This window comes from Mytilus galloprovincialis, chromosome 2, assembly GCF_965363235.1.
Source record: "Mytilus galloprovincialis chromosome 2, xbMytGall1.hap1.1, whole genome shotgun sequence".
Taxonomy (NCBI): Eukaryota; Metazoa; Mollusca; class Bivalvia; order Mytilida; family Mytilidae; genus Mytilus; species Mytilus galloprovincialis.
This window is the reverse complement of record NC_134839.1, coordinates 93,255,057-93,327,145: the sequence shown is the minus strand read 5'-3', so window position 1 is coordinate 93,327,145 and position 72,089 is coordinate 93,255,057. Positions and strand designations below refer to the sequence as shown.

The 72,089-nt window shown below is 31.6% G+C and overlaps 2 protein-coding genes across 4 annotated transcripts in view; one reads left to right on the top strand and one right to left on the bottom strand.

Annotated features, from left to right (window-relative positions):
- Positions 1-20,476: 20,476 nt before the first annotated feature.
- LOC143064903 (uncharacterized) lies at positions 20,477-48,926 on the bottom strand. 3 transcript variants are annotated; one of them, XM_076238109.1, is made up of 11 exons: positions 48,817-48,925; positions 44,608-44,854; positions 40,703-40,738; positions 39,585-39,669; positions 38,884-38,949; positions 36,501-36,548; positions 33,352-33,390; positions 30,260-30,364; positions 29,089-29,181; positions 26,957-27,106; positions 20,477-23,636 (listed from the first exon to the last, which is right to left on the bottom strand). In XM_076238109.1, exons 2-11 carry the CDS (start codon positions 44,809-44,811, stop codon positions 23,455-23,457), a joined length of 1,008 nt encoding a protein of 335 aa, XP_076094224.1. In that variant the 5' UTR covers positions 44,812-44,854; positions 48,817-48,925; the 3' UTR covers positions 20,477-23,454. The 3 variants fall into 3 exon arrangements, with proteins under 3 accessions (XP_076094224.1, XP_076094225.1, XP_076094226.1); XM_076238110.1 differs by lacking the exon at positions 33,352-33,390 and having other exon boundaries at positions 48,817-48,926; XM_076238111.1 differs by lacking the exons at positions 20,477-23,636; positions 29,089-29,181 and having other exon boundaries at positions 26,968-27,106.
- Positions 48,927-59,631: 10,705 nt separating this feature from the next.
- The window catches only part of LOC143064904 (uncharacterized), a 19,442-nt gene continuing 6,984 nt past the window's right edge, over positions 59,632-72,089 (top strand). The window contains exons 1-6 of the mRNA XM_076238112.1: positions 59,632-59,749; positions 60,335-60,592; positions 64,437-64,624; positions 65,879-65,923; positions 68,913-68,959; positions 69,164-69,265. Of these exons, the coding sequence (XP_076094227.1) occupies positions 59,745-59,749; positions 60,335-60,592; positions 64,437-64,624; positions 65,879-65,923; positions 68,913-68,959; positions 69,164-69,265 (645 nt within the window). The 5' untranslated portion in view covers positions 59,632-59,744. The remainder of the gene's footprint in view (positions 59,750-60,334; positions 60,593-64,436; positions 64,625-65,878; positions 65,924-68,912; positions 68,960-69,163; positions 69,266-72,089) is intronic.

The following is a 72,089-nucleotide window of genomic DNA, read 5'->3' as shown; positions in this document are numbered from 1 at the left end:
TATGTAGAAAATGATTGATTTAACCTGATTTTATAGCTAGCTAAACCTCTCATTTGTTAGACAGTTGCTTACAATTCTATTATATTTACAACAATGTGTGGACAAAAAAAAACAGGCTTTTAAGGCCGTACGTTGACCTATAGTTTATAATTTCTGTGTTATTTTTTATCTCTTCTGGAGAGTTGTGTCATTGATAATCATATATCATCTTCTTATATATATATATATAGAATAGGTAAAAGTGTCAAAAGTAAGGGTAAAGCAGTCAACATTGATCAAAAATCTTAATCACTAAAAAATAACCAATATGTCAACATAGAAAAACAAAAAGGCATATTGACAAAGCACATTAGCAAAAATGAAAAACAAGAACACAAAAATTTACCATAGCACAATGACACACAATGACCGGATGTATAAGTAGATATTACCCAAAAAAAAAATCTAAAAGTAAAAGTTATAATTTACAAAGACAAATAAAAGAATACTACGGAAGCGTATTAGGAACATAGTAAAAATAAAATTGACAGTGAACTTTTTTTAAATTTCGTGATTTGAAAAGTCAAAATTTCAAGTTGTAGTCAAAATTACGAGATTAGAAATGTCAAAATATCGACTTTGAAAAAAAAGTTCACTGCCAATTTTACTTTTATTATGTCCCAAATACGCTTCCGTAGAATACAATAACACGTTATTAAGATGAAAACCACATAAGTATATAATATCTATATTTCAAGACTGTTGAGCATTATGTGTGATGTTGATACGAAATAGTTATCAACAAGGTCTTCGTACCTTTATTCCGATGATTTTTTTCAGAAAAAGAACGAGACAGTCTTTGACATACCCCTGGTTCATCAACTTTTTGCAGGTGAAGAATTCATCAGCGATCGGTTTATGTTAGACTTATTTTGAAAAAAAATAGAAAAAAAACTGGCTTCTTAATGCGAGTTTTCATTACACTGTTCCACTTTCTTTAATGGTTGAACAAATTACTTATGTTTCATTTTTTTTTTGGGGGGTGGAAGAAGACTTCAAGTCTTCTGAAGGCCAATGGTGCCTACTTTAAAATCTTTAATTCTCCGTATGCCGCATTCGTTTCTGTGTATTACAATTTATGTACCCTTTTATTTATGTAAATTATTAGATTTCATCTCGTCTACCTGTCTATATATAGCAAATAAAAACGCATACATTGTAGTATGTTTAAAAGAAAGAAAAAACCGCACTGTTGAATGTATATAATCTCACTCATTTTTAAAGTGGTCCAATATTCTGTGTTGATTTTTTAGGGTCACGTTCTGCAAACTTCGGCAATAAAACACTAAAATTATTTGCAGGAATTTCTTTTTATAAATGAAATATTTTTCTTCGATTAGGGAACGACCATTTAACTTTAAAAAGGGGAGTATGTTTTTTTCCCTGAAACAATACTATGATCCCTCATTTGATGAAAAAAAAATCGATGTCTAGCAGATGAAAAAACAAAATATTTTTAGATTAGATTTTCCCTTTTTAACTTTAAGCGTTAAAGTTTTAAAAGAAAAACAAAATTGATTGATAGCGTCGAAAAACTCAAAATACAAAATTCTGACTCCGACAAAAAACCATAACCCAACTCCGTTAAAGTGAAATGGTTACTCCCTTATATGTAATGGATTCGTTATATATGTAAAATTTCGTGCATAGGACTTGAGATCATATTGTTTCTAGGAATCAGTTTCATATGACTTAGTTTATAAGTACAGTATTCATGTTTGCAAATACTTTGGTAGATTACTAGAAAGAACTAACTGTGGAACGAGTGTATACTTCGTGTAAAAATATCCATTAAAAACATATTAATGGAATGCAAGATTGGAAATGAGATTTTCATGTCATAAATCTTATCTATACTTTCTCCATCTTCAAATTATTTTACGCATCAGAACAAAGAACAACACGTGAAAAAAAAATTCTTTCAATTATTTATACTCACATTTACCTTACGGTTTGATTCACTTATTATTCAATTATCCCAATCAACGGTTATCAAATTACAGTAGTTGACTGAAGTCTGTATACTGTATAGATGGAATAGCAAAATGTAAGATCGGATTCAAACATTCGTGTTTTTCTAAATATAATGATATGTACTTGTGTATATACAGTGTATACAAAGTGCGAATCCAGTTAATTCATTTTCACTCTTGCATGCGAGTATGTCTATTGTAGAATAAAGGATGATGGGGAAAACTGCGTTTGTTTATTCTTTGAAAATACAAAATAATTTTTTAACAGAATTTCATAACAATATAACTTTTTAATGTATAATAACAGGATTAAAGTCCAAAACAGCATAATTTAATTTGCAAAATCCATTATATTAATTACTGAATGCGATTCATTTTAACTATATATTCGATGACTTATCGCTTCAAGTGCAATCATTTCTGAAGTTGAATATTTTTGATTAGCACATACTTACAACTTCTCATCCAATCAAATTGTTTGAATTTGCCTTCTAATTTTCATAGTACATACTTTTTCTGTGTACTAAGTAACTACGCATGAATGACCAGAAGGGTAAGATTTCATTGTATCGGCTTCCGTATTACGGAAGCCGATAAGGGCCATTCAAAAAAAAAATTTATGTCGTAATTACGACATAGCATGTCGTAATTACGACATAGCATGTCGTAATTTCGACATAACATGTCGTTATTACGACATCGCGATGTCGTTATTTCGACATAACATGTCGTTATAACGACATCGCTATGTCGTAATTACGACATAACATGTCGTAATAACGACATCACTATGTCGTAATAACGACATCGCCATATATATAAAAGAATATGTATTATGATTGCCAAGAGACTAAATGACACAGAAATTAACAACTATAGGTCATCATAATGCCCTCAATAATTAGAAAAAGCCCCCGCATAGTCAGCTATAAAAGAGGGACGAAAGATACCAGAGGGAGAGTCCCCGAAATGCTGTGTGGCAGACAGTGTTATTTATAAATTATTAGCTCCCTTGGTAAAACTCCAAATTTCATATTTAATGTATTTCATTGTTAAATAATTTACATGAAGCTTAATAAGTATATATTTGTTAATTGCATAGCTTTTACTATTTGAATCCATTGGTTAAAGATATTTATTTATATTGTAAAATTTAATATTTGCATCGTCGCAAAATCTTTGGTTACCTTCTTTGGTTTCCTTCTGTGAGAAACTTATATATTTTATAGAACCCATTAAAGTTCATTCAACTACCGACGTATCGTGAAAGGCTACATAGCCAGTCAAGGACGATAAAAACTTCAATTTTTTGGAAGAATAATAAGTGGAACTATACGTGGACTAATATTCAGTCCTACCAAGGCAAACTAAGCCTTCCACATCCCAATCAATAAGCGCAAACTACATGGATTCATGTAATAAGGGTGAATTGAAGTATTGATTGCTCTATTTCTACTTTCAAACGTTGGGCACGATGTTCCTACAACACCACGTTACACTTAAAATGCGACGTCGAAGAGGGTTTTTGACTTCGATTAATTTTTGCAAGTTTTATTCGGTTTTTTATATGTTGGTTGATTCTGGTTCTGTTCGTTTTGTGATGTCATTTTATCATAAGTTACCTCAAGTTGTGGAAATGATTCGATTTAAGAATGTTTATCCTTTAAGTTATTTCAACAAAAAATGCAGAACTGTCGCAAGTAATGTAGGAAGGAAAGATGGGAGGAAGTACATGTATACGGTTTTCAATAAAAAAACATTTTTTTAGATGTACAAAACTTTTATCATAGGATGTTTAACTTTCAAGGTGCATATCATCTGTCATTGTAAAATTTCTATATCTTAATTCAACTCCAATTCAAATATATCTGACACTGCAAGTAAATCGGACATTTTTACCCTTGGTTAAATTTGAATAGAATTGTATTTTCCCTGGCACACAAGTTGTCGAAATACACCCCTTCAATTACTTGAACCTTGGCTTGAGAATTATTTCCCAAGTCATCTATAGTGTTCAACTTCTGATATACATTTTAAAATATAGTAATCTACTCCTGGATCGTCCGCGAAAACGGCTAATATAATCCCGGGTTTTTATTAATTCGATGAAACAGTTTTCGTCGCTGTTTGGGATTCGTCTTTCAATTACCTCCATTTCATGCACAAGTTTATATTGACGAAAAGTTCCGGCTTCGATAGTACAGGAATTACTTTCATCACGACAGTTATAACATGAATAGCAGGACAAATCACTAATTAAAACATTCCGTGAACTGGTATTAAGTCTTTTATTATTGGTGATTGCACCTTACTAAAGTGACGACTTTAAATTGTCTATTTCAGAGTACTTCCGCAACATAAATTTCAATTCGCATTTTACATTTAGAGGACTGTCTTGGTGTCTCCAATTTGTCTTTGAAAAAGTTGGACGATGATCATGTGATTTTTCCCCCATTTCCCCATTCTATTAAATAAATCGTTAAAAGCTATAAACGATTAATAAAAATTGCAAAATTTAACCTGTGTCGAACCTATGTCCCCGGGCGGAGTCTATAGCAACATGCACTATTCTTTTTTTCGGCAGCAATCATCAACCTCTTTTTCCAAATTTCATAACACGATTTGTTGTTAATTATCATGAACATTTAATTGAAACTTTAGCACATGTAGCGTCGGAAATTAGCGTCTTTCGGATTTTAGACGTTTTCAGACGTTTGGACAAATTGGCTACCGTTTTGTAATGCGTGGAATCATTTTATTCCTTGAAGACCCAAATATGTAGTTAATAAGAAAAGAATCTTGGCATTTTTTACTCTTCGTGTATCTAACTTTTGTTTTGATCAATTACAAAAAATACGCGTTAACTGCTTTGAAAATGAAATATCAACTTGGACAAAATGGCTACCGTTAGAAAAACGACTGTGAAGAGAGGATTTTATTGAATCAGCAATATTTGAACTCACGAACAATGAGGCAAATATTTGTACTTTTGTTAGATATTATTAGTGTCTTACTCTTTTTATTCATTTTCTGCTATATCTACTTATAAAATTCACTTTCAGTCGTTGAGTTAACGAAATACGTCGTTGGACATTTTTCTTATTCCAGCTTAATATGCAGCCACCGAGTCAATGAAATTTGGCAAAATAACGGCTTTAACGCCACAAAGAACCGACACATGTCGCTGTTCCTGCCAAGAATCAAAAAGATCAGAGAATAAGAAATAGGATCACTTTACATAAGAGTTAAAACAGTTTTTCATAAATGTAACGTTGGACATCCGTTTTTTTTTCACATAGCTTTGTTATTTTAATCTTTAAAATAAACTAGGTATTAGTTACTAAATGATGAAGAGCTGTAAAAACATAATTTAAAACATATATTGATTTTGTTTTAATATTGGTTCGTGTTTTCTAACATTTTTATTTTGTTTTGCGGATGAAATTTTGAAGATTCTGTTTTAAATCCTAGGGGATGTAGGAACATCGTGCCCACCGTTTGAAAGTAGATATAGAGCAATAAATACTTCAGTTCACCCTTATTTCAAGAAGCCATGTAGTTTGCGCTTATTTACAGGGAGGTGGACAGCTTGGCTTGCCTTGGTAGGACTGAAACAATTAGAAGTATATATTGACCTTGACAGGCTATATAACCCTTCCACGATTGGATATTTGTTTAACTTCAATGGGATCTATAAAATATATGATTTTATTACAGAAGGTAACCAAAGAAAGTACCAGAGATTTTGCGACGATGCAAAAATTAAACTTTACAATATAAATAAATATCTTTAACCAATGAATTCAAATAGCAAAAGCTATGCAATTAACAAATATATACTTATTACGCTTCATGTAATTATTTAAAAATGAAATACATTAAATATGAAATTTGGAGTTTTACCAAGGGAGCTAATAATTTATAAATAACACTGTCTGTCACACAGCATTTCGTGGACTCTCCCTCTGGTATCTTTCGACCGTCCATCTTTTATAGCTGACTATGCGGGGGCTTTTCTAATTATTGGGGGCATTATGATGACCTATAGTTGTTAATTTCTGTGTCATTTAGTCTCTTGGCAATCATAATACATATTCTTTTAAATATATAGCGATGTCGTTATTACGACATAGCTATGTCGTTAAAACGACATAGTGTATGTCGTTATTAAGACATGTTATGTCGAAATTACGACATAGCGATGTCGTTATAACGACATGTTATGTCGAAATTACGACATAGCGATGTCGTAATAACGACATGTTATGTCGAAATTACGACATAATTTATTTTTTTTGAATGGCCCTTATCGGCTTCCGTATAATCAAGATATTAAAACAAAAAAATGCTACTGGCTATTTTGAAATAAATTCTGTGTTCCAAATTTAACTAAATAGTTTGTAATTAGTTTTCAAATAGATTTTTAACATCCTACAAATCAATCTTTTGATCTAAATGTTTTTGGACAATTAAAAGTTTCTTTCATTAAAATAAAGAGTAACAATTATGGTTCTTTATACCTTAGTTAAAAGTACAACTCCATCTAAAAATTTGTAATCCTTTATCTTCCATTCAGTTACTTTGTACACCGAAAGAGTCAACCATGAATCTTTTGAAGGGAAATTATTAATAAAGCAATTTGATATATTTCGTCATAAATTGGTCGATTATTGGTTGCCTAATATCCAGTGACATATATTTCATGGATGTAAACTATCCACTAGACTACCTAAGGGTGCATACAAGGGGCAGATCCAGCCATTTTTAAAAGGCGTTTCAACCAAAGATATGGGAGGGGGACCCAACTGTTTGTACTCATCGAAAAGTATTTTCAATATACTAGTAGTTTTAGTTTTTATGTGAAATTGAAAAATGTTTTCAAGAATGTAAAGCTTCCGCTGCAATTTAAGTATTGTCTGCTTTTGGTCAATTTATTTTGTCATCTTACCATTTAAATAGGTACATGTATAGTAAAACACCGCTTTATATCAATAAACATACTTACACCAGCAGCTACCATCTTTTCATTCTAAAGTCAAGGGCCTTTTGAAATTCCATTTTTACAATGATATTAGTGAGTAGATTTAAAACTACGTAAATGAGCTACATCTAGTCAGCCAAAACATGTCAATAGACTAATTACAGGATTACTCAAGTTGTAAATATGTGCTAAATTGGATAGTGTATAGAAAGGTATATACTATGAAACTAAGAGCTCGGGGCAAGACCCTCGCTCTATGTTTCATAGTATAGACCTTTCTATACACTAACCAACACGTACAATGAATTTTCATTTTCGTTTTATATGATAATTCGACAAGCAACAACTGATAATAGTTTACTAATAACATTAATATTGATGACATTTACTTTTTAAAATTCAAGCTAGACATAGATACTGAGTTGCATATACACGGGTATAACAGCGTTCATATAATGCATACTCAAATATTGTTGGTGAGTTTGTTATTAGCTTGTCATGGATCCGAAAATTTACTGGAGCAGAACATCCATGAATGTAACGTTTTCCAACGATGATTTTTTCCTTGAATAGTTTTAGGACTCGTTTTAAAAAAGCTTTGAAAATTTGTCACGCCGTGTCATACATATTTCTACCATATTGATATCTACAACGAACGGTACTAAAGAATGTAAGTAAACTATAAACATAAAAGGGTATTAAACTATATAGTCTAGAATCAACTGTACGGCGGTTATACCCCTTGGTATTGAACCTTTTAACATGTAACAATTAACTGCTTTCAATATTTCTTTGTATTCTTACAATAGCGAATTGGATTATGTATAACACCGACTTGCACGAAATTCAAACATAATTAAAGTGACTCCATTATTGCTCCAACTTTATTTACTGTATAAGATGTATACACAATGGCATGATCATTATCAGTTTTCCAGTCACCCAAACGTCAATTGTTTGTGCAAAATGAAAACGTTTCAACTCATTCACTAGTGAAATGAAGATCGTTTTGTGTTTGCTCAATCTTAATTACCATCTTAAGGCAACATTTACACAATCAAAGCAAGCGAACCAACCACATGTTTAAACTACAAGCATTAAGAAAATACATCTAATAATGTTAAATTTATTAGTATGAGATGTAGATTTAGACCGAAACAGAAACTTTCCTGATGTGGATTGGCTCATCAACTCTCCAAGATATATGTATTTAATAATGGCGTGTCATTGGAAAGGACACATTTTATCCTACATATAGATCTGGATCTGAACACATATTAGGGGGGGGGATTGACTATATTAGCAATAACTACTATTTTTAAGGAATTTATTGATATATTATCTCAGACTTTCACTAAATAAGTATCCAAATATAATCAACCCTTATGACTTCATACATTTTGTAAGAGAGTCGACTGAATTAAGACTTCTCATAATGAAAATTGACTTATTTCCTTCTGTGAAAATACATAATGTACACTAAAAATGAATCGCCCTACGGTGAATATAAAAGTCTAGTATCATTATCGAGTAAACCTGAATCGCAGAACTAAAACAACATGGTGGAATTTGATTAAATAGCTAGAAGCTTCATAACAAAACCTGTTTAAAATTAAACATCATTAATAATTATGTAGAAAGGTACATTTTTCTGCAAATGATACTTAACTGCTACTTTCAAATATCTTGTACGCTCTGTTTGTGATTATTTTTCCTATTCATCTATTTGTGTATCAATTTTGCACCTGGATGGCCGTAGGCGCGGTAAAAATCCTTCCGCATCTTATAACTATATCATGAATTTATAAAAACAGTACACAATATATATAAAGTTTATAGTTTTCTATGTTGTGCAAGTGTACTATTATTTATCTTTTTTCTTTTTATGCTATCAGTTTGTTTTCTATCTATGAGTTGAATGATTCCACTGGTATCTTTCGCCTCTCTTCTAAGGTATTTTATTCATGGGGAAGATAATCCTTAATTCTAAGTTTGTTTACAGTTGATATATACCAAATACCTGTATAAATAATATATCACACAATGTGTGTGTGTGTGTCAGTCAAATCCTCGTATTGGTAAGTTTTTCTTCAACCAAAATGTCGATGTCACTGCACCAAGGATTTGACACGCCATAATTTCAATGTTACTTTGTCGGGGTATTACAAGCCAAGATGTCAGTGCAACTGCCTCGGTTTTTAACAAGATGTACGTACAACTGCCTCGACACTATAACCAGCCAATATGTCTATGTAAATGCCTTCAGGATATCACCGGGCAAGATGCCAGATCCACTTCATTGAGGGTATTACCAGTCAAGATGTCGTAGCCACTGAAACGAGGGTGTTACACGTCAATATGTCAGTGTGACTGCCTCGAGGGTATTACCAGCCAAGATGTTGATGCCACTAAATCTAGGGTATTATTCGCTAAGATGTCAGATCCACTGCCTTGAGGTTATTACCAGTCAAGATGTCATTATGACTGCCTCGGGAGTATTACTAGCCAAATTGTCGATGCTGGGGCAACATGCGCAATTGTTTCTACATAGGCGGTAATGGTAACGTTTTCTTCTCTAGCTCAGTCCATATCGTAAACTTAGATATGTATGATGACTCGTTTCCAAGCTCAGACATTTCACATACGTGGTTAAATTTTCGGGGTGCTTTCATTTTTCCGTAATTTGCATACCCCGAACATCCTTGAAACTGTCAAAAAGTGAGAGGTTTAGCGCTATAAAACCAGGTTTAATCCACCATTTTCTACAATTAAATGCCTGTACCAAGTCAGGAATATGACAGTTCTTGTACATTCGTTTTTTATGTGTTTTGTCATTTGATTTTTTCTCATGTGATTAGGGACGTTCCGATTGATTTTCCTCTGAGTTCAGTATTTTTGTGATTTAACTTTTTTCGTGAAGCTGCTTCTCAATGTAAAAAATCCCTTTTTTCACACAATAATTTCTTTAAAAATTTAATACTTTGAATACATTTAATAACTTCATAGTTTTTACTTATTTATTCTATGTTCCACTACCTCATAGATCAACACAAATGGTTAGGCTCATATATTTGTTAAAAATTAAAACATGTCCAATATCACTACACAGAGAAATTTTGAATACTAACAACTTTTGTGTTTCTCAATTGGAGGCGCATTAGGGATATTGACCCATCTCAAACGAGGGTTTTACCCGCCGAGATGTCAGATCCACTACCTCGGGGGTTTTACCAGTCAGGATGTCAGTGTGAGTGTTCGAGGGTATTACCCGCCAATGTCAGATCCACTGCCTTGATGGTATTACCTGCCAAAATGTCGATGCCACTGCCTTGAAGGTGTTACCAGCTAAGAGGTCGATGCCACTGCCTCGAGGGTACCACCATCCAAGATATCGAAAACACTGACTCGAGTGATTTACCCACTAAGATTTCATATCCACTGCCCCAAGTTATTACCAGTCAAATTGTCAGTATGACTCTCGCAGGTATTACCTGCAAAGATGTCGATACCACTGTTGCGAGGGTATTACCAGCTAAGATGTCGAAGCGATTGCCTCGAGGTATCATCAGCCAAGATGTCGATACCACTGACTGAATAGTATTACCCACCAAAATGTCAGTGTCACAGTCTCGAGGGTGTTACAAGTCAAGATGTCAGCTCTAGCTCCTCGATGGTATTACATGCATAAATGTCAGCGCCCCTGTCTCGATGGTATTAAATGCAAAGATGTCAGTGCCTCTGTACTAATAGTTATCAAAGGTGCATAATTTTTAAAACTTTATATTTGTTTTTTTCTAGAAAACTGATAAATTTTATCCAGATAGTATCATCACGATCATTATTTTTCATTGTATTTCGATCTACTAGCTATTTAGCGTCGTTTTATATAGTTTTCGAGCTGTAGTCAATTTAAAAATACTGTCTGATCGTTTGGCAAGATGAGAGTTAACCTTCATGTAGGAAATTGCTGCCATTCCACTTTGCGTCGTTTTAACAACTTATGAACTCATTTCAACAGACACAAACAAATCAACAGAAAAATGATTGCATGAAATCAATACATGTAAAAAAATGAGTACTTTTTTGTATACGAACGAAATAATTTAACTACTTTTACCCTCTGTTATCTAAATTAGTTGATTATACAAGATTTTGCGAAAATCACAATGGTCGTAAACATTTAACAATAAACGAACGAAATGTTACAAAACTTAATTATTATTCCAGTAAATAAACTCAATATAGATACCACTTTTTAACTTTTGATCGTACGTGCGTTTTGTCTTCAAAAGACTCATAAGTCACGCTCGAATAAAAGAAAGTTGACATGGCCTAGTGAAGTACGGAGTTGATGAGAATTGAGGACACAAAAGTTCCTAAGTGTTTTGCCAAGTACATCGTAAGTAATATATTTATGGGGAAGAAAATCCTTAGTATTTCGAATTTTCATCCTTATATTGGATTCCTAAGCTTCACAAAAATCCTTATACGGAAAGGTATATTGCAGGTTCTTCCAAGTGTTCCACTAAACCCCTTTCTAAAGTTCTCACTGCAGTTCAAGAAGGACTTCAGAAATATTCCGAAACGGCATATTTAAGAAGTGGTGTTAATCAGATGTGGATACTGAAAAATTCAAAAGAGTTATTGGTGAATTTACAATCTCCACCATTAAAACATTGTACTAACATTAAAACCCTTGATTTTTCAACTCTTTGTATTCCACATACTAAACTTAAAGCTCGACTGAAAGATCTCGTCAGCTTATGTTTCTTTAACAAAACGGGCACTAGACGTTTTAAATATCTAGTTTTGTAATCTATTTATGGGGAAGAAAATTCATGTATTTGGTTTTGATGTTATATTTGTTATTCTCATCGAAACTCATGTATTTGGTTTTGATGTTATATTTGCTATTCTCATCGAATTTTGTCTAATGCTTAGTTCGTTTTTCTGTGTGTGTTACATTTTAATGTTGTGTCGTTGTTCTCTTATATTTAATGCGTTTCCCTTAGTTTTAGTTTGTTACCCCGATTTTGTTTTTTTTCCCCATCGATTTACGAGTTTTGAACAGCGGTATACTACTGTTGCCTTTATTTGGGCAGGAATTCAGCTTACTTTGTGAAAAAATCATACAGAGTCAAGCAAAACATACACCAAAGAAGATATCACTGCCATGCTGGACTTTTTAATTGACAACATATTTGTTGAATTTGGAGGTTTGGTCTTCCAACAGACTATTGGAATCCCAATGGGTACCAATTGCGCTCCTCTACTTGCAGATTTGTTTTTTGTATTCCTATGAAGCAGAATTTATCCAAGGGCTTGTACAGAAAGGAGAAAAGAAATTAGCCCAGTTTTTTAATTTCACCTTTCGGTATATTGATGATGTACTGTCTCTTAATAAAACATAGATTCAGTGATCACTTACATTTAATATATCCAAGTGAACTTGAAATTAAAGATACTACCGACACAGATAAATCTGCTTCATATTTAGACCTTTTTTTCGAAATGACTAATGATGGTAGATTAAATGCCAAAATTTATGACAAACGTGATGATTTTGATTTTCCTATTGTCAACTTTCCATTTCTGTGTAGCAACATCCCAGCGGCACCAACATATGGAGTATATGTGTCTCAATTGATACGTTACTCTAGAGCTAGCTCAAAGTACGTTGATTTTGTTGAACGAGGAATACTGCTTTCTCAAAAGTTGCTAAGACAGGGCTATGAATCAATCAAATTAAGGTCCTCACTGAAGAAATTTTACGGTCGCCATCATGAGCTGATTGGCCATTATGACAGAAGTGTGTCAGAAATCATATCTGATATTTTCCTCGGTCATAATAACCTTCCATCATTACCGAACTATACAAAGAAATAACACGACGGGTGCCGTATTCCGGAACACCTGATTTCACTCCCGGTTTTTAGTAGAGTTCGTGTTGTTTCTTATTTATTATTTATAACTGTTGATGTAAATGTCCTTTGGTTTTGTGAGTCTTGGTTTACTCCTTGGTTTTGATTGTTATTGTCTTTCAAAACATTTTGAAAACATGCAATTAATATTAACTATTATATCAATGATAACTCTTGTTGACATAGAAGTGATGACCACAGGGATAGGGATATAGTAGGTAATCTATCTATATTTGCAAAGAACATATACATTTAAGGTGGGTCTATAAGAACCTTATAATGCGACGACAAAAAGGTTATAAGATGTCTAAAGGTTAAGTTTATCCCCCCAAGTATCACTTGGCTAGCATGTACAAGAATTACGGACATTTCTAGGCGAGATAACTCGTATGAATTTTCTATTCTGGTTCCCATGTTGTTCTCATCGTCTGGTGACCAGAAGATAAGAAAAGATAACTCCCCTAAACGAACAGTGTAGGCATATCGCGTAATAAATGATAAATTATTAGCATGTATACGATAATTCCAGACGCAATGGATTTTAGAAGGAACCCCCACTATGACTTTAAACAGATGAATGGCGAGAAAATAAAACATTAGAAAAAAAAAGTTTTCCCACTGAGACCTTTACGATGGACATACCAATAATAAGAAAGGGAAAAAGGCTAATGAAAAAGTTCAAATTCGTTGACAAATGACCTTAAAAACTCTAGGTCAGCGAAATAAAGCTTAATGATCCTTGATTTTAGAAGAAATTTCCGAAGCAGAGATCAATAATAAATTAACTGCTGAAAATTGAACAAGAAGATTATATGATACAGACCATTCTCAAAAATTGTATTTGAAAAGTAACGGTGTAAAACCAAAGTTGTGGAAAAGAGAAAAGCTGTAAAGTCTGATTTTGTCATTGAATGTGAAAATTATTTGATTAAATATGTATTTATTGTTATTTCTGCATACTTTATTTAAGACAAATGTATCAACAAGTTTTGATTCGTTTATTCTACATTTGCCAGAGTTACAATGTATAGCGGGAGGGTTGAATTTTCACAAAACATGTTTCACTCCGCCGCGTTTTACGCCTGTCCCAAGTCAGGAGCTCCTGGTCTTCCTTTGTTATATATAGTCTTGGTGTGTTTTTTTTTTAATTTTAGTTCATTTATGTGTTTATTTTTTGGAGTTTAGTATGACGTCCATTTTCCTTAATTTATTCACAAATATTCGAAACACAACTAGACCTAATTAATCCAACAGTGATAGACAAAAAGTAGGAAATCTTCTTTAGTTGCAAGTTTAGAGAGAATCGCATATTATTACCAAACATACACGGAAATGAAATTTTATACATTTTATAAACAAAGAACCAGTAATGACCGATAATATACAGAAATCCTGACACAAAATTGTTGTGATTTAGGAAAGACTGTAACCTATCTTAGGTTTGTTATTGAGTGTTCCCAACAACCGCTGTCTGTAAGTAAACACACGAAAATAATTCAAAACAGAAACAAAATATCTAAAAGCGCAAAAGATTTGTCAATGAGGAATGTCATGACACATGAAAGTCAGGTGCTCGTCTAGTTCACCCATTTTTTATTGTTTGTTTAATTAATTTTTGAAAATATTCGTTCATATTTTAACGTTTCTTAATTTATTTTCACTTTAAAATAAAATTCGTTTTTTTATGTATAACACTCTGTATATTCTTATGTGTAGAAATAAGAATACTCTTATACAAAAGAATAGAGCACAACAAATATAAATAAGTATGGTTAAATCGCCAGAATAAGAGTTTTACAAGAAAGAAAAAAAGTGAAATATGAAAAGATTATTTTCAAATAAAACTTAACCAAAATAAAATGAAAAAAGGGGGACACTCAACAAGAGCCTGTATGTGAAATACTTTATTTTCAATATAATACTTCCATGATAAGATAAAATAGTAACATATGGTATTGATTTGTGATACAGCACTGGAAAGGATTTGTCGTGGCCCCATGGAACACTTATATACTATGTAAATATGACACATTCGTGTTTATATTGCAGTCAGTTTAGATCATGTAAGTATCATATAATACTTACATATTATATCGATAATTATGGAGATTTGCTTAAAAAGGATTTTCGATGTATTTTGTCATTTTTGTTATCAGACGACATTTTATGAATATTCTAAACAATTAAATCAATGAACGAATGAGAACATAAAGATAACATATCCTACATGTACCAATTATTTCGACGCGATACTGTCTTACAGTTTACATTCAAAATACTTGCATTTACCTCATTGAGCTCCATCATATGACAACAACAATACCCCCTATAAAAATAAAAGTCTACAATGTACCTTTTTCATAAAACAAAACGAATACATTTTTTTATATGTTTTGAATAACATTAAAACTTCACGTTGCCATCTTTTCGAAGTAACGTTTTATCATGATATACTCTAATTCAATTTACTTTTTCAGATAATGTAACCAATTTTTTCAACAAATCCATCATCGTGTATTCAATTAATTGATTACAAAGTACTAATATTTCTCGAAACTATACAAGTTAAATTAGACAGAGCCTCTTTTTAGAAAAAAAAAACATCCCTTTTCTGTACTTTTCTCAAAGATGTCGACAGAACCACAATACTTAATTTTGATGTTACTTTAAAGACCTCTTTGTGTATTGCTTAAAACCTAAATAGATGTATTTATTATTTAATAATGGATGTAAAAAAAAAGTTAAAAAAATCACAAAATAAAAAGGAGAATTCAACTAAATAACACCAACCACAATTAGTCTTTGAATACGGTCAATCGTAGTTGGCTGAATTGGCGTTGTCACTAATGTATAAAAAAAATTGTGAAGTTCCACTTTTAAAAGCATAGGGACAACAGTAAACATTATTTTAAAATGATGATTTTTATACCATTTGAAAGGAAAACATTTTGTCAATACTATATAATTCATTAATATAATTTACAATAAAAAATGAATTAAATATGATTTTTTTTATTAGACATGTATACTTCGTATTTGCTATATTCAACCAGAAGATGCTCCAACGTTCAACACGATGAGGACACCAGTAAATTTCAAGATAAAGTGAATTTTATTACACCATTTGAAAGCTTTAAAATTGGTGCAATCTCTATAATTTGTTAATTTTATATGATATATATAGTATAGGCAAAATATTCGTTTATCTAATTAGTGGTCATAATTCCCCATAGACAATAACGTTAAAAAAAATTCAATGATAACTGCTCTCTGGGGGATAGTTGATAAGGCCATCCAGCTGAGCTGTCCGCAATTCTTGTGTATGAAATCATTTTATAATGAATATACATATGTCTACTTTAATTTCCCTTTGTTGTAAGAAATTCGTATGGTCACAAAATTTCTTTTCCGAATAGAGTATTTTTGTAATTTTGTCATCCACCTACATCAAAATGATTTTTTTTAACGTACATGCCTTCATTTCCTTCAAGAGAATTCAATTTTTCGAAAAACCATAATTCAGTTGATTAAACACATCGCATTTTTCGTCAAAATATAGATATCAACTTTATTTTACTGTCCCTATAGCTAGATCTACTTTGTGTAATAAACTTGTTAAACATCCTTATGGATATTCCTGATTAAAAATTGTATTAGCAGGTATAGAAAATTTTAACGTTATTGACGATTAAAAAAATAAAAATCAGTTTTACATGGAAATTTATCACTCCTCTCGGGGTCATAAGTTTCAAATTAACACTCTAGTAATGTTTCAATTTACTTTATTTTGCTTTTATAAATAACGTTTTCCAGTTCAATGTTGTTATGTTTAAACCAATATGCATTTGTATGTTTATTGTTTTCGCTGTTTTGTGCAAAAGAAAAAGGATCTTCTTATTTAAAGAAAAATCTACGACGTACAATTCTGACTAGTTTCGTCTAGCCCATTGAAACTTAATAAGCTTCATTGTTTGTAAGTTATTGATTTTCCCCTTTGATTAGATACTTTTCGTTTTGAATTTTTCACGAAGTTCAGTATTCTGTGATTGTACATTTAACATGCGATGACAATATTATTAGAGTCTTTATCTGCGTGAATAACGACATATTTGTCAATCAGAGAGGATTAAGCTGCATTCACAACCTATATATAATGACCAGATTACAGTCACCATAGTCGTCATGGTATGATCTTATGTTAAAAATCACTGCCATCTTTATATTGTTCGGACATTCAATTGTTAATTAAAAATAAAAACAATATCAAATTCGTGGCTTTTTTCGAACACATTTTTTTTTTTTGTTGTATTAATTTTTTTATTTAAAAAAACACAAAATTTGAGATACATAGATATATATATATATAATATATAATTCATAACATAAGTATTATTATCAAATTTTTTGCATGAACCCCCTGAGGGGTTCATGCTTATATATTGGCGAGTTTTGGATGTGTCTATGGGCCACTCGGTATCTCTCGGCCGGAAGTCAGAATAAAATTCTCGGAACGTCTCGAAAGTTTTCGGTAATTTATACAGGTCTTAACATGTTGTTATCTACGTCTTTGATATGGTCCTTTGATGGCCCTTGACGACGCAATTATATTTGTTTTAAAACGACCACTGTACACTGTATGTATCTGGGTCAATTATAACGTGGTATTGTCTGTTGTCTCGATAACATGTAAACTAATTATGTTTGAAGATTTAACCACGGGATACTGTGTATTTCATCTTAGACTTACGGGAGAGAGCATTCTGGTTAAAATATTAATATTAGATCGGAAAACAGAAAGATAATATGCTTATCAAAAGTATTTAATTCAATCGGAATCAAAGAAATATATACAAATTATATACTGTATTAATGTTTCTAAAGAAACTAACAATGTTTGAAATCAGAATATTTTCAGAGTTGCAATTAAGAAATGAAGTATTTTATATATGACGAGATACTCTGCTTTGGCATTTTTGAATATTCATTTGTAAAGGAAACATAAAAATTAAATCTAAATAAATTCTTACATCCTACAAAAAAAATGTTTATAAACAATAATCATTATATTTCTACGTTAATTATTTCATACCATTTTAGTATTTAGATTTTATGAGTATTTATTATTTATTTTTTTTGTATTTTATATATATCCATAAAACGGAAAGTAAGATAAATTTATTAAATTTTTTATTTTAAACGGTCGTGAATAAAAACTTGTGTGTTTTCAATTCATAAAGCATGATTTTAAAATCTTGCAGCTCACAACAACCGTAAAAATAATTTACAATAATCACAACAAAATTTAATAACAACCATAATGTTGATTATTTTATACTGTTTAAGTATGGATTTAGAAGTCTTTCCTTATATTTTGTATAGATATATATTCACATAGTGGAATGTTAGAATTTAAAAATTGATTCATTCGATAAATGAAATGTCCATCCGTAAATACTTGACGTTCGTGTTCATTGATATTAATATATATTCAAAAGAATTTGAAAAAAATTACTAACAGGAAAGTTAGTTTATTATAAAATTTTAATTCAATTTTTGTTTGTATGTTTTAATAGTTTAACCTTATAGCAATTCAATTCAATTCAATATTTTATTTAAGTCTCATCTCTCAATAATATATAATACAACATTATATTAAATGTAAAAATATATAAATATGAAAAGAGAGCCATTCTGAACAGAATTACAAGAGACTATAACATTATAAAAATTATATAAAGAATGCATCTATTATAAAATATTTTGACATTAACATTATTTACAGTATAAAACATTTCTACGTCTATTTAAAATAAGATTACAGGCTTTGGCACAGCTACGAATCATATTATTATCTGTAAATAAAAACACTAATTTCTGTTTATAGCATCTACATATTTGTACTATGGTACGGTTCTGAAAATTGTATTCATTGTGTTGACCAACTATCCTCCACGTCTAGATTCATTTACATTATAGATCACATTTCAAAAGCACACTATCGGTTTGCGTTCTCAAAAATTCCGGATAAAATGTCAATGAATCCGGAGTCAAAACAATTAATGTAGGCCGTTTGACATTCGAATTCAACTATTAGATTAAGATATGTGATGACGCAAATGCGTATTCTTTTCCTGAGTATCAGTGAGATGCTTTCTATTTACTATTTTGTGCGCTAAAAGACTATTTGCATGCAATACTATTAAATTCACTCGTGAAAGCTTATTTTCGTTTTCGTTATCTAAATTCAGGACACGGCAGAAAGAGCTTTACATGTGACTTTCAAGCACGGTCATCATTACTAACGGTATTCTGACCTCGAGTTGTTTCTCTTTTGTTTCTTTTTTGAGTCACTGTCCTATTATAAACTTTGACCTTTACAAAAAGCTAAGGATTGTCTACCCAAGGAATAGATTCCTTAACTTTGTAATATATAGAATGAAATTCAAAACAGTGTGGCTGTGGCCATTGATTGACACATTAAATTCATCCACTGACTGGGACAATTTACGTGAACGTTTGTCTGTAACGACCACTGTTCACGACGTACATACGATAGACATTTAAACTGTGGGGTCACCAAAGGTTTCTTAGCGCCTTTAATTATAAAATAATTCGAAAAATTAATCAGGAATAACCTTTATGTTTTGATTTATATAATTGATATAAATCAACACATCGTGTTATTTCTGATTAATTTTTCGAATTACTTTATTAAGGTGTTGAGAACCTTTGGTGACCCCATAGTTTAAGTGTCTTTAAAAAGTACATATTGAGAAGTGGTCGTTACATACAAACGTTCACCTAAATTGTCCCAGTCAATGGATGAATTTAATGTGTCAATCAATGGGCACAGCCACACTGTTTTGAATTTCATTCTATAGCCTTTTAACTTTTTTCATTCGATCGTCACTGATGTTTTTTGTAGACTTAACTCGTGTCTGGCATACATCATTTTAATTCTGGTATCTTTTTATATCTACATACCTTTTTATGTAAATTGGTTATTTTGAAAGTGTGTACAGGTATTCCTAAACTTCTGAATTAAGAAATTCTTCGGCAAAACTTAGTTTCCCTGTAGAATGTTTGAATTGATTTAAGTAAAATCAGGAAATCCTTAAAATTTGAGACGTTTCATGAGACCAAAATAAGTCTCTTCATAAGAGGTCCCAATCAATTGCATGCAACAGGTTTCACCGCATACAATATCTGCCATGAGTAAAGACAGCTTCAAATACGAGTTGAGAATATAAAGTCATTCATGTAGGAAACAAAATATAAAGATATGATAGATAAAATAAATGCATCCACAATTCCAGATTATAAAGCAAACTGAGTGCATAAATTTATATTGCGATAGGTTTGTGCAATTTGCATAAGTCATCCGATTAGTAGAAATTAGGATTTGCCAAAGGGTTATAATCGGAAAAAATATGTACATTCCCAAGTAATAAATAAAATAGTCGAGCTTTAAAATAACTATTCAAATAGAAGCTGTAAATATATACTTTCAACTGGCTTCTTCTATTCACAGTCAATTATTTCAATTCAAAAGCAAACACAAATTCAGCAACGATCTTTTAATGACCCGGCAGTCAGCGGTCTTAGGTTCATGTATTGCTTTTCTTTTTTTAAAGAAAGCAACTTGTTTCAATAGCAATTAAAATCTTAAATGTTCTGCTTGTATATGGTAATTATTTACTAGATCATACTCTTATTTATCACTCTGAAATAAATTGCATGAATACGTCGAAAACTTGAATGATGGCATGAACCTTTTTCTCTTATCACAAACATTCCTGTCAATACTATAAAGTCGAACATAAACATAAACAGAAGATGTCACCAGAGATCATTAACATATAAGGGACATACAGGACATATTGGATATAATTACATAATCAAATAACAACTAAAGTCATGAAAAAAACCAATTCAAATACAATAAAATCAAATCAAACATATCTATATACATATAAAACAATCTCAATAAACATTGTAGAAAGCAATTTTATCATGCAAACAAATTACTGTCTAATTGTCATGGACAACAACATCAAATCAATTCAACATAAATTATTATACAGCCTTAAGATATGTGGTTCATAAATGTTTCTCGTTTCTACTTTTTATATTAGGTTAAACTATTAGATTTTCAGGTTGAATGGTTTTACACTAGTCATTTTGGGGGCCGTTTATAGTTTGCTGTTCGGTGTGTGCCAATGATCCGTGTTGACGAATGTATTTTGACCTATAATAGTTTGCTTTTACAAATTATGACTTGGATTGAGAGTTGTCTCATTGGCACTTATACCACATCTTCTTATTGAATGAGTACGAAAAACATAGATTCCTCACATATGAATATATATTTGGTGTTTGGTAGGTATTTTTGATCATAGTGATCGCACCTGTAAGAGTCGGTAATGAAGTACATTTATTACAGCGACATGTATAAATGAAATACATAACCAGAACTGTGTATAAATTAAGCGAAAAATCCCATGAATCTGACCTAAGAAACAATGTTTTTAACATTTAATAATAAATTACTTTTAAGTTGACAAAGAGCTGAAATTTCTAACTCGAGTACATTCCCAGAAAAGAGGACTTATCGTTTCTTTGGTTTGGTTTCATTACAGAACCTATATAAATTGTATTGCACTTTTTTGGTTCTTCTGGCGGAATAGGAAACTAAATGGAAAGTTAAACACGTTTTTCTGTAAATTTTCGTCCAGTTATAACAAGTAATTCCAAATGTAATTAGGACAGGATTTCCTCTGAGTTTATGTCAGTATGTATGGTTAGCGTTTGTTATCATAATGGAATTAATATATATGTTACAGTAAATAGGTGAAATTAGGAATTACATGTAATTACTAAACATTTCAGTAAATACCTGTAATTACTAGCCAATTTAGTAATTACATGTATTTACTAGTTGTTTCAGTGATTACTGGTAATCACTGATTTTTAATGTCATTTTTACAGCTATTTACTAACTTGATGTTTTTGTTTTAAAATTCAAAACATAATTCAAGATACCAAATAAAAAAGTAAAGGGTAGGGTATTTTAAGTGAGCTTACTTAGGGATGTTGGAATATAAGACACATCAAAAGTGCATACTCTTTAGTGTTTTATGAATTGAAACTGGAAAATGGTTGTTTTATAGGTTTTGAAACTCCGTAAATATATGCATGCAAGACAATGATATCAATTCAAAATTGATTTTCATAATTTTGTTAAACTAAAATCTCCATCATGCACTGTGGTTTAAAACTTTAAAATCATTTTCTCCAAATATCCTGGATTTCTACCAAACTTGGACAGAAGCTTAATGCTTATGATCATAAGATATTATCCAAAAGTAAAGTTTGAAAAAAAATCCTTTTTTTCGTATATTACTTATAAAAGGACTAGTTTTTCCCCAGATAACATTACATACACTCTGCAGTTAAAGTTTTAAAAACATTAGAATTTATAAACCATCCAGTATTTTTACCCAATTTTGACAGAAGCTTCTTACAGTACTAGTCAAAAGATAGTATCTAGAGGAAAATTTTAATATTTTTTCCTCATTTTTGTTGAGCCTGCGATTAACAGCAAAAGAAGACTATTTGTTCTGCAAAACCCTTACAATTTTAATAGCTTAATACATCAATAACCCATCTCCAGCTAGGGGTTGAATTGAAGGTATTCAATGAGGTCCAAATATTCACTCGCAAGTGCACAACTCATCAACCTTGTTTCTCAGCTAATTTAACAAAATAGAACCAGATTGGCTGCTAACAGTGAATTATAATTTCACTATATCATTTTTATTAATGATTTAACAACAAAAAAAAGATATTTATTTTTTTTATATCTAGAAGCTAATGACATAACTTTATCTTATCTTTATAAGGTAATAAGTCTAAATATTCTTCAAATTCAAAGTTTTCTTTAAAAAGTTAAAACATAATGCTTTGGGAGAATTTTCCATTTCTGATTTCCATGTCTGCTGAAATTGGTAAAAAATTATCTCTATAATGGTCAACTTTAACCATTTTGGATTAAAACTAAACTTTTACTCTGATTTAACCAAATATTTGAAAGTCCATATTTATTCAATAGATTTTTTTATACAAATCAACCATTCAAAATTTTAAGAGTACTAACTGATCTTCTAGTTAGTATTACCATAACTTTTGATCATCTAACCATAATACAACATTGTTTTAGCAGTCAGTAAATAGGTCTAAAAATTCATTTTAAAATTAGTAATTACTGGTAATAACTGGGCCGTTTAAAGAATTACTTGTATTAACTAAGTGCATCGGGAATTACCTGTAATTTCTAAATTTTAGCAATTACATGTAATTCCTAATTTCACCTATTTACTGTAACATATATAAGAATCGTCTATACATAATGTATGATATTCAATTCAAATATGATCTCAAGACAAACATATAAAATTCATTATTTCACGGGAAAAAAACATTAATGCATGTTATTGCTCACCTCAGTTAAAAAAATACATTCAAATATAGTACAGTTGTTTTAAAGAACATAACTGTTACAAAACTCAATAAACACAGATAAAATGATCAATTCAAAACATAATAGAAAAGATTTTCCACCATTCTTATTTGGTAATACTATTTGTTCCTTTGTTGATAAAAAGACATATTTCATTATTTCCGTGTTGTTAGAGCTGCAGTTTTCAATTGATTCGTCTACTTCTAAAATATATTGTTTTTTATTAGTTTAAATAATAAAAAATGTATTATAAATTTCATAAAGATAAATTGACCAAGATTAATTTACTAGATATAGATGAACTCACGATACCAAAAATGTCTTGCAGCCTGCTTAACTGCTTCATAACAAATATGTACAATTCACAATTTGAAAAAAACTTGCTTCTAAAATGTATTAAAATGTTTGCTCAGGCACCGTCATTAGGAGTGTTTACTTTAAAAATATATATATAGTTTATATATAAGTATTAATGGTATCTGAAGACAATTGATATGTGGTTTTCAATTTACAATGTTTTGATTGTACTGTGAATATTATTTTTTATTTCAAGAAATTGACTGAAACAAGATAAGACATATCTTTTAAATCTGTATCATCAAGAGGCACACATTAGAGAAGCTATTGAGAAGTGAATATGAACAAATTTTGAAAACATTTATAAAAGGTATGTTCCCTAAGTAAGACAGGGCTATGAATCAATCAAATTAAGGTCATCACTCAAGAAATTTTACGGTCGCCATCATGAGCTGATTGGCCATTATGACAAAAGTGTGTCAAAAATAATATCTGATATTCTTTCTCAGTCATAATAACCTTCCATCATTACCGAACTGAACAAAGAAATAACACGACGGGTGCCGTATACGGTGCAGGAAATACCTACCCTTCCGGAGCACCTGATATCACTCCCGATTTCTAGTAGAGTTCGTGTTGTTTCTTATTTATTATTTGTAACTGTTGATGTAAATGTCTTTTGGTTTTATTTTTTAGTTTACTCCTTGGTTGTGATTGTTATTGTCTTCGAAAACTCTACAGTAGTAGATTCAACCAGTTAATATGGTTTAATTTGGTAAAAGCTTAGTTGAGGCATAGACTATCTTAGATATATAATTCATCGGGTAATTGTTTTCCATTGAATGAATGTTATTATCATGTTTAAAAAAGTAATATAACAAAAATATCGAACCCAAAACGGAAAAACACTTGGAAAAATCAAGTGCTGAAAAACATAAAATGAATAGAAAACAACTGTCATATTCCTTACCTGGGTTTAAGATGATTTGATTTTGCCTTTTTAAACTAAATAATAAGCTTCTTTTACTTTTAAACATTCAACTTAGATCGTTATATTACACCAAGTTTTAAATAGACATTTTTCAACATCTCTCGACACCGACTAATGACACCTACAGTTTACAGGTAAAATGGATGGGTCGTCTCAAAGACAAAAACCATCATGATTATCATTACGTAACATATTGGATTGGCGGTTTTATACTGTTTTGACAATATAGCTTAAGAATATATATCAACCAATTAAATAAATAAATATATGTATGGTGGCCGGATGCGGCCATTTATTTCGCGTTTTCGCGTTTTCGTGACTTCTCCTTTCACTTTGCAAACGCGAAATTGGGAATTCGAGAAATCGAGAAAGCAAAATCGAGAAATTGAGATATCGGGAAATCGGGAAATAGAGAAATAGGGAAATCGCGAAATTGGGAAATAGATAAGATCGGGAAATCGAGAAATCGAGAAATCAAGAAAGCAAAAACGCCAAAACACGAAAGAGAAAACACGAAAATGCGAAAACGCGAAATGAATTCTCGATTTCGGTGTTTTTGCTTTCTCTATTTCTCGATTTCCCAATTTCTTGATTTCTTGATTTCTCGATTTCCCGATTCCTCAATTTCTCGATTTTGCTTTCTCGATTTCTGGATTTCTCCGAAAACACGAAAAGGGGAAACGTCCGCATCCGGCCACCATATATATGTCTCTGTCATATAATATTCTTATTTTGTATGTATTTTCACGACATTTCATGTTGAATTGATTAAGCAAATATTCCAATCATCCTGAATCCTAACCCATTTTCTCTTGACTTTCGTTATTGTGTGCGTCTTTCACCAAATATTTGCCGCATGCCAATAACGATTTAATTTGTTGGTGTAAAAGCTTTTATGATTTTTTTCACTTGTGAATACGACCAACTTGGTGTTTTTTCCACCGATCTTCGCCTTAGTTGATGTACATAATTATTCAATTTCTGGAGGGATAATTTCTATTGATTTTTTAAGTCGAAGGAAAATATCACATCGGTTTTTTTTTTGGTTTTTTTTTATCAACGACGGTCTTCTCCGCTTCAAGATATCTTGTTCGACCTAAAGTTTTTCCTTGATGAATTTTGAAAAAATATATAATTGACCCCTCGTTTCAATGTTACAACATTTAAGCAGTGATTGGTGAATGCAGAATTCAAGTGGAACACCAAATTGGTGAATTGAAATGATACAAAGTATTGAGTACATTATGGAGACATCCAAGGCCAAAACTAACAGACATGTGCCGCCCTTGTCAACCGATATAATCATTGTTTAATTAAATATCAACTACAATAAAACATGATTTGTTCTTTTCATTTTCCAAATTCAACCAGGAAAGCTAGAAGCTAAACGTCTAAAAGATGAAATGTGACTTAAAGTCCATCATTTTCTTTATAATAATTTTAAAAAAAACATGTCATTTGGACTCTGTAGGAAAGTTTTATCATTGTCAATGAAAGCAATAAAATCAATAATCGTAGTCGTTCTCAACAGTAGGTGTCGAGAGATGTTGAAAAGGTCTAATAGTAGTACAAATTTATTACATACAATGAGTCTATAGATGTTTACCTGAAGAGTAAATAAATTTGATTATAAAGAATAAAATGATTTATTTGGATGAAAAAAAAAATAGCAGAAAACCTTCATCGGCGTTTTTGAAGCAACCATTCAAATGCGGGTACCAACTGGTAAAGATGATTTCAAACAGCAATACTTTAGAAAAAAATCATTTGCATTACGAAATCATATCAGAATTGGGATTGATTTTATCATAACATCATATAGCACCATGCATCAAAAGCCTCTGTTGGTAAAAAAAAAGTGGTAATTAACCGGAATTTAAACCAAATTATACATATACTAATTCAGAGGGTAATGTTGTCATTTTAATGTTGTATTTAACATTGCCTTAAAAGAGGGAAGATTGGCTAGCCACAAAACCATGTTCAACCCACCATTTTTCTTTAAAATATCCTGTACCAAGTCAGGAAAATAGCCGTTGTTATATTATAGTTCGTTTCTGTGTGTGTAACGTTTTAGTGCTGTATTTCTGTTGTGTCGTAGTTCTATTATTTATATTTGATGTGTTTCCCTCAGTTTCAGTTTGTAGCCCGGATTTGTTTTTTTTTCTCAATCGATTTATGAATTTCGAACAGCGGTATACTACTGTTGCCTTTATTTTAAACTATTCTACTTACTTTTTGATATTGTACACTTTAGTTTTATATCCTGAATATTTATAAAACATGTTTCATTTCTGCTTTTCTTACAGTGCTCTAATTCTGTTGTCTCATGATCTATTTTGCATATACGATACGGTATATTTTCACAATATGTGCCATCATATCCTGAAGTGAAATTATTTTGTTTAAACTACTTGAGCTTCTTGTATATTAATACAGGATGCAAATATGTGTCAGTTTTGCTCACCTGCTAAAACACCAGTTTTCTAGTTAGTTCTTTTATAAGCACATACATAAGTACTCCTATGTGTTGGTATTATTTTCAATTTACAAAATAACATTTATTAGTTTTAAAATAAACAGCAAAACCTGAAAGAGCAAGAGGCTGTCAGAGAAACAGCAAACCGGATTTTCCTGCAGAGGTCAAACCCTGAACAGTTGAGCAAGTATAGACACAACATTGTTTTAAGGCTCTCAATATGAAATGTGATTGAATATTTGATAGAGCAAGGGTTTGTCCGTCTGTCCGTCGCAACATGTCGGACATTAATTCAAAATTAATTTCAAAGTCGAAATCGTCATTTTTGAACTCGACCTCCATTTTTTTGTCAGTAACAACATATTTGAATTTTAAAAGCTTTGGTTAAACGGTTCATGAGTGAATGCACGGACAACATTTGGCTGCAGACCGCCCACCCGTCCGCCCGCCCCCCGTACATCCCCAAATTAATAACCGACATTTTCGTCGAAAATCCGGTTGAAAATTTCAGAGGTAAAGAATCCAAACCGCATTGTCAATTTTTCAAAGTAGATAGTTCTTGTTATGCTGATCCTTTTAGTTGATCACACTTTCAACCTAGCTGCTAAAATTTTCAACATAACGGCAAACAATTAGTTAGAAATTCGTATCATGGGCAGTTACTTCAAAACAGGTTGACAAGATTTCAAATATTTTCAGGTCTCTCAGATCTTGCGTTGGTCATCTTTACACACACACTTTGTACCCAGGTCCTATATGTTTCACAATATCATCGAGTAAAATGATTCGCCAAGCACAGCATGATGCGACCGCAGAGGTCGAACCCTGAACTGTGTGTGCAAGTTTGGAGAGTAAACTCATTTGTGTAATGTATTTAGTAAGTGAAAACGAATTGCAGTTTACTAGTTTTAACTAGATGCTATGTAAAAGAATGGCTGCAGTATCTTTGCAACAATTGACATTTTATTGTAACGTCATTTGAACCAAATTTTATCTTTCAATTGCATAATTATTTATTAGGGCTCTCCAAATGCTTTTAAAACTACTACATACTTTTAAATCCTCTTTGGTTTAATATCGCAAGACAAAGATGGTTTTCGACACACACGCAGTTCTTTGTTTTCTTTTAGAATAATTGATGGTTTGAAAGCAAGTGATTATTTGTCCGATACAGTAGTTACACTAAGTTATATCAGGGTTGTTTTTTTAGATGAAAGAACTATTAAAGAAAGATTATATTGTTGATATTCAAATGTTACTATTCTGCATGTAAACCTTCAAAGTGTAATTTTCAGGAACGCCTTTCGGTCGGCAGAGATCCCCTAACTGAAATACATTTCACAACATTACAATTTCACAACGAGAGGTAAGCTCTTGGACAGGTAATTGCCAATTGAAAAGAAATCGGTTTGAAAATCGGTTCTTTATAAAAATTATGGAGATGCAGTACAATTCCAATAGGTTATTTTTCAACATCTTATAAACATCAAATATATCGGTGCATAGACATTAAAAAATGTTGTCACCTATGTGTGACATTTGAATGCATTATGGCAAACAATTCTTTTTGAAACAATGGTAAACTTCCCTTCATTTTCATAAATTGTTCTTCCTCTTTTTCATAATTTAGTACTTCTAATATAACAGTAAGAAGATGTGGTATAATTGCCAATGAGATGAACTCTCATGTGAGACCAAATGACGCAGAGGTAAACAACGGTAGGTCATCGTAGATTTTATTCTTTCGAACTGCAGATATTTTGAGATATTTATAATTTGCTGATCAAATTAACGTTTTCCAGTAATTAGAGAATAGACATTAAACGCTACATATATATTCTGCCTTGCTGGTCGGATACAATATTATATATTATAGTTCTTGAAATACCTTCTGGGCATTTGCAATAAAGGCCTTCTCCCGTCCGATCACAGATACATGTTCCATTTTGCATACATGGACAATTGACTTTGCACCATGAACCTGGCAAATATGTAAGTTAGATTAGGTTTATAAACTATAGAACTTCTTATATAATAATTACAAATATAAAAAAAAAGATTATTTTTTTTCGAACCGTACGATCAGACTATTTAACTTCTTACGTATGTTATATAAGAATTAATTATACGCATTAACATGATTCACCCACATCATATTAGATTTCACCTACAGACAGTAAATCATAATTTTGTCAAAAAATATGCTATAACTCTGATCATGTCCATGAAATCAACGTAATTCAGTGCAAAACATCGTTAACTTAAATAACTATTAATCAATTTTACACATTTTTACATGTTTTGGAAAATTTTGCATTGTCGGACATCCTTAACCTACATTAAATAATTTACATCATTGCTGAGCTTCCAGTAGAATGTTTAGTTTTTGTTAGGAATGTCCTTTTAATTTTTACAATTACTCGAAAATTGACCAAATTCATAAAAAAGTTTTCAAACTAGATTTCTAAATTTGATAACATATTAAGAAATATTTATTCCTGTTTTAAATCAATATTTGTTTGTCTGAAACTTGTAAATCATAAAGTAGAGCTGATATCAATTGCTCTTCATAGCTTTTCAAAGTCTTACATGTGTTCCCTATTTACGAGTAAACACCTTTGTAAATTATTGTTAATTGTGTCGCAAAAATGACCAGAAAAATTCTTGTTTGGATTAGAATATAGAAAACTTGCAATCTCTGTTCACATAAATCAATCAATGATGAGATTATCTACACCAATTTTTATGAACAGGATGTCCGCTTGTTTATATATGATTACAGCTATTAGTATATGTCAGCTTGTACGTCCTTAAAATCTTTCTTTTAAAAAATTTTCATGCTTGTTGATTGATTCGATCCCGGAATACAGTGTTTAAACTAGATAATTAAAGGAACATTTAAATAAAGTTTGTAACAATAGTTTCAAATGAACTTATTTTATGAAGTTTTCGACCACTGACGGACGAAGAACGAAGGACGCAAATTGTTAGCAAAATCACACCTGTCATGTTATAGCTTAAACAAACCACGATATGCATAATTGTTTCTGATAACTCACATCTCTGTTTCCTTGGTGCATCCTGGTTGTTGCACTGTTGACCAATGTCACAAAAACAGAAATTTGGCAAAAGTTTTCCGTTACAATCACTGCACTCATGGTGTGCTAAAATATGAATAGTAATAAGTTTATTGATAAGGTTTTATTTCAATCATATTTTTATACGATACCTATCGCTCATCATAAAATGTCAAAGATATCAATAGATTTTAGTGATATACACTGTCCTTAATTCTATAAAAATATTATTTTTGCTATTTTTGCTTGTTTGTACACCTTGTTCTAAGACTGGGTCGGATGTTTGTATGTTCAGATCCTCTTTAAATGAAAACACTGCTCAGGATTCATGCTATCTAGTTTTCATTATTTTTGGTGTGTTTTTTTAACTCCACAGCTGACTTATGATGACGATAATCTATCATTCGACATATAACATGAAGCAAATTTTCTATACTATGATGACATTTGACTATACAAATATGTCAATTTGTTATATCACTAAGATCAATCTGTATACTATCAAGACGATTTGATATAATAGAGAGTTAACTTTTCATACAATTCTGTCATTTTACTTTGTCATAAACATGATAAAGATATTCTTATATTACGAGATCTTATGCTATAGTAATCTGTTGGAATAGCACAGTGAGGGGTAAGATAGTATGAAAAGGTGGCTCCATATGATCAGGGGTGTGGAAATGGTATGCCCGACTCGCCCGACTCGTACATTTGAACAACCGGACAAGTAATTATTTTTGTCTTGGTTGCCCGTGGACAAGTAAAAAAATATACAAGACAAAGTTCAAATCCAACAAAAACATAAAATTAATTTCAAAACGTATAAAGATGTTTAATTTATGTAAAATAAATCAATGTTCAGCAAGTAAAATCATAATGTTCATGATGATAAATATTACATGATACCGGAAATAGATCGATTACCAAAATAAATAAAAATAAGTATGCGAACCCGAGTCGCGTATTATTGCATTGGCTTTGTCCGTTGACCCGGGATCGTCGATTAGGTTTTATCCATCATTTACCGGAAGTGTCATTTCTTTAAATTATTTATCGAGATTCAGATTGATAAATACTTCATAAAAAGGTGGGCAAGCAAGACAAAAAGAGTCATAAGTCGAGTAGAAAACCTTAAATGGAGGACACAGAGTATTAAAAAAAAAAACGGAAGCGAGAATTTCAGAGATCGTGGGTATCAGATTGCCCCTGGCTATCTATGGAAATTCGGAAAATAAATTAAGTTTTTGTCTTATTTGTAGATGAAAGGTCAACATTATGTGTTGTCAAAGTGGAAAATAGAAGGGACGCTTTAATTGCCCATCAAGACAATAATGAATAATCAAGAAAAAAACAAGTGTGTCAGTTGAGAGAAACACCACAAAATCAATAGTCTTTCTATTATTTAGTTTATATTTCTTCAATCACTGTCCTCAAATTTAGTATATGTACCTACTGGCTACAATTTTTATTCAAAAACTGCTGTAAAATTGTCCTATACATGTCGTTTCATTGGTTGGTTTGCTGTTAGGTTTCTGTCCCATTGATGTTAACCCATTTCCTACTTTCCTAATTTTTTATACATATAAACAAATAGATATCATTTGTTTGTGATGCACAACCGTGCTAAGTTAGAATCATATATTAGCTAACAAGAAATACTTCAATATTTATTGGGATCATCAGGGCAAGTAAATTTTTTTCCGGACAAGTAAAATTTTAGGTTTCACTTGCCCGGGGACAAGTGCTCACAACAAATATTTCCACACCCCTGAATGATAATATATAAAGATGTCTTTTAAGTAGACGACTTTGTCGTTGTCCGATAGTAATATGACAGAATAGAATGAAATTCAAAACAGTGTGGCTGTGGCAATTGATTGACACATTAAATTCATCCATTGACTGGGACAATTTACGTGAACGTTTGTCTGTAACGACCACTGTTCACGACGTACCTACGATAGACATTTAAACTGTGGGGTCGCCAAAGGTTTCTTAACGCCTTTAATTATAAAATAATTCGAAAAATTAATCAGGAATAACCTTTATGTTTTGATTTATATAATTGATATAAATCAAAAGATCGTGTTATTTCTGATTAATTTTTCGAATTACTTTATTAAGGTGTTGAGAACCTTTGGTGACCCCATAGTTTAAGTGTCTTTAAAAAGTACATAGTGAGCAGTGGTCGTTACATACAAACGTTCACCTAAATTGTCCCAGTGAATGGATGAATTTAATTTGACAATCAATGGCCACAGCCATACTGTTTTGAATTTCATTCTAGTATGAAAGAGTTGCTGTACGTTATATTGAGGTGATTGTATAGTATATCAATTTATCATAATAAGATAGTTATAAGACATAATAGTATAGTGAAGTGACAAATAGTACGAAAAAATTGTTAAATGTTAAATGTTAAGATGTCTTTGTAGTGAAAATGTATCTTTATTATATAGCTATAAGATATCACCATCAAACATCAGTATGAAAAAACTCCGTGTTAAAAAAATATTGGTATAGAAATAAGTTAATCCTGGTACCTTTGATAACCATTATTCTCAATTTCATAATTGTATTGACAATTTGAATCATTATACATCTCAACCCTTAACATGATTTTGTTATCTTTATCATAAGGCAGCTGTGTGGTTCTGTATAAAGTAATATATTTTAGTTTCTATGATATGTCCTGTTATCACAATTACAATATTTATTGTATATCTTTGAGATGAAACTATGATGTTAAAATCAAAGCATGATAGCTAAAACATGTAAAAAGGAATAGAAAAAGAAAAGTTAAATTCGAGCTAAAAACTGTGCTTTAATTTAATTTCTAGTTCAATGTTTCTCAACTTTCAGTCATAATTTTTACTTGAATAAATACTATTCAACCGGAAATAATAAATCATATTTTTGGTCAGCAATTATCTGTCCATCAAACATATCGTTTATCTAGTGACGGTAATGCCTTTAACCTACATTTTTAAATTAGAAAGAGAGAGAAAGAGAGAAATTGCTAACGGGCATGCAGAGAAATGATTTTTTCTAACAGCTGTTTATCTACTTACAGGCATCGGATGGGCATAGTTTACTCACAAATGGAGATCCTGAAAAGAGATTTTACAAGATTATAGAAATTTGATTATTAAGATAATTATGTAACTTCTCCTGTTTGATATTTTGATTCAGCTGGTTATTGGTTGTACTAATATCATAATTTTTTACAGTTTTCTTTATCATAGCTGACATTTGTGTAATTTTGATGAGAACCTGTCTCCTTTGTTTATCACAACTTTTAGAACTGATAGTTTTAAGAATTACATAGGTATTCTAATTATAACTAATATCCAAGAGACAGGAATTGAACAAGTAGACATAAAAAAACTCTGATGAAATTCAACGCCTTGAAAACAGTATAATACATAACATGTCCTAAATGCAGTATAAACAAAATACAAATTGTTGTCACAATGCAAACGAAGCTTTTTTAACATGATGAACTATTATAAAACAACTGATAAACTAAACACATGGTTACAAGCAGTAAAAACTGTCGTTATAACACTTAATGAAAGATTAAATAACACAAGGGAAGAGATGAAACCAACCTACAACTTAATCTCACTCTTACTAAGACAATAAATGACATTAATATTGCCTAGTCATGTCCAGTCCATTCCAGTCCAGATAATACACAATGCATTCATAAACACTCAACTAACAGCGTTGTTTATATTACTATTAAAGGCGCATTAGCTACCAGATATAAAACTAGAGGCTCTAAAGAGCCTGTGTCGCTCACCTTGGTCTATGTGAATATTAAAGGAAGCAAATGGATTCATGACAAAATTGTGTTTTGGTGATGGTGATGTGTTTGTACATCTTACTTTACTGAACATTCTTGCTGCTTAAAATTATCTCTATCTATAATGAACTTGGCCAATTAGTTTCAGTGAAAAATGTTAGTAAAAATTTACAAATTTTATGAAAATTGTTAAAAATTGACTATAAAGAACAATAACTCCTAAGGGGGTCAATTGACCATTTCGGTCATGTTGACTTATTTGTAAATCTTACTTTGCTGAACATTATTGTTGTTTACAGTTTATCTCTATCAATAATAATTTTCAAGATAATGACCAAAAACAGCAAAATTTCCTTAAAACTAACAATTCAGGGTCAGCAACCCAACAACGGGTTGTCCGATTCATCTAAAAATTTCAGAGCAGATAAATGTTGACCTGATAAACAATTTTACCCCATGTCAGATTTGCTCTAAATGCTTTGGGTTTTGAGTTATAAGCCAAAAACTGCATTTTACCCCATGTTCTATTTTTAGCCATGGCGGCCATCTTGGTTGGATGGCCGGGTCACTGGACACATTTTTCAAACTACTAACCCAGAAGATGATTGTGGCCAAGTTTGGATTAATTTGGCCAAGTAGTTTCAGAGGAGAAGATTTTTGTAAAAGATTACTAAGATTTACGAAAAATGGTTAAAAATTGACTATAAAGGGCAATAACTCCTAAAGGGGTCAACTGACAATTTCAGTCATGTTGACTTATTTGTAAATCTTACTTTGCTGAACATTATTGCTGTTTACTGTTTATCTCTATCTATAATAATATTCAAGATAATAACCAAAAACAGCAAAATTTCCTTAAAATTACTAATTCAGGGGCAGCAACCCAACAATGGGTTATTCGATTCATCTGAAAATTTATGGGCAGATAGATCTTCACCTGTTTAACAATTCTACACCTGTCAGATTTGCGTTAAATACTTTGGTTTTTGAGTTATAAGCCAAAAACTGCATTTTACCCCTATGTTCTATTTTTAGCCATGGCGGCCATCTTGGATGGTTGGCCGGGTCACCGGACACATTTTATAAACTAGATACCCCAATGATGATTGTGGCCAAGTTTGGTTCAATTTGGCCCAGTAGTTTCAGAGGAGATTTTTGTAAAAGTTAACGACGACGACGACGGACGACGACGGACGACGGATGACGGACGACGACGGACGCCGGACGCCAAGTGATAAGAAAAGCTCACTTGGCCTTTTAGGCCAGGTGAATTAAAAAAAGAAATATGAAATTTTGTTCAATCATTTAGATGTTATACCACCATGGTATAGTTCGTCGTATCCGGTTGCAAACTATAAATGATACAAAAAAATATTCCGTTGAATTTGAATATCTTGTGTGTTTAAAAGTACCATTCTTTTGGTGTTTCATGTTTCTATAAAAAGCTTGTAAACAGTAAAGAAAGGGGATGAAATTTGATTGGTTAACTTCCAGTGATTGTGATTATCTTGTATGCAATGAAATATTATGTGAAATTTCGTCTGTGGTATTGGACAGGATAGAACTTTACTCATACCAAGTATTTCTCTATTTGCAACAGAAATAAATTCTGCACATTTTTTTTTAAAAGTGCAAATTCAACAAATACTAATACATTGTATGGGGGAAACCGTGGTGTTATTAAACTTTGATGAAAGTGAAATAGTGAAATAATAATTTAATAATTCGCTTTTAGCAGCCAGTTTAGTTCAATTTTGTCCAAAAAAAAGCTAAGATATATCGCTGATGAACTGTTCAAATGAATAAGACAATCCCATTGGATCCGTATTCATGTGACCTTAAATTTAATCTATTAGCATGTAGTAGTCGTGTTCAGTCATTAAAAGTAAACTAAATTCAAAATTGAAAGTAAAAAAAAGATGAATCATTTCGTTAAAAATTTTTAGTCAAAACGGTGAACATAAATTTGACAGCTAATACTCCTTTAATCGTTATCAAAGTAAACACCGCCATTAAATCTTACACTGCTACTGTTTTCCTTAGAATTGACAATGAGATCGTTCAGGACAGTATGTGTTTGTTGCATTAACAAAGTAAAAATGAGACTCATAAGAAATTATATACCAAACTATACATAAATGTAATGATATCATTTTCTTTACAAAGCCATAAATTACAAAATAAATTCGAGGATAAGGAAGGGTAAATGTGAACATCCGTGATTTATTTTTTGTAAGACATTTAAATAAGTATAATTCTGTTTCTTTATCGTGATACTTAGACATGTTCTGTATATAATAAAGAGAATTTACTTTCTATTATTGTTAGTATGCCATTGATTTTTTATGTTATAGACGTCCATTGATATTACTATACTTTTTCACACGCACTTCCAGTTATATATACACTTACCTGGTTTACATCTGTCTTTCAGTGGATTTGATTCCCTAGTATAGGACTCTGTTAAGATATAAAATTTTATACATTTGTATTAGATACGACAAATTCCTTCGTTATAAATTGTTTTCTCAATTGAATTTGAGATTTTTCATGTCGGGTCTTTTACAGCCGACTATATGTTATTGGGGTTTTCTCATTTGATGGTCGTACGATTGTCTATAATAATTATTGCTTACATCCACTTCATTTTAACTTTGGCGAATAGTTGTCTAGTTGGCAATCATACCAGATCGCCTTATTTTCATAATGACATTGCATATAAAACTATATATGAAATGGTCAGATTTCGCATGTTTGTTTAGCGTACGTTATTTCAATTAAACACAAAATATTTCAGTAATATTACATTTATTGAAATGCAAAAAAAAATCGCTCTCCGTATTCGGTCAAAATACAGGTTTAAACGGAAACGAGAAGTACACTTTACGTAATATTATCCCATTTTATGTTTTTCCTTTGACTTTGATTTATTTGCGATTATAAACAAACAATGTATACGTCATGTACAGGTGAATTAACTTCTATGTCATTTGGTCTCGGATAGAAAGTTGTCCAGTCGGCAATCATACCACATTTTCTGGGTTTTTTTAAATGCATGACTTTCAAGCAAAATTTATAAATAATCTGGTTATCTTCCATGTGGTAAAAAAACTCATTTTTTGTTTGTTTTATCTACATTTACTTTCAATCTCTCGAGCTTTCACAATATTTATGAAAAAGTATCTATATATTTTAGACCGTCTAGCGACTTAATTATCAAAACAGTGTTTATGTTCCGGACCATAATATGAGTATATTGACCATACGCGTATGGTCATGACCATATGGGTATTTACTCATATGGTCCGACCATACGCGTATGGTCGGGGTAATTAACACTCTGTTACAGTTTCTTTTTTCAAAATACTTCTAAACTCTTCATAACTCGTTCATTAAAAAGACGCTATCATATAGGTAATTTTATTATTATATTATAATAAAAAGATTAGCTAAATAAAAATTACATGTTTCATATAGTTAATTTTAATTACTTGTCAAAACTACAATAAACACATTTTATACAGATAGTCTTTACCAATGGTCTTTACCGATGGTCATTACCGATTTGTTATTACGAGTGAATGGCAATATGTCGACTTAAAAAACTAAATTCAAAAAAATTCTTAATGAACTGTTACACAAGAAGTCACTGGAAAGTTTATTTAAATTGTCTTGTGAATATGGTGTATTGCCGTCATGGTACGATATTTGAGATCTTGAGCTTCTTAATAACACCGTAGACATATCGGAATGGCCAAAGACCTCGGTATCACTGTACGCAGCTACAAAAAGAATAGCTTTTTACTCGCAAACAAAAGGTGTAAATGAAAAGGATCGTGCACAACCAAGACTTGCAAATGCAAAAAAGCTATCATACTGTGTGGAAGTAAATGTCATCCCAAGCCTACATGCAAGAATGTAATAAGCGATGAAAACTAACTATGGCACCAATATTTAATTTTTACATTTGAATTATAAAAATAACACATTGTCATATAATTGTTTTTTTAGATAAAATTTTTATATTATTGAAACTTTTATAATGCAATTTAAAAAAAATACCTATATGGTCCAAATACTCATGGTCCGGCCCGTTAATAACCAAACGAGTATTATACTCATATGGTCCGACCATACGCGTACGGTCGGACCATACGCGTATGGTCGGACCATATGAGTATACGCATATGGTCATGACCATACGCGTATGGTCCAAATACTCATATGGCCCGGAACACATATATATTTCAGACCGTCTAGCGACATAGTTATCAAAACAGTGTCTATATATTTTAGACCGTCTAGCGACATAGTTATCCAAACAGTTTCTGAACATTGAATAAATGTCATTCGTAAACTTATAGATAAAGAAAAATCAATAAACCAAAAATAAGATATACAGCCCCACACGACAACCACTAGCTGAGTTATAGGCTCCTGATATAGGACAGGCACACAACGTCGCAGAATGTGGTAGTGTTAAACATTTTTGCTGGCGTCCTACGATCCCATGAACCTTGGACAGTGGTATAAAAGCACGACATAAAAACAAACAAGTAATCACTTGAAAAAGGCTTAACTCATTAGAACGGTACAAAGCACAAAAACACTAAAGACAAATAGTAGAGATCTGGGGATACTGAAAGCTTGTATATTGCCAATAACAACTAACATAAATTCCTTTAATTAAGAATAGAATATCAAAAGTGTTTTAAAAGACGTCATGTATTTTTAGGTGTTTATGTTTACAGAAGAACAACCAATAGATAATATAAATATTCGTTAGACAACATACCTGCCTTTTCATGGTAAAGACACACCGACTCTTTGTGTATGTTTAAATACTGATGGCCTTTTTGTGCTGTCGTTGAAAAAAGAAACACATCATGTGACAAACAGTACTTTTGATAATTTTTTGTAGCCGATATACATGAGAACGTCTTAAGAATATACCAGACATCATATATCTGATAAAGGATGGAAACCAGCAGTTACTATGGAAAAATGATTGAAGTTAAAACATTACAAAGAAGTATACATTAAATAGATTTTTATTCAAATAGTAACTTTTTCTATGAATCAGTATGCTAGAGCATTAATCCATTGTAAACAAGGAAACAAAACGGTAGATAATAGAATTGAAAATTAAATCTTATTTTTGTTTTTAAGTATGTAAATGTGTGTCTCCAAAAGATACAAAGCCCTGACTTAAATCGTCATGGTAACAAATGTAGATGTAGAATTATATAAAAAAAAATGTTTGTATAGCTGTATAATTTTGAATCTTAAAGATTTAACTTTTTCTGAGGTCATGGGCCAATCACAAATTTATTGTAACAGTAAAGTCCTTTGAACCTTAAACCTGTATGTTAGTATGAGACAGTGAGTGGTCGGGATTATAAATCTTTATAAGAATACTTATTCCCTTTAAAACCGAAGTAAGCATGTAGTAACTTTGAAGAAAAAATCAATCACTTTGATTATTGTTAAACATACCTGCAGATACGATATGAGCATTGTCCTTTTCTCTTGACTTGATCACATAAATTACTATGCTTAAAACAACAACAATGACAGCAGCCTGTATGTAAACAAATTGGTTTTTTTTCAAATGGTTCTTGATTACAAAATATTTTGATATAAAAATTAGAAAGAAAGTTTTATAATTGATACTAGATCTAGTGATACTCGTTTATTTCATTATTAAAATAAAAATTATTGTTGATGATTGCAGTTACAGTTTGATCAAATTTGAATAAAATTGAAGGTTCGCATGACACAATCTATGTAGTACTCTCAATGGCTTTTTTTCAGACAGCCGAATAGATTGATGGACGTGCGAACATCCCATATTTTGCTCTGGATACGGAAAAAGTGCGCAACTGTAAAAAAATTAAGACATGGCTGGACTAAGTTTATAAAATGTATATGTACTTTTGTTTCAAAATATTTAAATTTAAGTAAACTTTCAGTGTAAAATATCGACAAATTTAATCCCTACCCATATTAAAATGAACATGGAGTATGACATGAAGGAATTATTTATTAAATGATAAACCCGGTCCCGTTTTACGGCCTATATAACGTGATGGCATTCCGCTTATTTTGAGGTTTTGTGGTATTTTTTCACCTAGAACGCCACTTCGAATGATAATTACCGTTCAACGAACACGGTAACCGATTATTATTGTATATCATTGAAACGAAAATTAAAGTATCAACATATATATCTTTTTAAGAAAAGTTTATGGATTTGAAATTTTGTGTGCTTTCTATTCAAATGTTCACCTGTTTTAAAAGAATTCAGTCAATAATAATTCAGAAAATAAGAGATAAATGCATTAAATTTTTTTCAAATTTCAATTACAGGGCAATGTTAAAGGCATAATTTTACTAAAATCTGTAACATTGCCCATTTGACATAAAATGCTTCAACTGTATATTTAAATTTTACATTTCAAATTAAAAGTTCGTTTATGAACATTTTTTTTTTTCTTCATCTTTTTAAAAAGAAAATATTTGATGCATCACTGATGAGTCTTTGTAGAAAACCTGCGTCTGGCGCAAATCAAATATTTCATTCCTGGTATTCATATAGGTTTATTTATACTTACAATTACACAAATTTTCAACTTTGATGGCAGCGTGCACTGTGAATGAAACAAAATATTATTATTAAAATCAAACGAGAAAATATTATTAGTTACAGTGTTCAATACGTGACGCGAAGCCAAACCCGATATAAATTTTATTGACCCGATAAATTCCGTATTAGGACAATTGAACACTGTGTAACGATTTTATCCTGATTTTGTTATATTACATATCATTATTTTCAAATTCAATATTACTAGGACAATATCAACCAAATATATTTTAGATATTTAATCTCAAACTGTGAAAAAGTAAAAATATAAGGACTATAAAGCAACTCAAATTTCATTTTTTTTTTTATTAAGGGAGATAATTCCAATTGACGTAATGAAAAAATGTACTGAAAGTTATTAGGAAATATCAGCCATTCAAATTGCGAGAAATTACTCTAAATCGGGATAATTTGATTTATAGTTTTTTATGTGAATATTTACATTCTTATAGGAATCAAAGAAAACATTATATATAAATAGGGAACACGTAGCAGACATTAACCAAATGCGTATTTTTGTTTACCTTTAAAGACATAATCAACTGATTAATGGCTACCGCCATATCTTGGATTCTTTTTCAGACTGTTCTTTAATATATCGTAGTTACTTTTTCATTGATGTTTAGTTAACTCACCTTTCTGTCACATTAAAAAATGAAATCTCATATTTAAGAAGAAATCACTCGCCAAAAGTAACGTACACGTAATATGATTGTTGAAAGTGGATTGAACTTTCGTTTGAAACAATATACATAAGGTCTTTAGTTATGTGTATTGTTGGTAGCTGTCAGTCTGGTTCTTTATGAGTAAAACTTCTAATTACAAATGCATTATTATATAGTACAAAAAATAGTTAAACAAATGTGAAACAATTCACAAACAAGCGACTGAAATGACTCGTACATTTTTCGGGCCTGAAACATTTATTTTTTGAAAACCCTTCACGAGGTGTCCTCATGCCCAACATTTTGGATAGTCAAAAACATAAAATGTTTGAGAGCATAAAAACCAAGATTAGAACAACCGAAACCGTTAAGGGGTGGGCCTTGGTAAACACAAAATGTTCCTCTTCCTTTTTTCCCCTATATTCACGCAATTTAAAGGATAGGGGTTCATCCATCATCTACCAAATTATTGTTAAAATTCACTGTTACATTTATAATTGTAAGAGTATATTGAGTATTACCAGTGTTTTGGCGGTACCTTAAAAACGAACAAAAATAGTAGAATGCATATATATTATTTGTTTTCGCACATATACTCAATAAGAATATCAATAACTGCTAATATACGTAGTAGTAACATATTTCAAAGTGAATCTGAAATGTCATGGTATTCATTGCAGTAGTATATGCCTCTTATTAAAAGGAATAGCGGAGCATCTGCGATATGATTCTGTTATTGTTAAATCATAAAGATAATAGCAAGAATATGTAAATAAAAATTCGACAAATTAGATGAAATACTAAAGAAATTACTATTTTTTAAAACACATAAAAGGGGGCCTTCGCCCAAAAAAATATAGAGCCTTTTGCTAATCTGTTTTGTTCCTGATAACATTTTAACAAACCTTCCAAGGTTATATCAAATTGTTTTCAAGAGTCACTAAAAAATTCCTCAGAACACAGTTTTTTTCGGAGCATTTCGTGCACTAATACTATGTTTTTACCTTTTCAGCTTTCGATTTCTTTAATCTTAAGAAATAATGTAATTCCTATATTGAGTGCTTAGTGGAGCCAAACTTGTCTAATTTTCTTAAATGCTTCTGCATATTTTACTTATAAACAGATGTAACAAACAGTAGTTCTTGGTCATTGTTTCAATTACTGCGATATTTCAAAAAAGCAAAATATACCAAAGGGGTATTCAAACTCATAAGTCGAAAAGAAACTTGCAATGCTATGGCAAGAAAATTAAAACAATCAAAAGAAAAATAACCGTATCAAAAAAACACAAAATAAAACTAACAAATTAATTGCGAGTACTCTGTTCTTGGCGTATTTTTTAAAGGGAAACATAAATACCCTGTCACATCTGGTCCCTGTTTTTTATTCTTGTTTTTCAGCTTTGTATCGATTAGATGAGTTGAGCCACTTTCACCTGATGTTTAAAGTTTGTTCATAATTCTGTTGTACTGTTACACCACTGTGACGTCCCAGGTAAGGGGAGGGTAGGGCACTGGCTATAATATGTTGAACCCCACCATATTCTGTATGAGCCTGTCCAAATTAAGTTGGGAGCCTGTAATACAGTGGTTTCCGTTTGTTGTGGTAAATCTTATCTGTATTTGTTCATTGTTGATTTATATAAATCAGGCCGTTTTTGATCTTGTTTGAATTGTTTTACATTTGTCATTTCGGGGCCTTGTATAGCTGAGTATAAAATTGAGAATGGAAATGGGGAATGTGTCAAAGAGACAACAACCCGACCATATAATAGACAACAGCAGAAGGTCATTGGTATTGGTATTGCTCACTGCTGCATACCCTACGGTGACGTATAGTTGTTACCTTCTATATGTCGTCTGGTCTCTGGTAAAGAGTTGTCTCATTGGCATTATACTACATCGTATTATTTTTTTTATCGAAAGAAAATGTAAGATTTGTCTCGAATATATCATTAAGATCATGAAATAAAACATTCGGTTTACCGTAATTCTGTGATTAATTTTACATTTTCAATGCTCTTCAACTTTGTACTTGTTTGGCTTTATAGATATTTTTATATGAGCATCACTGATGAGTCTTATGTAGACGAAATGCGCGTCTGGCGTACTAAATTATAATCCTGGTACCTTTGATAGCTATTTACAGCCCAATGTATAAATGAGTTCTATATATACCTACAGGTTAAATGTTATCCTTGGAAAATGACAGAAATATCGTTTGATGGTGTTGTTTGTTTGTTTTTTTTGGGGGGGGGGGGGGGAATTGTGTTTGGTTGGGTTTTTTTTGGGGGGGGGGGTTTTCTTTGCTTTTTTTTTTGCTTTGTGTGTTTGTATATAAAGTATAAAGATATAAAGGGGCCTCTAAGATTTTAAACTAAAATTGAGTATGGAAACTAGGTATGTATCAAAGATACAACAACCCGATCAAAGAGCAGAAAACAGCCGAATTCCACCTATTAGCCTACAACACAGCGAGAAAATCTCAAACCCGGATGTGGGCATCAGCTGGCCCCTAAACATAAATGTATACTAGTTCAGTGGAAATGGACGTCATACTAAACTCCGAAAATTAAATAAAGCTTTTGACTAGTTTGTGATATCGAAAACCTTGGTCTAATATTTTTTTCAGTTATACAGAGATTTCTTTCGTTAAAACCAAATACGTTGTTACATACATGAGTAATTCGAACAAATTGAGATAAATAAACACTATAGGATGGTTAAATAGGTAATCAACAATAGGAAATTAAAAATCACCTCTTTAATATACAATTTGGTATTTAGCTTCTCGTTTCCGATATCGATATCAAGATCCACACAAGGGCAGTGTGTTAGTATGAACTTTATTTAAAGTAAGTTCAGCAGGACAAATCCCGTTAGTGTACATACTAAAGTAGTCATTATTCATAGCCAATATATCAGCCAAATATCTAAAAGTGTTATTCCATTTTTGTATCAGATGTTGTTTAGATGGGTCTTTGTTGATTTTAGTCATAAATTGTTTAGATGGGTCTTTGTTGATTTTAGTCATAAATTGTAACTCATAATAATACAGAAACAGGTCCGCTGTAAGTGGTGTACAGTTATTCCCCATGGGAATTCAGTTTTCTTGATGATATATATACGGAATTTCCATAGAGAACAAAAACTTATCATGTAAAATTTAATTACTGCAATGGTAGTTGTTTTTAAAAAATACGTCCTACCGTTCTTTTCGTTTTCTTTGCATCGTTTCTAGTTTCATTAGATTCGGTAATAGGATCAAAAACATCATCATCATTCATCACAGTTTCCTCTGCACCATTGTTGTCCTGACCATTTTCACTACTTGCATCACATATCTTTTCTCTATACTCATCTTCATCGTTGACACTGATATAACTTTTTAAGGATGGTCGTTGTCGTGCCATTTATTTGCACTATGACCTTCAGCATAATTTAATAGAATATTACCTGGAAACATATTATATATTGTCTTTACCTCAGGTTTTACTATGTATTTTCAGATGTCAATTAGAATAGGGTTGGATTTTTTAACTGTTAGGGGACGACCAATTGATATTTGGTTTTTGTTCCATAAAAAATGTCAAAATACATTCTCAACTTTAACTAGGTAAGTCTAGACCACTATAAAAGTTAGTTATATCAATATATGATATCTTTGAAATGTAAATAATAATTAACAAACAGAGCACAAAATATACTGTAAAGTTTTTTATATTCATTATTTTTCGGTTGCAATTTTATTTTTATAATCGTTTACAAGGTTTTTTCATGTAGTGCATATAAATAAAGTAACTATCAGACTGTACAAATTAAATGCATGTGAGGTCGAAGTAAATATGTACTTATAAACTATTATACTCTGTGTATTGATTTAAACTAGTTACATATATAATTTTACAATGCGATTTACATTGTTACAAATAATAGAAAAAGTACAGACGAGACAACATTAAGGATTGAATTATTTGATAATATCTCTTAACAAATTCAAATACAGTCTGTTCAACAAAGGCTGAATTTCACAAACTAACAGATGTAAGTCTAATCGCTTAAGATCTACAAAGGCAGTGGCGGATCCAGGGGGGGGGGGGGGTTCCGGGGGTGCGCACCCCCCTTTATTTTTGCCGATCAATGCATTTGTATCGGGACATATGTTTTGCACCCCCCCCCCTTTGCACTGGGTGCCCTGGGTTAGCACCCCCCCTTTCGAAAATTCCTGCATCCGCCCCTGAAAGGTACTTAGTTAAAAAAAATAACATGATAATTGGACCGAATTCATTAACACATCAATATAATTGATTCTAATAAAACAAACACAAAATAATCATTGAACAAAGGTTTCTTTTAAATAGATCATTTGATATTTTATACTTCAATGATTTAGCATACCTTTTTAAAATTATGACAATAATAAAAACTTGACTTGTTCAAATAATTTTCGGTCTTTTAAATATTCTTGATATTGAAACACAAAATATGAAAAATAGAAATAACTTTATGATTTAAATATTAAATGTATACACTGAATACACAGGACGATTTTTTATAAACATGAATTGAAATAACCAAAATATGTCTACAGGTATATTTCATGAACGTTTGCGTCAGTATATGATGTTAACACTTCCCAATACGCTGATCAAACCAATCCTGTTAGTGTAGCATTTTCATGCTGAAAATCTCGATACAGAAAAGTGTTCAAGTTGCCAAAGATGTTACTCAAGTAAAATACTCCCTAAACCATTCCAATGCCTCCGCCAAATCTGTCAACATTTGCATTTGCAACAAACTTTCAATTCAACATGTGTACACAGAGTGTGGCTTTATATGTCGATACATCATGATTTTTAAGAGATAAATTGGTTCTGCATATTTGGACACAAATTTCTAGTTTATTAGTCAAAGGCTACAGTATTTACTTATTATTTTAGTCCGATATCAGTAATGAATGTTTTCAGACAAATTGTCGTAGGAATTCATGTCCCTAATTTTCCTCGTCCTTTATCATACTAGAAAAATTCTTTGTACTGAATGTTTAAAAGAGGGGCGAAAGATACCAGAGGGACAGTCAAAATCATAGATCGAAAATAAATTGGCAACGCCATGGCTAAAAAAGTAAAAGACAAACAGACACATAATAGTACAAAAGACATAGAAAACTAAAGACTAAGCAACACGAACCACCAAAAACTGGGGTTATTCTCATGTGCTCCGGAAGGGTAAGCAGATATTGATCCACATGTGGCACCGTCGTGTTACTCATTATATTACAAACCCGATAAATAGTCTAATACGGTAGGTCACATTCGTGAGAAGGGAAAGGGATTGTAGTTACCGACTTAAGGAACATATCCGATATCATCTGTGAAACGGTTATTCCATAACGGTCATTCAACTCTTGATGGCGTCCGTAAAATTTATGAGGGGATGATTTCAACTTCACCATTTGGAACTCTTGGTTCAATAGCTTCCTTGTGGGCAGCAACCCTCTATCAAGGAAATCATGATAGGACATACAAGCCCGGGAATATCATTTGAATTGGAAGATTTATACTCCGTATGCAGGCGTATGTTGTTCCAATATTTTTTCAACAGTTAATATACATTAATCTGTCATATAAGAAATATGAGGATATTTTTAAACATTACATTAGACATGTTTACTCGTAGAACGATGTCCAAGACTCTTATCATAAAAAAAAAACATGTTATGATTTCTTATCATTCTCTGGAACGTTGAATTTATTTAAATGAATGCCATATTGAAAACTCGCACATATATTAGTAGGAAATCAGATTTTAATTATTCTTATATTTTGTATTTTTACAATTATGTCGTGTTGGTACAAATCTAAAAAGGTCCTTTGAAAAAGTGCCTGACATATTTGATTAGCATAGAAAGTTTATCCTGGGACCTACTTTTCTGTTGCAAATTCATCTCACAAGAAAACTTTCGTAATAGATGCGACGACTTAAAAACAAACAAAAACTAGAACAATAAGCCGAAAAAAAGTGAAAACTTTACAAAGATACTCCTCTGCTTTGATTTACATACTATCTTAGCGCTACAATATATTAAAATGGTCATAGTCCCAATAACTCTCGTAAAATGTTTAATCAAAATGGCGGTGCTTGAGTAGTATGGTCTACTCATATGATATAAAAAAAAATATCCTATCATGTATGGGAAATTTCGGGGCAAACGCTCCCATTCGAGTTGTGCCACTGTTTCAAACTACAAATGCAGATAACATGACCAGTCTCTATTAGAAGAAGTTAATCCTCTCAAAAATTGTCAAACGTTAATGGCGGTATATGACGTATATATATTCTTCTTCACATAATGACAATTAAATCTGACTTGGCCATGGTTTTGGTATGAAAGCTTTTGGCAATATGGTCTCAGGGAAGATAAATGCACTAGATGTCATTGAGGAACAATTGGCAAAAAATGTCGAAGTCCGAAAAAACCAACTCAAATGGATGGCAAAGCATAAATATTTCGGACAAACAGTCTCAGATGTGTAGTGTCCACACACTGTTACGTTTGGACCGACGTAGAATATTTACATGCAAGTGCAGCGGGTGATAACATACTTGTAATTTAAATGGTGCTCTTTTCAATAAAAAGAATTACACCTATAGTATTCCTAATAATTAATAATGAATGTATTTTCAATAATAAGTTGAGGGTGCTTTCGATCTTGAACACATATAAAAGTCATTATTAAATTTTGCAAAAATTCTGCCATCAACGTCAATTTTCTGAGGGACATAAAATGTTTTTTTTTATATATTTTAAAATTTCAAATAACGACTATAGAAATCAAGTTTTTTAAATTTCATTTGGTAGGAAATATATAAATTAAATTGGCATATATATCAAAAGTGCATGAAACATATTCGAAATTTCGACCCCTAGGTAGCCCAATCAGTTATAAAAAGCATGTATTTGGTTATAATCACTAGCAAAATTAAATATGGTAGGTCTACCTATTTTATCAACCCTTTCTTTGTTCCAAAGCATTGTATTACTATGGTAGAATAAGATTATGCGTTTGAATACTGGAGGAAAAGGGCTTTTATAAATTGTATTAATGCACTAGAAAAAAATAATGTACTTGAAAGTAACAGAGTGGCATTTGCCTAAAGGTTTTATTAAAGACTTTTCTCCTTAACGAGCAACGTTAATTTAGGTAGTTGTATTATATTATTTGGCTATGTTGTACCATTAAATCTGTGTGAATGTCCTTGACCATTTAAAAAAATAAAATCTGCATTTAAACAAAATTAAATTGAAAAAAGAAGCAGTATCAACAGTTTTATGTTTTTGTAACTTTAATTCGATGCAAAAATGTGTTCAAATGTAAAATATTTGTTAATTGTAGTCATATTTTTACACAGCTTACCTGTATATATAGGTATCCGATTGCTACTGAAGGTACAATGTATCTAGGTCATAACAGTTGTTTACCTGCATATCGCTTCCGCGAAAACCTATCCCAAATATATATTCTAATTTGTGTGTCTGTTATTCTTGGAATACCATGCTTTCTTTAATAATGCATGAACTATGTATGAACTTTATCTTTTAAAAAATACAATATCCTAGATAAAAATATGGCCGTACAAAGAATATGCATTAAACGAATATAAATTTGGAACATATTTTTTGTCATCACATGCATACAGTGCATTCAAAATTACATTTATACACCAATAGATGCAATACTAACACAATATATTTTTCACCTAAACTACGCCGTTATTAAATTATTTTCCTTATAATGCATACCCTACCGTATAAATTTACGATTTCGAAGGCACAATTATTTAAAACAGGGATTTATGAATCTCAGTTGGTTGAGTGATTGAGCATGCATAGATCTGCATACACTGTCTCTTTTTCAGGCCCCTGGCTGGGGAACTCCATCAACATAGGCTATACATATCTCATATCAGATCTGTATAATATCTGGCTGTACTAGGGAACTCCAACGATATGGACTAGGAGAGTACAGAGCTGATACCATAAAATATGCTCTCCGGCAGGAATTGGGAAATCCAATGACATAGACTAGGGAGAGTAAATGATAGCCTATATGCGTTCTTTTGCAACTGGACTGGGTGGACTTGTGGCCTCCATTACAAATGCTAGAAGATTACATAACTGATAGAACATCTATATGATTTAGCTAGAAGGGTGCAGAGCTGATAGCGAATTTGTATTCTCTCCGACTGGACTGCGGACCTCCAATGCCTAGGCTAGGAGAATAAAGAGCTGATAGCATATATCTCTCCGGCAGAAATGGGGAAATCCAATGACAAAGGCTAGGATAGTGACAGAGCTGAAAGCATATAAGTTAGCTCCAAGGAAGGCCTAGGAAACTCCAATGACATACCGTAGCCTAGGAGAGTTAAGAGCTGAAAGCATATAAGTTAGCTCCAAGGAAGGCCTGGGAAACTCCAATGACATACCGTAGCCTAGGAGAGTTAAGAGCTGAAAGCATATAAGTTAGCTCCAAGGAAGGCCTGGGAAACTCCAATGACATACCGTAGCCTAGGAGAGTTAAGAGCTGGTAGCACATTGATATCAGTCAAAAGGTTTTTTAGAACCCCTAACCTGTATTGTGTCATGAAATCGATATCAGTCACGACACATGTTCAATATGCGAATCTGGTGAAATAAAATTGGTAATCATAATCTGTAAACTGTCATGTCACTTGAAATAAAACATCTAATTGAGCAATGTATGACATGGATTTTTCAATATCACAAACCACATCAACCCTCAACCCAATTCTAGTGCATTTCTACTTAATAGATGGGGAATGTGTCCATGGGAAAAATATGATGCCCCCGCTTGCATATCTTCTATACTATTAAACGAGAAGACCTCATTTTGTGTGTCGCTTCTCTTCTTTCCACAATAAATGAATCAACACGCCTTTGTGTCTTATAGGTACAGTGCATAGTCGCATTTGTCATCCATTCATATGTTTATTCAGATTGAGTTATTTTAGGAGAAAAACGAGAAAAAAGGCCTCCGGATATTGTCCCGTCATTGGACGAAATTTCAAGTCAGATTAGACTTCCGGTTTGCGTTTTTCTGTATACTTTGAACATACATATATACTACGAATAAAGTGTATTTTCAGAATTTTATCTGCTATCATTTTCAAGTTTACTATCCACGGCGGTCACAGAGTTTATTAAAATTTTATAGAAAGGGTCTGTATTACTATATCAATGATCACCAGGGATCAATTAGTTAACTTAGAACTGAAAGTAAATACGTTATATTTATGAAGTAATGAATGTTCATAATATACAGATAAGTGCTAAAATTATTCATGTGAACTTTTGATGTACCTTTTCTGAAATTCTCCAGTCATTAGATCTTTTACAAAATTCATTGATTACAAAAAAAAAGATGTTGTATGATTGCCATGTTGAGACAACTCTCCAAAAGAGACCTAATGACACAAAAATTAACAACTATAGGTCACCGTACGGCCTTCAACAAAGAGCAAAGTCCCTACCGCATACTCAGCTTCAAAAGGCCCCGAAATGACAATGTAAAACAATGCAAACGAGAAAACTAGCGGCCTTATTTATGTACAAAAAATGAACGAAAAACAAATATGTAACACATAAACAAACGACAACCACTGAATTACAGGCTCCTTACCTTACTTAAATGTTCATAACATACTATTAAATGTATGTTCATATTGAAATTGATAGAAAACCAAAAATTGGGAACTTTGAAAATAAAGATGGAGGGTAAAAAAAAACATGTTCCTGTCCCCATTGATAACCTATGACTTGTGATACTTTTGCTGATATTCTTTAGTCATTCTGTATTTTACAAAATTCTTCCAACAACACTTTACATACTTTAAACTACGCTCTGAATGCCCGCGATTTCGCGGGTGTGTTCTAGTAATGTTATAAAGTGACATGACTCAAAAACTGTAAAAGTAATAATTTGTACTTGATCTGAGTTTTATGGTAATAAGCATTGTGTATAAGTTTCATACCATTTGGTTGAGATGAACTAAAGACAGAGAACGGGAACCAATTGTACAGATAGACAAAGGCAAAACTTAATGCCCCCTATGCTACGGCGGGGGCTTAAAAATCATGGCTCTATCAATTAATGTTTGTGTTACGTTCTCCACGTGCTCTGTGTTGATTTTTTACCAATGTCACCATCCGGTAAAGACGACAACAAACTTGGAAGTTTTGAGCTTGGAAGCCACTGAATGAAATATTGTTTGTCAATGATATCCATCAGGATATATGTATATGTAATCCATCAAGGTATTTATATTACAATGATAGAAAGGTTTTAAATATTAGTCGCAACAGGTTTTCTTTCCAGTTCTGTAAACATTTTCGAAAAAAATCCCTTTGACCAATGCAGATCATTAGCACACCCCTAAATTTGAGAATCGACTAAGCTCTGCGTCTCGACATCAATGCTCCATCGGGGAATTTATATCAAATGCATGCAGGAAAGGCTTCGAGTTCTGTAAAATATATCATTAATTCATTTTATCCTGCAATTTAGGTGTCTTACTGTTCTATAAAGATACAGCCCTACAGATATAACTATGCTGTATCTGTATACACAGGGTTGTGTTCAATATCGTAGCGACAACGTTTGTGTATTGACGAGTATTGTATGAACATGTGTGACCCAAGAATGTGTATTGACATTGTAGTCGCATTTCAATGACGTATTTGAACTAACGATTTACTTTTATACGTTCTGTTTGTTTTTAAAAATTTCTTTAGAGCAATAAGAAAACGCGAGGAAATTACTTATTGTTTTTCTCATTGTTTTTTTTTTTTTTTTTTTTTTTTTTTTTTTTACTTCCAGCATTTTTTTGACATGGCCTCCCCCCGTTTCTATTCGAGTTATCAAGACCAAATAATGACTATAGGTAGATCTCATCATGAAGTATTACCAGATGAGGCTGTGTAGGATCAATCGTCCCCTGTAGAAGTTATCTCCCTTTTATTGTTGGCAGATGGCAATGTTCATAAACATAAACAATTAATTTCGAGAACCAGAAGTCATAGAGACTTGGAATCTTCAGCAATAATCTTTAATTATCTGACCTTTAATATGCACCCAAGGTCAAAGGTCACCAAGTGCAAAAAAAATACGCTGCAATTTCAAGCTTACATATTAGGAAAACGATAAGACTTTGCTGCATACATACAGCGTATAAATTGTACCTCTCGATGAGCTCTACATTGAATACATCAAGCCCAAAAATGTCCGACCGTCTGTTCAAAAGTTACAACGGGATGATTCTTAGAAGTATAGTATTGTGTGTACATCCTTTTAAAGGTAACAGATATCAACCTACTATTAACTGCAAAGATGATCAGTAATTAAAGACCTTCAATTTGAGGTTAATGTCAGATCATGATGAAATTTCACCTTGACCTTCAAAGTATACAATGACCTTGACCTTGTGATATTTGAAAGGTCAAGTGGTCCTGAGTTGAATGGTGGTAGTCCCATGTCTCCACGACTTCCGGTTTTAAAGTTTGGTATTGCATCATATATTTGATGATTCATTGTGACATTGATGAACTTTGGAATTGTCCCAATTTTTTTTCTACAATGATGTGCTTTAACTGCAGATCAGTTATCATGCAGTTTGAAGTTTTGCGAGCGGAGGCATGTATTTCTGAATCAACAACAGCTTAATACTTAAAATGTGTTAGAAATTGAAGAGGTTAACATAGTTATATGTTTGATCAAATACCAAAAACATTCCATGGAAAATAACACCAAAAAATCAATTTGAAATTTTCAAGTTTTGAATTGACTTTGTAAGTTTCATAACTTCTATTTATATAGTTGATATTGCATCATTATTGGCACTTTGTCAAATGGGGTCATCTGATATATCAAATTGAAGGTCTTAATAAACTCTATTTAATTGAAAATGTTTTACCTCTTTTTCAAGGGTGGGGTCATTTAGTGCAAAAATTCAAATTTCTCAGATGGTAAGGTTGTCGCATATCAAATGAAAGAACATAAAGCGTACATTTCAAATTTCAAATTGACATCCCCAAAACATTGGTTGGGTGGGGTCATTGAGTGCAAAAAATAAATTTTCTTTTAAGATAGGGTTGTTGTAAATCAAATGAAAGGTCATGATGTATACATTTTAAGATAGGGTTGTTGTATATCAAATGAAAGGTCGTATCATGATGTGTACATTTGAAATATCAAATTCCTGACCTCCAAACATTAGTTTGATGGGGTTATTAGGTGCGAAAATCAAACTTTCTAGAACATGGCGTTGTCGCATATCAAATGAAAGATCATCAAGTCTATGTTACATATATCATAGTTTCGATCTCGAAAATGTAGGCGGATTGGGTCATTAAGTGTAAAAAGCGAAAAGTTTCAGAAGGTATGCTTGTCGTATATCAAACGAAAGGTCGTACAAAGTACATTACAAAAACATCACTTTTACTGGAAAGACCTTTCAATTGTTTTACAAACAATTGAGATACTAGTTTTTAATTTGTTTTTACTGTTGAAATTTACAGTTGTTAAAATAGATAAGTATTTACCTTGAGCGATGTATTATTGTTGACCATTCGAGATTCTATTTTTGCGAACCCGTGTCGTGATTTTGATAATTATTTTATTATTACTACGAGGGCATCTAGAGATTTTAAATCGGAAATAAGTGCAAAAAAAAGTAAGTGTTTGTGTCTTTCAAAGCACAAACAACATACAAAATTAATTTTAGGAAAAGAAAAAAGAAAAATGCTTATTGTCTTTAAATAATAAATTTCAGCTGTATTTGTACTCGGCTCGAAACAGGAGTAATAGCCAAAGCTCGCATTACACCTGTTTTTTAGTCCCGTACAGTTGATATTTAAAATAAAAGACATTAAACAGTTATTGTCTATATAATTATGAAAATTGCAACTCACATATAGTGTAAAAACCATACGAAATACATGTACCATTGGTACAAAAAGTTTACCTACATGGTCAAACGAATATTTCTTTTAGTATGTTTATTTCATATATATTCCTTTCTTTTGATAATTTTTTTTATTTATGTTTTATAGTCTACATAACTGTTAGCTGTAATTGTGGTAATTAATAAATATGACAATATTTCTTTAGTTGATACTTAGGATATCCTTTAGATTCTGTTGTACCCTCGAGGTTGTACCTATTTAATTCATTTTTTTTATTTGGCATTTTGCTTCATAAATGTCTCAGTTTGTTTTATGATACATACAGATAAGATATTTTTTGTTCCAAATTAGATCCCCAGGTGAAATATCACAGCACCCTGTATGATACAAATACGAATTGAAGGGATGAAGGGGCAGATCCAGTCAATTTTAAAAGGGGTATCCCAAATAAACAGGTAGTGGAAAAGGGAGAAAAGTGGAAATATGTCCCATTTAAATGCATTGATCGTCCCAAAAAGTGTAACGGGGGTCATGTGGCTAACATTGGTGCTGATGTCATTCTGTCCTTAAGCTCTTTGAATGCTATATTTTGTTGTGGTCCCTAATGCCAATCTATACCTTACTTTTGTAGTGCGTTTGCTCTTTTTTCTTCAAAGTCTTTTCACGAATTGTCATACATCTAAATACCAAATACCAAGGTGTAAATAAAGCTGAATCTTGTAAGTATTTTTCACCAACCTTTTCTTTGCATGTATTCATAAATTCTGCCAAAATATTGGTTCCAAGTAGAATTGGTACTGTTTTACTGTATCTGCTTTCAGGAACAACTAAAAACAAGCAATGCTGTACATGGTCAAGTGGTATACCTTTCACGTCAAGTCTGCTTCTATTAGCCCTTTATATGGTAACACATTTTCGTCAGCACACTCAACATTGAAATTCCTTCAACTAGACTCAACTGTAAATGAGACAAATGTTTATTATAAAACTCTTCATTTATTGTACTGACACAACTACCAATGTCCAATAATGCGTTTTTTTTAATTCCACAAATTGTAACTTCTGATTCATTACTTGACCCTACTAAAAAAACATTTTCAAGGCGATTTTCTTCATTGTTGACTACTACACACCTTTCATAATAGGCAGACTTCAGTTTAGATATTGTCCTGGATTTTCATTTGCACATCTGATGTAATACCAGGCCAAAAAAATCGATCTATAATAACTGAAATTGTACGGTCCCTCCCCGGATGTCCCATAAAATCATGTCCTCTTTGTAGTGTTTGATTTTTGTATTCTGACGGTAAAACTAACCATCTGACCATTTTCCTGAATTTCTCTATAAAGAACTCCTCTAACTAGTTTCAAATTTTGAAAAGATCTATACCTGGTCAAATTTTCTTTGATATTTTTGAAACTTATTTTGTTCGGTATTCTTTTGTTTTTTACAGCTCTGACCCAAAATCCTATCAGTGAATCTTCACGTTGCTGTTTTCTAAGTTCTCTCATATCAACTTGCGCCATAGGTGTGGAAACATGGGTAAAGCAATGTGAAAGATGTTTACAACGAAAATCATCCACAGACATAAAAGCTCCATTGGTGAATATTACAAGTAGTTCCCCTGGAATTAGTTTGTTTAGATTTTTTATCTTTTGAACTATCTAAAGGGGCAATCGAAAACGTTTTAGTAATGACGGACCATTTTACCAGGTACGCATTAGCAGTCCCCACAAGAAATCAAACGGCAAAAACCACGGCTGAATTTTTTTTCAATCAGTTCATAGTTCATTATGGAATACCGTCAAGAATTCATAGTGACCAAGGACCAAATTTTGAAAGTGATTTAATCAAAGAACTTTGTATACTAATGGGAATGGAGAAACACAGAACGCAAATGAAGTTAATACAGAACATGAAATAGTTCTAGAGTCTCCGGTGCCGCGAATATCTGCTAGACGTAGGAAAAAGCCAGAATGGCATAGTTTTTATCAGATGAATCAAATTTCTGTTCGGGAGTCATTACCAGAGACAAAACATGTGTTAGTTAATTTGATTTCTTCAGGAGTGTTATAGGATGTGTCAGAAACTATGGTCAGCAGAATTGTAAATACTGTTTTAGATGTCGGATAGTCAGAACAGAAATAGATAAATGTCGAGTCGCCATTTCGAGGACGGGGAAGAATGTAATAGTGACTTTTTTAGTGGTCATGTGATGTTTGTGAATATAATTTTATATATGTGTTTTATTAAATGAAATACAAGTTACTAAAAACATTTCTGCACTTTTAGATACGTCAATCAAATAGTGGCGTGATATTAAAAAAAAATACTATATCTATATAGAACTTCATAAGTGTTTCTCGTTTCTCGTTTTTTTATATAGATTAGACCGTTGGTTTTCCTGTTAGAATGGTTTTACACTATTAATTTTTGGGGCCTTTATACCTTTCTGTTCGTTGTGAGTTCCGCGTTGAAGACCGTACCTTGACCTATAATGGTTTACTTTTATAAATTGTGACTTGGATGGAGAGTTGTCTCATTGGCACTCATACCATATCTTCCTTTATCTATCCAAAATATATACAAGAAACTAAAGTTAAAAATCATAAAAGACCAACAAAGGCCAGAGGCTCATGATCTTGGACAGACAAAAAAATGCGGCGGAGTTAAACATGTTTTGTGAGATCTCAACCCTCCTTTTATACCGCTAAGACAATGCAGATAACAAAAAACACACACAAAGCAATATCGATAGAACAAAGGACTACTAGCAGTAACTGACATGCCAGTTCAACACATTAATTAAACTGATTGAAAGATTATGTCTTAATCATATGAATATCAAGCACAATCCCTCCTGTTATGGGTTGAGTATCATACCATCATAAAATATATGAGAAGAATATAACCCGTATTTGTATGAGCTATGGTGTATATGTATATATAGTTGTCTCATTGGCATTAGCATCGATCGCGATCAATCGCGTCACAAGTTTGAATAAATGATGCCCCAAAAGGGACCATATTTGGAAAAAATGAATAATAATTGTTTCGTTGGTTTTCAAAATATTCCACTGCAGAATACATTTTCATTGACTATTCCTAAATTGCTTCGTAACATTTCATTTTCATAATGTATACGAACAATATTGTGTAAAATTGTATAATGAAATCGATCAAAAATAGACCGGTCAAAAATAGATACTATAAGTGACCTCTTGTCCTCTCTTCTATTAATCAGGATGAAACTTTAACTTGACCAGAAACATTTTTATCCTGATTTAGAGTAATTTCTCGCAATTTGATTGGCTGATATTGTCCTAATAAATTTCAGTACAATTTTTTATTACGTCAATAGAAATTATCTCCCTTATTTATTACGTCAATTGGGATTATCTCCCTTATACAATTGACCTAATAAAAAAATTAGTTGCTTCATAGTCCTAATATTTTAATTTTTCAGTTTTAGATTAAATATCTAAAATATATTTGGTTGATATTGTCCTTATATTGAATTTAAAAATAATAATATGTTATATAACAAAATCAGGATAAATTCGTTACACAGTGTTCAATTGTCCTAATACGGAATTTATCGGGTCAATAAAATTCATATCGGGTTTGGCTTCGCCTCACCCGATATGAATTTTATTGACCCGATAAATTCTCGTATTAGGACAATTACACACTGTGTAACTAATAGTACACAACTCTTAAAATTTTTAAATCATAATAAGCATACTGTTCTATGTCGGGAGATTGTTATTCGGTGATTGTCGTTTATTGGTGTGGTTCATATCTGATTATCGTTTTGTTATAGTCATTTTGGGCCTTTTATAGTTTGCTGTTTGGTATGACCCAACGCTCCGTGATGAAGACCGTACTATTTAATAAATTATGACTTGGATGGAGAGCTGTCTCATTGGCACTCATATTGCGTCTTCTGATTTATATAAGTACTCAGTTTTATCTTTTTTTTTATCACAACTTCATGGTGAATTTCTTAAACTGAACACACCGTCACATTTCAATAAAGAACAGTACATCTTGTGTCAAAATCGTACTTGGTCATGATCAAACATATTCATCTTTAATAAAAAAAAAAAAAAAAAAAAAAAAAAAAAAAAAAAAAAAAAAAAAAAAACTTTCAGTTTTCAGTGGATTTGACTTACTCTACACTTTTACAATGATATCTTTAGAGAAACCAAATAATTCATTTAAGTTGATGACACTAACACTTCATCATGATCTATAACCAAAACATTTACCATAAACAGAGACGGGTAGATGGACGGACGTAAAGACTGATCAAGACTTTTAAATATACTGACCATCTCTATCGTCGACGGAGCATAACAAAATCAAAGTCGATCAAAGTGGTGAATTGAGTAACATGTCAGTCTTGTGTCAATCAACATAAACAAAATCTTGAGATTTTCAGACATAAAGTATAGTGCATAAGTGCAAATAGTAGTTTTTTATTTGTTACAAGAAAACAGGTAACTTGAACCATATTATCAAAGTCTACATAAGTTCTCTATTGCCATTAAGTCTGTTTCAAACCGTTCCAATAAACTCTGATATAAAGTGGAGGCTTCCAACGCATCTGTTGGTAACCCAAGTTTCAGACGAAATAAACGTTACTTCTTCAGTATTCGTGTCAGGAATTGATAAAAATGCAGTGATGATTTTTTGCTAGAGTATTTCCATGTAATCTAGCCCCATTTCAAAAGAAAACCTTATGCATTTCTCCATTCTGTCACTTTAATAAGGAGACATTGTAGCCCCGTATCATGTCTAAGATCAAAGAACTTAACGCACACTACATGTATATTATTTTGTGTGCACAATATATTTAATTTGTGCGCATAATATGTTTAAGTTGTGCGCACAATATATTTAAATTGTGCGCACAATATATTATTTTGTGCGCACATTATATTATTTTGTGTGCACAATTTATTTAAGTTGTGTGCACAATATATTTTTTTCTTTGCATTCCCCAGCGGGGCTCCGTAGTATAGTTATATAATAATGAAGTTGAAACAGTAAATAAGTTTTTGTAGGTTAGAAGGGTAAAACAACATTTGTAATTAAACGTACAACAGATTGATTATTTGAGTTACCTGGTTAAATTATGCTATTAAAATTGACGGCCCATGCCTCCTTCTAATAAAAGTAAAGCAGAGTGTTAAAAATTATCAATGTACATAATAACGTCCTTGAATGAACGATTTGTCAACCCCCTTAAATATTGCTAAATGACGTGTTGAATTTTCCCGTAATTTTACGTCTATTATTATGACGTCAATGTGGAGTAAACGTTTAGAAGTGCAAGTAAACAGGAATGTACACTATCTATGAGGTAAGGTAAAAAACGGAACAAGTGTCGAAATTATTATCATGATATACGTACCTTACACTTGAGAAAAACTTAATTGTTCTTTACTCGAAATTGGACTGTATTCATAACGAAAATGAATAACATTTTCACTGATATTTTATATCTTTATGCTTCGTTTTATTAGCGTGCTCCAATGAGTTTACATCTGTTTACCGTTTTATCTGTACATATGTTTACCGTACGTTTGAATAGGTGGATATATTCAATACTATTTTGTCTTAAAATAATAATACATATTATAGCGACATGAGAAAATTGAATAATCATGTTGTAATTATTTTATGATTCACATTTCAATTGTATCAAGGGATGTATAAAAAGAAAAAGATATGATAGAAACATCTCACGTTGTAGAAACTTCCGATCTGTATTCCTCTGTATTTGCCCAGTGGTCAACTTTGACTCCTGTTACTTCCTTCCTCGTAAATTTACGTTGCACAATCTCAGCAACTTGGTAAATGACACATAAACCGATATATTGACATCCCCATTTCTGAGTGTAGTTCGTAAATGAAAAAAAACTAATTTTTAACGGGTTATTTTTAGAGAAAAAAGACATGTTTATGAAAGGTTCCATACCATGTGGATGATGAATTTGATAATTGTGCTGTTATTGGTGCTGGTTGGGTTGGCAGAAAGGACACATGCTGAAAATACTGCAGTAGTTGATGGACAAGTAAACGCCGTAAACAGTGACAATTGTCAATTGACCTGTCAGTTACCGAATTTTCTGAAATCACTTTGTGATCCATTGATAGCTCACCTTCATTGCAAGAAGTCATTGGTTGAGAAAACGATAAAAAAGTGAGTTTTATATTGATCGTATCACAGTAGTCTTAAGATTAACTCTCTTCAAGTGGTAGCGTGAACAGCCAGTACCTGGCCAAAAGTATTCGTCACCTACATTTTTTTGCTATATATTAATTTCATATAAAAACACCTTTTTTCAAAAAAATATTTTAAAGGCATTTATGGTTGGATTTTTATGAACAAGGCATTAAAAGTTTTTCAAAAAAATATTTTAAAGGCATTTATGGTTGGATTTTTATCAACAAGGCATTAAAAGACGTATAATTGTCTAATACCGCAGTCCCACTAGGCCACGATCGCACTACGATCTGTGAAAAAAATGCAAATTTTGATGATCGTAGTACGATCGTGTAGATCGTAGTAAGGTCGTATCACGGTCGTGGTGAGGTCTTCGTTTGTTTATTTGGTCATGATTTTGTCTTTAGGTGTTTTTTGTTTTCTCTTGATGTGAACACATGCAATAAAATTTATAATTTAATTTGTTTGAATATTTAGCGAATTTTTTAACAGAAAATAATGAAAATTACCCCCCCCCCCAAAAAAAAAATATGTAACCAAATAAACAAATACACCTGTGACAATTCTGCTTCTATTGGTACCAAGTTGCTTAAAATCTAACCAAAAATGACCCCAAAATATTTTTATATACAACATATAGCAAAAAAAATATTCTGGGGTCATTTTTTGTCAGATTTTAAGCAACGTGTGAACGAGGCATTAAATCAGTGACAAGTAGACTTGTCAGATATAAAAGTCGACTTGTCAAATACATCAGTCGACTTGTCAGAGGGACAGATATATATCACCATACATTTTTATGGATCATAAATAATAAAAAAAAAAAAAAAAAAAAGTCCATATATTATTTAAAATGGTAGCTTTATTTAAAAAAAAAATATACAGCTGAAATTCCCAAACCAAGATAATGTACTTTGCATTTCCATTATTTGAATGCTTTTTCTATTTCATTTCGAGAAGCGTAATCAATATAACGCATTTGCTAAACTCCACTGCACACGAGTACACCCTACCCGTTGCTTACAAGTTTTAAAAGTGTAAGAATTTTTTTAATATATATATTTACAGATCTAACATTGTTGGGTTGATGTTTAGACGAGTTGTATATATATATATATAACAGAACTGTATTTTAACATTATTGTGAAAAGTCTATTATTAGAATTATCAGTGTATATGGTTAACAGGTTACAATGACTGATTTCGGAGGGATATGTGTTAATATTATAAGTTATTATTAAAAGTTTCTTCCGAATAAAGCTATTTTTTCCATAATTTACCTGTATTATTGGCGCAAATGAAATATGGTTTGTGGCGCAAATGAAAAATTCTTTTGGCGCAAGTGAAATGCCAATTGGAGCAAAAACAAAGCACCGCAATAAAACTAGTATTATCATAATCAAGTGGGAAAAAAAAGAACAAATCATTGTGATTTCTTTATTTCATATATTAGATGATTTTTATGTGTTAAATTTATTGAAATTAATTAGAATATGAAGTACCTGCATCTACAGTATATGTATAATCAAAGTACTGAAGTGCTGAACATCGGATGACCGCCAGTTCTTGTAATAAGCACTTATCTCAGGGGGAAAAATCACATCGCTATACCTGAAAGTGAGGTTAATGTACAGATTTTTTTTCTGAGACAAGTTCTCACCGAAATGATTATTATAGTGTAGTGATACACATCAGTATACTCTGGTTTATTGTTACAAATGTATATTTTATATTAATATTAATATTTGTATATTACAGTTACATGTATATATAATTTTCATGCATTTGTATATCATTCTATTCTATACTATATCAATAATAGTGCAGTGCAAGTGCATGGTGAACACTCTTCTGTAATAATTTGATTTTTCTAATAGATTGGATATGAGAAGGCATTCGTATTGTCCCGCAAAAAAATGTTTAATCTCCTATGCAAAGTTATCGTCCCTTGAGATTGCAAACGTTCTTGAGATATTCCTCCGTATGCGTGTGCAAAGATATTGGTGATTTTTTACTTATGTGTATATATACATATAACAAAACGATACTATATGCTGGAAGAGTATTAGTTAAGGATCAAAATAAGCTTAAAATATTGATAGGTCATGGAGCTCCTTTTCGAGATATTTGATTTATAAAATATGGCGGGAAAAGGCTGACTCGGACATTTACCTTATATTTGCATTGACATTATTTGAGTCTCAAATCAAAGGAAAGAAAATCAAGAATCTGCTAAAAGTTTGTCAATTGACCTTTTGTGAGCTATTTAGTCTTATATTAAAAGATAAATAGGTGTTATGGGTCAAAATATTTTACCTTGTATCGTATGGAAAAACACCAAGGAGCCCGAACATTTGACACAAATTACAAAACCTCATCTAACTTACATCCTTAGGCAGCAACCATTTGATTTTCTGGGGGGGGGCTATGGTTTTTTTTTCTGTACAAACTTTTTTTTTCGCCTGCGGCGAAAAACAATCTATTTTTTTCACGACAAGTCGAAAACAATTTTTTTCTTTCAATTTTAGCATTACATATAGTGGCAGCTGAGGGTGAAACAAACAATTTTTTTTTCTCAGAATCAAAGACAAATTATTTTTTTCTCCAAAAACTGGAAACAAACTTTTTTTTCCAAAAAAAACCATAGCCCCCCCCCCCCCAGAAAATCAAATGGTTGCTGCCTTAAGGTTTATGTACCCTTCTGTAGCCATTTTTGTACGAACTTTTCAAACTTCAATTGTATCAAAACTACAGATATAATGAATAATAGAGATAGGCCATTTTGTACATATTCCAAGGGGAAACTTGATGCAAAGCATTATTTTTTACTGTTCCATTGCATTTAATAGAAAAAGAGGACTTTGTGGAAAATAAATCAAGATTTTTATAGAAAATCCACAGCCTTTATCCTTGTACTTTCATATTTGGCAATTTGATAACTGATAGATATAGGATTATTGCATGCAGTGCTAGCATTGATTTCCTTAAAACAAGTTTATAAATGTAGTTATTGGTTAAGACAAGTATAAATATGGCCAAAATCAAGTACACCTTTTAGGGTGCGCTCGACTTTAGTGACTCAACACGAGGTGTTTTGGAATTTACAGGTTACTTAGAACTTTTTGTAAAAAATAAACACTAGCACATCATAGAAAATCAAGTGAGTAATTTATGTTTCAAATTTTATAACAAAAATCTCTGTATTAAAGGCTGTGGATTTTCTATAAAAATCTTGATTTATTTGCCACAAAGTCCTCTTTTTCTATCAAATGCAATGAAACAGTAAAAAATAATGCTTTGCATCAAGTTCCCCTTGGAACATGTACTAAATGGCCTATCTCTTATATTTATTATATCTTTAGTTTTGATACAATTGAGGTTTGAAAAATTCGTACAAAAATGGCTACAGAAGGGTACATAAACCTTAAAAAGTATTGAAAGAGTATTCATTGAAGAAATGAATTTATAACAAGCGATAAGGAATGCTATTTTGCCGTCGATGATGTATGCGTATTCTTCATGTTTATAGATCGGTTAACAACCCAAAACGAAAGTTACGTAATGGAAATCTAGGCGATAGCAATACACCGGAATTCCCTCACGGTCATCCGCTGTAAAAAGAAGTCCGACACTCTACAAAATACATGAATTATCGGTTTGGTTAAGACACATCCCTAGATATATAATATTGCTATAAGGGTAGTTTTTGCTTGACGGGCGTCATATAGATAATCAATAAAAGAAAAGCAAAGAGTTGTGTACTTAAGAATTCTTCGTTTTCCATACTACATACCTTAACATATATATAATTTTTTTTTAGATTAACTACGGTTGATAAAACCATCCAATGTTATTGCATGTGGCATGCAGTTTTTAGGCACGGAAGAGTGGATAAAAGTGTTTTTGCTATGATGGTTGACTACACACCTTACAACAAAACAAACCAAATGAGTGTTAGGTTGTCAACATTGGGAAGAGAATGTCAAGCGTTCAATGATCAACTATGTGGCAAGTTAATGTTTTGTAGAATAAATCAATCAATTAATTACCGTTTACAGGTTTTCCTGTTCTTCCATGTCGCATTCGTAACTTAAGCTCGTGTTATATTTCGCCTATGGTGTAGAAGGGGCATTATATTTTCTGGTCAGTGCACCTGTCCTGTCCGTCTGTTTGTCAGTCGCGTGTCAGCTTAAGTTTTTGGTTAAGGTATTTAACTGTTAAGTTGTATGATCAAGAATCTGCTTAAATTTTGTCAAATGACCTTTTCTGAGCTATGTCTTATGTTAAAAGATAAAAAGGTGTTATGGGGCAAATTTTTTTACCTTGTATCGTATGGAAAACACCAAGGAGTCCTAACATTTGACACTTATTCCAAAACCTCACCTAAGTACATCCTTAAAGAACACATTTGTGTCTATAGTATTTGATTTGCTACACAACATTATTTACTGTTTTACTGATAACAAAAACCTTTAGATGCACACAACTGACTTTTTGCGATAAAAGACAAGACCAGGTTATAATTCCTAATCCATAGAAACGAGAAACACTTATGAACCACATAAACAGACAACAACCACTGAACATAAGATTCCTGATCTAGGACAGTTTCAAACAATTGCAGCGGGATTAAACGTTTTAATGGAACCAAACCTTCTCCCTTATTTGAAACAGTAGTATAACATCACAACATAGAAAGACACACTATAAAATAGTCTAGAAATTGTGTAATGTGTACAAAATTACATTTCCAAATGTTTGAAAAATAGTATTGCAATCTTAATTTGTATGATATTTAGCCGATCCGCAGTCACTTTCTTTATCTTTTCAAATGATCTGTCATAAAAAAAATGTGTTCTTTTTATGTGGCGTAACAAATAGAAATGCAGTAGAAAGCATTTTACAAAAATAATGTCATTATCAGCTAAACATTTGAAAACAAAATGACGCCAAAATGAATAAAGGTTATGTATTATATTCATAGAAAACATAATAGCTGTCGACGCAGGGGTTAAAATACGTGTGTAAAAGATACACATTCGTGGTCTGGAGTTAAATGAATAAGAACACGAATGATGCATGTCATATGATTGTTAAGTCGGTAATATCCATATTTTTATTTGACTGCGCTTTGACCTCTCAGGGCTCCAACAAGTCCGTAAATGGCCACACAACGTCAGAGCAATCTAAGACTACATACGGCACTATATCTATCTCTCGCTATAGAATTACTGTGTTTTACTTAGTTACTTATCATTGTAGTAGGAAGACTGAAAGACACTAAAGATGGATTATTTTCCAAAAATGGTACGTTTTCTTTATAATAAAAACTATATTCGTATAGCATGAGTGAATCACTGAGGATTCAAAATAGATTACTGTGGATTCATTTTTATTCGTGGTATACCAATTTTCGTGGGTTTCGTGGGTCACAGCGAACCACGAATTTAAGAACTCAACGAAGAATAATCCCGAAAAATGTGTATGGAGTTGGATGTTTATTTCCGGTTATGTTATGCAGTTCTAGTATAGTGTTGACTAGCGAATGCAGTTCTAGTATAGTGTTGACTAGCGATAAACATTGTAACATAACACGTGATTTTGATTGAAAGAAGATACAAGTATTTTGATTAAATCTATAATAAATATATCGAATATCAGTGATAATTTACTTTTTAAAATTGATTAAAACTGTTCATGGAAAATAACTGCAAGTTGTTAATTACCGTGTCATAGTTTGGTTTACCTGTGATTAAAAATCAATAGGATTAAGTACGGGGATATTGCCCGTAGGTAATATTGTTTATGACAGGAACATTTATTTTCACACCTTATACTTATATCACTGTTTATTATATCGTGATTAGGGAAATTAGCTTTCAATCATAAAGTTTTGAATGCCTTATAGAATTCAGACAAGAATTTAAAAATTGTAAAACAAACAAATAATTAGTTGTCTCTGCCCATTATTGTAATCGAAGTTATCAATGAACACTTTAACCTAGAATGACCAATTAAGCGAGGATTTTGACAATTCAAAACTTTTTCAATGAATTCCTTCTTTTTTGTTTTGTTTTATTATTGATCGAACCAAGGATGTTATATGATCTCCTAAATCAAAAAGAAATCCACGAATTACGTATCTAATTTTTGTTGTTGTAATCAGCGATCCACGAATTTACGTATACCACGAAACGTCTTTTTTTCTCTATCCACGAAAATTGATACCCACGAAAATAAATGAATCCACAGTATGAACTAATAGTTATGGTAAATACGGATACATCTACAAGAAAAATACCGTTTAGAAACACTTACCTGATTTTTAAACAAATGAAGATAAAACAAACCTGTCAAAATAGATGCAAATGGGTACTATTATACTTTTATTTCCGTGCCTGAGGGTGATATGAAGATTTGTTCACCCAAGAAAAATCATATTTCACGAGGGTATCGCCCGAGGGAAATATGACTTTTCGAGGGTGAACAAATCTTCATATCTCCCTAAGCCAAGGGAAATGAATGTTTTATTCCACTGCCTATACTTTTGTTGAACTTATGAACATAAGATATTAATTTACATAATTGCTTTCCTATTCGTTTTTTTTTTTAACTAAACACGTCAACATAAACAATGATAATCAGTACCGATTGAAAGTTAATTATTTATTCTTTTCTGTTTGTATTTAGATCTGAAATATTTTGTAAAAACGAAATTACTATATACTATCTTTGAAAAAACGATCGAAATGTTTTAAAACATTAACTGCTGGTAAAGTCGCACAAGGCAATCCCGACGTATAGAGGGGAATATGAAGCTCAGAGGGGAATATGAAGTTTTGTTCGACGTCACATGGGACACGAGGGTATACAAATTTCAGAAAAAAAAGAAACATTTTTTTTTTCATTACAAATTGCATTTATTACTTTATTAGTTGTTAATTTATCATATGCTACAAAAATCATTCAAATAAATCAATTCGTTTTGGCCCAGATGACTTTTAAAATGTATGCATCATTAAAAGAGCTCCAAATTATCTCCCTTTGGTGCCATTTTTGGCATTAAAATTGAAACATCTTTTTTAAATCATCGGTGACCTATATTTTTTATTATTATTATTATTTTAGAGATTTCTGTAATTTAGTTCTTTTTTTATTTCGATATTACCTCTTTTTCTCCTATTAGTTCAACAGAAAAAAGTACTTTTACATAAATGTATGTTTCTTTCGAAGTCAGATTGTCCCATTTTTTTATTTAATTTTTCTATTTAAAAGTATAAGATAATGTTCATTTATAAAAAAAATATAGCGAAATCCTATATTAAGAAAAAATTATTTAGACCCGCGTGCCCTCTTTAATAAAAGCGAATTATTATTTCACCATTTCATTTTCATTAATGATTGAACAAAAAATATCATATTTTTGATTTTTTATATATCTCGTAGCTAGTGTCCCTTTTAAACTTTTGTTTGTCCTCCTGGTTAGTGTCTTTTGTAACCCCTCTCCTTATTTTGTATATATGTATATATTGTATATAGTTATTGTTGTTATCTCTGTACTGATGTTATGCATGGCTGTATGAGAATAAATATATATAGGTACGGATGATACAAATAGTAAAATGAAATTAATTATAGTATATTTGAATATCAAAAATAGGACTACGCGTGACCGAACGACGCATGGATTAAACGAGTGCGCAGCACGAGTTTAATCCATAGCGGCGTTCGGTCACAAGTTGTCTTATTTTTTATATTCAAATACGGCGATTAGTTATTCTTTTTATTACATTGGCAAATGGCTTTTTTTATGAAATTAATGTAGAAAATGTAATAAAAAACAATATTACAAAAATATTGAAATATTTGAATTTATATTTACTTTTCCTATAAACAGTCCTTTTAATCTTCTTTAAAAATTATATGTTATTTCCGTATATAACTTCTGTTATGTTTATACCGTTATGTAAGTAAAAGTGGTCATCAATAGCTGCGATATGTAAAGATTAAAAAAAAAACTAAGTGTTTAATGAATTTTAGCCATACACTGTGTTATAGTAATAAAAAGTGACACAGTTAGTCCCGATCGGATCACCAAATACTTTAGGTGTTTCGGTTTACCCATGGAAGTATTATATTATATATAATACTTCCATGGTTTACCAAACACCATGGGAAATATGTATTTCTGTATTTTCAATCATCGAGTACTCTCATCCAAAGAGTCAAGATAAACTGTAATGAAATAACCATTCCATCTAAATAAAATCATTACAACTCGCTGTTTGCTTTGTAGATGGTTTGACAAAACTCCTTGATGAAAAGAAAAAACCAGCAAAGAAAGTAAGCATATTTATAAGATCTTATAACATTTAAACTTTTTAACGGATAACACAATAACGTGCTCCAATTCAATATTATCGATTCATTTTTATAATCACTAAAGTTCTTTTTTTTTTGCTTCATGTCTGTGTAACTTGATATATAATATTTCACTTGACCAGTACTTTATAAGAATCTTGTATATTAAATTATCAATGTCTGTAGGATACTGGTATAACACTGACCAATGAAGAAGAAATGATAATGTGGTTTGGAGTTGCTGGCGGTGCCATTGTCTTCATTATTTGCATATTTTTTGTAATCAGGGTAAAGTATTAATTTCATACTTTTGCATGACATATAGTATATCAGATTTATTATAAATCTTAGGTATTAACAATATCAATTAAAGAGGGGGCAAGGGGTTTAGCTGTTATGCTGTTATGGGGCATTTTAATTCTTTGTTATCTGTTATTCTGAAAATATATTTGCTGTTAGCTGTTATTGTCTTATTCTTTGTAAGCTGTTATTGGGCTTTTAGTTTTTTTGTTATCTGTTATTGTGATAATGTATTTGCTGTTAACTGTTATCGAAAATTGGAATGTTAGCATTTTTTTGACAGCCACGAACGAACATATAAAATTAGAACAATTCTTATTATGACAAAAAGGAAAACATATGGCCAGGAATATCTGACAAGGATCTCAATTAAGGACTAGGTCCTTGCAACCAGTTAACCTTTTATATTATATGGTACATAGACTCAGCTCTTTTCATAGCAGAACCAAATACATTGTACAATGTAAGTTCCCACCATGTACTGGGTCCAAGGTCGAAGCTGCACATAACTCATTACAAATAAAGATTTATTTCGTCTTCAAGCCATCGTTCCACTACTAAACTATGTATTCTACTTATTAGTAGACTTGGTACAATCAAAAACCTGATAAAAAATTGTTCAAATAAGGCCTATGAAAATAGTGGAATAAATTACTTTTGGAGTGTCAAAATTGGTTCGAGGTACTTGATAAATTGCATGCTTATAATTGGGGCTTTTGATTTTTCTACCCTATATATAACTTTGCCTATTAGTCTAATTCAGAAAAAATCACACACCTCATTAAATGGGCATTTAAAAAAGTCAGAATGCGAATATATATATTAAAACTCTTTTAGGTCATTTTTTAGTAGCAACAAACACAAGAACTACACTGTAAATCTAAGTGTTAATAAATAGAACACTGCTTGAACGCTTTTTTGTAACACTTTTTGAACGTGTAATGGTGTTCCAAATGTTTACACTAGTGTTCATCAATTGAATGTGTGGTGTTCAGTTTTTAATGCCTTTGTGTTTCATTTTTGAACACTTGATGTTAAAGACCTTAACATTAGTGTTCAACGATTTTACGTGTCCGAATGTTCAATATCTTAATACGTCGACGCGTTCAACAGCCATGTAACACTTTTTGAACACACAGAACATGTTTAAAAACCAAAATGTTAAGATTCAGAACACCAGACGTTTACATTCAGAACAGTTGACATAGGTGTTCAAATTGATTGTGTTCAAATGTGGAACATGTTTTATTGTTAAGCGTACATCATTTTCCATACTAAACTTAATTAAACTGTTATAAAACTATATTGAATCAGGCAAAATACAACAACAAAACATATTTTAACAAGTAATTCTTTTTATCATATACTTGTATAAAATATTACTAAAATTTTACAGTTCAATAACATTTGAAAATATCAAAAGGCTATGAAAGGATTACTTGGTTTATTGACAAGATTCCTTGGAATTTCAATAGCGGGCTGATAAAGGTACCTTTATTGACTGCTTCCGGTATGTTATCACATGCCTTTCCGTTAATTTCCGTGACGTTTATCACATGCAACTTCGTGCATTTCCGGAAATTTGTTTGAAAACGACAACAGAACGCGGAAAACGGCAAGTGATAAGACTTTTCCTAAAATGGTTGAGGAGCAAAAATGAATTAAGTTAAACTTGTTTTGAAAGACATAAATGAGTTGACAATATTAATGAAGAACATGATAATTGTTGTGAAAAGAGAAATAAATGCTTGTAATAGCATGCAATAAAAACAATTAAAGTTAAGATTTTTTTTTGGTTGTCTGTAAATATTATCTGAAAATGCAAAGACAAACAAAATTAAATTTCAATAGTTCTTGTCTGTATTTCTTCTGCTGAAGTATATGATAAAAAGATAATTACATGTCATTTTTCATATCAGACCCTTTATCGGCCCTCGTTCATGATATTAGCCCTCGAGCCTGTGGCTCTTGGGCTGATATCATAACCTTGGGCCGATAAAGGGTCTGATATGAAAAATGCCATGTAATAATCTATACATATAATCAAATGCGCATATATGTAAGAAAAGTGCACAAGAACACCTTATGATATCACAAGTAACAGTCAGTGAAATCGCATACATAATGTTTTTAAACCGACTTACATATATCACAAATAATGATTTTCCCCTACATGACAAGATATAGTTGCTACATCATGTGTATCCTAACCAAAAAAGCATGGCAATGTGATGAGTAGATAGTTTATAATATAGATATTTGCACAATGAAAGTTTAAAAGTTTGCAAATTCCAACAGTTCTTGTACGATCACACACAATGTACGCTCAACTTTTCAGTTCATCTTCACTTAAAGCTATCAACTGGGTGCATTCTATGTGTTGTTATCAACTTCCAATGTCAAAATCCTCCACAACAAGTAATGTCTATGAGACTATATATCCTGCAAAATAAAATTGAAAATTAATAGGAGAGAATTTTTCATAAAGCATCAAATTATGCAATAGTTGTTATTCTTTAATTTCGATATATACTAGAGTACAAATTGATATTCAATGGCATTAAAATGCAAGTTTTGACATTATAAATTACATAAGTCGATTTCTTGACCTACGGTATACAGATATAGAAATGATACACCTACATAAGCTATTAATATACATATATTGTCATACCTTTTTGAAATCGTTCTTTTTTTCCAACACTTTATAGCATGCAGAAATTACCTTCGTGGGATTATTGGCTACCGGTTTCTAATTCAAACATTTCAATCTAACGATTCCTGCAAATAAAAAAAAACAAACAAATGCATT

Excerpts from the sequence above, each read along its gene's own strand:
- LOC143064903 (XM_076238109.1), bottom strand. The coding sequence starts at position 44,811 with ATGGCACGACAACGACCATCCTTAAAAAGTTATATCAGTGTCAACGAT. Across the intron at positions 33,391-36,500 it reads GAAAGACAGATGTAAACCAG|GATCTCCATTTGTGAGTAAA; the intron begins GTAAGTGTATAT and ends ATCTCTTTTCAG. Across the intron at positions 29,182-30,259 it reads TGCACCAAGGAAACAGAGAT|GTTCATGGTGCAAAGTCAAT; the intron begins GTGAGTTATCAG and ends CATATTTGCCAG.